Genomic DNA, 72,089 nt, shown 5'->3' with positions numbered 1-72,089 from the left:
AACAAGCTCCTGCTCTACATGCCTTTTCTATTCAGAAATAGGATACCTGCAGAACAGCTTAGGTCATCACTGCCTAGTCTGTCACATTTGGATAACAACCACAGGCTAACAATATGCGTTTAATTGTTTGAATTTTAGTGGCCCTTATCCTAACTTTCAACCATGACATTTGTTTTTCTTGAATTTGGCTTTCTTTCATTAAGAAAAAAAATTTTTTTAATATAGCAATATTCATTTGTTACTTTATCTCCAGCTGAAGTGATTAGAAATACCAACATCTCTTTCAGGTTAAAAATATACTGTATCATGCGGTCAAGGAAATGGTGAGAGCTTTGAAGATACATGAAGATGAAGTAGAGGATATGGAAGAAAATTAGGTGTGGTCCAGTTTGATGTTTTTAGGCCATTGAACTGGAATTTCTCTCGAACGATGACATGTATGCACATCAACTTAAGCTTCATAAAACCATCAGTGCCAAGAAATTCTCTTTTGTAGTAATTACTTGTTACTGATACCGCAGCAGTATGGCATACATCACAGCTCCTGTGATTCAATGTTAGTTATGAAAACAAGCTAAATTTAAAAAGCAGCGCTTCATAGCTGTTTTTGTATTATAGTGTATATGAAGTTTGTGAAAATGCCAGATTTAAAATGATGTATTTATTTTTGAAAAAAAAAAACCCACAAAATTCTATGCTATATTGTTGATCAAGTGTAAATGTGACCTTGTACAGTTTACTAAAATAACTGATATTTTTCACTACATTGAGACAGTTACTGTGAGAATAGGACACAAACACCAGCTATTGCCTGCATTTGGGAAATTGCTGAATCGCACAGCATTCATGTCATAATCAGAAAATTACTGCCAAATAATTGTAAAATTTGTAAAATATGAAGTATATAAAGTAGATACTAAATACGGACACTTCAATATTTTGTTGAAGCTATTGACTGTACAATTAAACATTTTCAAAAGGTGTAATTTATTTAAAATTGTCTCATTTTGGTAAAATTTATGTGAACTTTTAAAGCTAAATATTAAACTTAATATGCTATGTAAATATATACATATATACATTTAATGATGTATTTTTTTAAAACATTGGCTTGCTTTTATTTGTTAAAAGTGCAAGTGTTACATATGGCTTTGTACATTAAAGTTGAAGGGGTTTTACATTTTCCATTAAAAGGACTTTATCAGAAAATGGCTTGTTCCAGAGTTCTTCCTCTTTTGACATACATACCACTGGGGGTTCATCATCATCATAACTACTAACATTTTCTTATGATACAGTATTCTTTTCTGGAACATTTTTCCTTTGTTTTATAAGTTTCCAGCTTTTCCACAGATTTTATGAGCCATCATCGCTTCTCACCCTTTTGGCTAAAATCAAGTGTAGGTTTTGTGAGCCATCATAAGTGTCTCAATAATAACTTGGCCTGTGGCCCAACTAAAGAAAGGAATACAGGTAACTCCCATTTGTTATTTATGAACACATTTTCATTGAAAGAAGAACTCATACATGAATTTAAAAAGCCATGATTATGAGTGTATGTGATTAATTTCAAGTAAGTGTTTTTCATAGCAGAGATAGCTGATAATACAGTTTTGTGGGTGGGAGGAAGGCAGGCGAAATAGCGGCAGGAAAGAGACTAAAGTCAGCCAGCCCCTGCTGAATATGAGTTCTGTCAGGAAATTTGCTTTAATTTGAAGTCTTGGCTTTAATAGCTGTTACCAGTTGGTTGCTTTGAGGTTCACATAGCCTTAACGATTTGAATGCTCCCGGAAATACATAGTCCTCCACTGACACCTGCAGGATATGGAGGGGACAACCTTTTATTTTCATCTGAAGGCACATAGTTTAAAAGAAAAAAGGAAGCAGCCCAAGTTGTGACCTTGTAAGTTGCTTAGTTTTCCTCCTGTTGTTTCTGTCTACCATTTTTAGCTCTGTGTGAGCTATTTATTATATCCCCTTCTACTCCAGGCAGGATGCAGCCAGGAATGTGAGCAGTTAACATTTCACATTAATGCCCCACGTGACACAAAAGTTAATGGGATGGATGATGACTACTTGGCTAGAAAAGTTGGGCTGAGGAATAGTCCAAATGATTATGTGAATCTTCTTTTGTAAGTTTTTGACTTTTTAATACTTTTCTTCAAAACATGTTTCATTGCATTTAAAATGGTACTTTTTGCTTAACACTTTCAAAAGTCCTATCTGATTTAATTTTGTTGTGAAATTAATTTCAAGCCCAAGATTTTAATTCTGGAGTAGACTGCCTGCTGGTCCCCTAAAGTCTGCCAAGAACCCAAAGTCTTATGCTGATTTTCTTCCAAATGGTTTTGCTGCTTTGGCTGTTGTTTGAGCCACCTCGTTAACCATACTACAACCCCTACAGAACAGTGGAAACTAAGGCAGTGTGGCTTCTCTCAGAGCAAACTCATCTGATGAGAGTGTTCTTTCTATCCATGGTCTGAATTCCGTGCTAGGGACTTAATTCTTGGTAAGGCAGGGTGGAGAGAATGGACTACAATGCTTACCTCATTAAAGACATTTGACTTTTTGGAAGGCTGGGAGTTGTGTTACTGATCGTATTGCTGATCAGTTGCTCCCTGATGGAGCAGGTCCTCTGACCATTTACCCTGTTCCCTCCGTCCTTTTGGTTGCCTCAGATGCTTCTCACACATGAAACCACCTGAGCATGTCTGTTTCCTCCTGATTGTGATAGAGTAAGTGATAAATGTGTAGAATAATCTGGAAAGCTTCGAGGAGACTTTATATAGGGAAACTAGTGCTGAATATTTAGGTTCCTCCCATTTTACTGTTATTTGGACCTGAATATGAATACCTTTTCCTGACCAATAAATTACATGAGTCCAAATCCATTTCTCTTCTACCAACACGTTCTGGGATTGCAACACCCATAAAATGTCTAGTTTCTTGTTACTTCCCTTTGGTAGATGGAATATTAATGCTATCTGTGTACGATTAATGAGTTTCAGAAGAAAAATGTGCTCTCATACCTTTACTTTGTTTGTTCTGTGTGCACACATGCTGTAGATACAGAGATGTAAACTTGGCATGTTCTGTCTCTAGATGCCAACCTATCGAAGATACTCTGTCAGACAAGGTCAGGAATGTTGGCCACGGAAGAGGAAAGAAAAAGATGACTCAGTTTTCTACAACTATACTGAGCACTATGAACTGGGGTAGAGCAAGTGGCCAAGATTCAGACTCAACAGTAATCTCAATAGTGACACCTTGAAACTATATGGAAGGCATAGGAACTGAGGAGTATATAAAGTACTTTGGCTCTCATAGTAATCAACCTAGTTCTTTTAAAGAAAGCAAAGTGACTTTCAAACAAAAATGAAATGTAGGCGAGCTCCAGGTCACTGGCTGCATATGAAGTGGGTTCCCTTCCTGACCGGGAAGATTTTCACAGCTGACTTAAGCTGTTCACTCAGTTCTCTGTAAATAAGCCAACGAGTTGCAATTAAGACTGGAGGATTGCCTGTCTTTTCTATGTCTTGACATGTCTTTGAAAAAGACCTCAGCCCTGGGGTCAGTGGAGGGGCAAATCAAGAATGGTGTGTCATATGTGTGGGTCACAGCTGGACTCCATTTTGAGAGGAGGTACATTCTGAGGACAAATGAGTCCCAACAATGCTCTCCTCACCCCTAGTCTTTGACCCCAGATTTGACAGACGCTAAAAGATTTGGATAGCTGGGTCAGTGAACAAATCAAAATGACGAAGCACAAAACAAGATGGGGACTGACTCCCAAGGGGAGCCAGTATAGTCCTCCGCTAATAGAGTGAGTCTGATAACGGATTCACAGGTCCTGTCAAGCTATTAATACAGGCATGAGGAAAAAGCACAAGATCAATGTGAATTTTCTGTTAGCAAACTTTTTTCCAGATGTAAATTTTAAAGGTCAGCCTATAACTAATGTTTTGGGAAAGGAGATTGAATCGCTTGAATCCCATTATAGTCGAGTCCAGTAAATAAACCACAGGACTTAAAAGGGGAGAAAGGGAGGATTTGGGCATAACATTGAAAAACTTCATCAGTGACCCATTTTAAAAAATGAGACAATAGTGTCTTACATATGTTAAATGTTTAAGAAATAGATTAACACTATAAAATAAATATGGCACTTTATCTTAAAGAAAACAGACCAGAAATTTGCTTTAGAAATGGGCATCAGAAAGCTTGCTGCTTGTGACAAACACTGTGAAGTGGTTGAAATACAGGGTTCTGTGAAATCGGGGAAACTGCTAACACCAGATGTGGATGGATGGCTGGGGCTCAGTACCATCATGAAGCTTCAGGTGGTGGGTTTTCTGCATTCACTTAAGTTTTTCTTGCAGACAAAATTGCCCCTTAAGCAGACACAAAAGGCACATCATGCTCAGATTGTTCCCTATGAATTTATTTGGGGACAAATTTGCATTTTCAAAACAATACTTACCACTAAACTGACTGTACAACAAAAGATTCTTCAAACCAAAGCTTTGAGCCAATGAAGCCATAGCATTTCAGAAACAAATCCTAGTAAATTAAAAATTTGGTACATCTGTTGAATTGTTTATCCTGTGACTTGATGCATCATCTCACATTCCCTCCCAGGGGAGAAATGAAAGTAGCTAGTGAGCCCAGTGACTAATGGTTATGTGTTCTAAAAGAAATATACAAGCTCTAGAAATTGCAGTTCATCCCTTGTTAATGGAACTTTTGAGGAAATACATAGGACATACTGATCTACCATAGTCGGCTTTCAAGTATGCTGAGTTAGGAGTCCATGTTTGGTTCTAAGTATTCCATTCACGTCTTTCCAACCATTAGCAGTTTCTTGAATTTTTCAAGTCCAGCGTTGACTCCTCATCTTCCTGGTGTTCACATTTTCTGTGGTGTTCAGTGAGCTCGGTGTCAACTGAACAGGGAGAAGGGTTTATTTAAAAGGTAGACAGAGGGGCACTTGGGTGGTTCGGTCGTTTGTGTCTGCCTTCAGCTCAGGTCATGATCCCAAGGTGCTGGGATCCAGCCCTGAGTAGGGCTCCCTGCTTCTCCCGTCCCCTCTGCCACTCCCCCCTGCTTGTACTCTGTCAAATATATAAATAAAATCTTTTAAAAAAATACACCTTAAAAGTAGATAGGGATGACCACTAATTGAATGAAGCTCAAACCATTTTTGATTGTTAAAAACCTCAGGAGTCAAACATTCCTTTTTTTCTGGATTTATCAAGATATGTACCACCAAGTATGAAGAATTGGGGGTAAATGGGGGTGCTTGTAGCTTCCCCACCTAGAAGGACCATTGTTACTGGTTTACTTGCCACAAATCTTTTCTATGTGTTTTTTCCACTTCACGTATTATATAAAAATTGGTATGCCGTTCGGGATTTTTTTTTTTTTTCCAAGTACTACTGTGCCGTCCTAACTTTTTTTTTTTAAAGACTTTATTTATTTTTGTTAGAGGGAGCACAAGCAGGGAGAGTGGCAGACAGAGGGAGAAGCAGGCTCCCAGCTGGGCAAGGAGCCTGACGTGTGACTCGATCCCAGGACCCTGGGATCATGACCTGAGCCAAAGGCAGATGCTTCACCGACTGAGCCACCTAGGCGCCCCATCCTAACTTTTAAACTAAATATTTCTAATAGCTTTACAAACCCGCAAATAGATTTGTCACCATGGAAAGACAATGAAAAATAACATTTAAAAATAGCCAAAGATAGGGGTGCCTGACTGGCTTAGTCATTAGAGCATGCCACTCTTGATCTTGGGGTCATGAGTTTGAGCCCCAGACTGGGTGTAGAGATTACTTTTAAGAAATGTTTTAGGGGCGCCTGGGTGGCACAGCGGTTGAGCGTCTGCCTTCGGCTCAGGGCGTGATCCCGGCGTTATGGGATCGAGCCCCACATCAGGCTCCTCCGCTATGAGCCTGCTTCTTCCTTTCCCACTCCCCCTGCTTGTGTTCCCGCTCTTGCTGGCTGTCTCTATCTCTGTCGAATAAATTAAAAAAAAAAAAATGTTTTAAAATAATTTTTAAAAAATTAAAATAACCTAAGATAAGTCCAAATCTCTATCTTGAATTGTGAGCCTATTCATTCTGTTGGCAGTCTTCCAATAAATGAGCCTACATTTAAAAAATTCAACAAATACATCAAGTATTATATTCAGTCATCATTTTAAAAAATTTTATAAAATTTTAATTCCACTGTAGTAAATGAAGTATTCTATTAGTTCCAGGTGTACACTACAGTGATTCAACAATTCTGTACTCAGTGCTTATCATGGGGAGGGCACTCTCAATTCCCATCACCTATTGCATTTATCCTCCCACCCACCTCCTCTCCTCCCCTCTGGTTACCGTCAGTTTATTCTCTACAGTTAAGAGTCTGTGTTTTGGTTTGTCTCTTTTTTTCCTTTGTTCATTTGTTTTCTTAAATTCCACATGACTGAAATCATATGGTATTTGTCTTTTTTTTAAAGATTTTGTTTATTTGACAGAAACAGCGAGAGAGGGAACACAAGCAAGCGGAGTGTGAGAGGGAGAAGCAGGCTTCCCACGGAGCAGGGAGCCCGATGCGGGGCTCCATCCCAGGACCCCAGGATCATGACCTGAGCCGAAGGCAGATGCTTAACAGCTGAGCCACCCAGGCGCCCCAGTATTTGTCTTTCTCTGACTGACTTATTTTACTTAGCATTATACTTTATAGATCTATCCATGTTGTTGCAAATGGCAAGATTTAATTCCTTTTTATGGCTGAATAATAGTCCATTCTATATCTATACCACATCTTTATCTATTCATCTATCAGTGCAACTTGGGCTGCTTACATAATTTGGCTATTATAAGTAATGCTGCAATAAACATACCCAGTGCATATATCTTCTCAAAGTAGTGTTTTTGTACTTTGGGGGTAAATACCTAGTAGTGGAATTACTGGATCATAGGGTAGCCCTATTTATAATTTTTTGAGGAACATCCATACTGTTTTCCACAGTGGCTGCACCAGTTTGCATTCCTACCAACAGTCCAAGATTCCTTTTTCTCCACATCTTCACCAACACTTGTTTCTTGTGTTTTTTTATTTTAGCAATTCTTTGTGGTATGATGTGAAGTGATACCTGACTGGTTTTGATTTGCATTCTTCTGATGATAAGTGATGTTGAGCATCTTTTCCTGTGTCTGTTGGCCATCTTATGTCTTCTTTGGAGACATGTCTGTTCATGTCTTTTGCCCATTTTTTAATTGGATTATTTGTTTTTCTGGTGTTTATTGTAGAAGTTCTTTATAGATTTTGGATACTAACCTTTTATCAAATATGTCATTTGCAAATATCTTCTCCCATTCAGTAGGTTGTCTTTTAGTTTTGTTGGTTTTTCCTTTGCTGTGCAGCAGCTTTTTATTTTGTTGTAGTCACAATAGTCTTTGCTTTTGTTTCCCTTGCCTCAGAGACATACCTACAAAAATGTTATTATGGCAGTGTCAGAGAAATTACTGCCTGTGCTCTCTTCTAAGATTTTTATGGTTTCAGGTCTCACATTTAGGTCCTAAATCCATTTTGAGTTTATTTTTGTGTATGGTGTAAGAAAGTGGGGGTCCAGTTTCATTCTTTTGCATGTAGCTGTTCTGTTTTTCCAACACCATTTGTTGAAGATTATCTTTTTCCCATTGCATATTCTTGCCTTCTTTGTCAAAGATTAATTGCCTATATAATCCAGGGTTTATTTCTGGGCTCTGTATTCTGTTACAATAATCTGTGTGTCTGTTTTTGTGCCAGTACCATATTGATTACTACAGCTTTGTAGTATTTCTTGACATCTGGATTGTAATAACTCCAGCTTTGTTCCTCTTTGTCAAGATTGCTTTGGCTATTCAGGGTCTTTTGTGGTTCCCTGCACATTTTAGGATTAATTGTTCTAGTTCTGTGGAAAATGCTGTTAGTATTTTAATAGGGATTGCATTAAATCTGTAGATTGCTTTGGGTAATATGGACATTCTAACAATATTAATTCTTCCAGTCCATAGGCATGGAATATTTTTCTATTTGTTTGAGTCATCTTCAGTTTCTTTCATCAGTGTTTTATAGTTTTCAGAGTAGAAGTCTTTCACCTTCTTGGTTAAGCATGTTCCTAGGTATTTTATTACTTTTGGTAATATTGTAAATGGGACTATTTTCTTAACTTCTTTTTCTGCTACTTCATAATTAGCATATAGAAATTTCTGTATGTCAGTTTTGTATCTTGCAACCTTATGAATTCATTTATTAGTTCTAGTAGCTTTTTGGAGGAGTCTCTAAGATTTTCTGTATATAATATCATGTCATCTGTAAATAGTGAAAGTGTTACTTCTTCCTTACCAATTTAGATGCCTTTTATTCCTTTTTCTTGTCTGATTGCTGTGGCTAGGACTTCCAGTACTAGGTTGAATAAAAGTGGTGAGAGGGAACAGGCTTGTCTTGTTCCTGACCTTAGGGGAAAAGCTCTCCATTTTTCACCATTGAGTATGATGTTAGCTTTGGGTTTTTCATAAATTGCCTTTATTATGTTGAGGAATGTTCCCTCTAAACCTACTTTGTTGAGGGTTTTTTATCATGAATGGATGTTGTACTTTGTCAAATGCTTTTTCTGCATCTGTTGAAATCTTTTCTCTTGTTGATGTGCTGCGTCACATTGATTTGTCAATGTTGAACCCACCTGCATCCCAGGAATAAATTCCACTTGATCATGGTGAATGACTTTTTTTTTTTAATGTTTATTTATTTGAGAGAGAAAGAGAGTGTGTGTGTGCGCATGTGGGGGGGGGGAGGGGCAGAGGGAGAAAATCTTCAGACTTCCTGCTGAGCAAGAGCCTGATACAGGGATGGATTTTATGACCCATGAGATCATGACCTGAACCAACACCAAGAGGCCAGTGCTCAACCGACAGCCACCCAGGCACCCTGGTGAATGACTTTTTTAAAATGCATGGTTGGATATGGTTTGCTAATATTTTGCTGAGGGATTCTTCATTTGTGTTCATGAAATATACTGGCCTGTAGTTTTTTTTTGTAGTGTCTTTATCTGTTTTTGGTTTCAGAGTAATGCCAGCCTCATAGGATAAATTTGGAAGCTTCCTTTACTCTTCTATTTTTTTGGAACAGTTTGAGAAGAATAGGTATTCACTTTTCATTAAATGTTTGGTAGAATTCACCTGTAAAGTCATCTGATTCCATGTCATTGCTGGTAATCAGTCTGTTCAAATGTTCAGTTTCTTCCTGATTCAGTTTTGGGGGGTTATATATTTCTAGGAATTTATCCATTTCTTCTAGGTTGTCCAATTTGTTGGCACATAATTTTTTGTAGTAGTCCTTTATAATCCTTTGTATTTCTGTGGTGGTGACTTCTTTCATTTCTGAATTTGAGTCTTTTTTTTTTAATGAGTCTGGCTAAAGGTTTATCAATTTTGTTGATCTTTTGAAAAACCAGTTCCTGCTTTTATTATCTATACTATTGGGGTTTTTTTAGTTTGAATTTCCTTTATTTCAACCCTTATCTCATTTCCTTCCTTCTTCTGGTTTTGGGTTTTGTTTGTTGTTCATTTTCTAGCTCCTTGAGATGTAAGGTTAGGTTGTTTTGAGATTTTTCTTGATTCTAGAGGTAGGCCTGTATTGCTAATGTACTTCCCTCTTAGAACTACTTTTGCTGCATCCCAAAGATTTTGAACCATTGTGTTTTCATTTTCATTTGTCTCCATGTATTTTTTAATTTCCTCTTTGATTTCTTGGTTGACCCATTCATTTCTTAGTAGCATGTTATTTAACCTTCATGTATTTGTGTTCTTTCCAGATTTTTTCTTCTGGTTGATTTCTGGTTTCATAGTGTTGTGGTTGGAAAAGATGCATGGTATGACTTCAGTCTTTTTGAATTTGTTGAGACTTCTTCTGTGGTCTAATACGTGATTGATTCTGGAGAATGTTCCATGGGCACTTGAAAAGAATGTGTATTCTGCTGTTTTAGGATGGAATGTTCTGAATATATCTGTTGGATCCATCTGGTCCAATGTGTCATTCAAAGCCACACTTTCCTTCTTGATTTTCTGTTTGGATGATCTGTTCATTGATGTAAGTGGAGTGCTAAAACTCCTCTACTATTGTATTACTATCAGTTACTTCCTTTATGTTTACTATTAGCTGCTTGTGTATTTGGCTGCCCCCCATGTTGGGTGCATAAATATTTACAAGTGTTATATCATCTTGTCGGGTTGTTACATTTATGACTATATAATGTCCTTCTTTGTCTAGTTATAGTCTTTGTTTTAAAGTCTATTTTATCCGATAGTGTTGAATCAAGTCAGACCAGGCATTTGCCAGAGACGCAGTAGCACCAAACTGCGGGCTGCTTTTCCGTGTTGTCCCCTGAAAAACTTTCATTGGTGGTTGGGGCCTGCGGCCAGATCAGTTGTTTTGCCCTCTGCCCAGGGCAGGAGTCACTTTAGAGGGGTTCTAGTCCCTTTTGGGACTGCTTGCCCCATGCCAGGCTTGTGGCTCCTGTTTGAATAGGCTCCGGCCAAGGGCATATTGGAGGGAAAGGTCAGCAGGAGCATACAGGGGTGGGATGAACAGCATCAGCAAGCTTTGCATGTGTGCTTTGGGAGGGGACCTGGAGTGGAGGCCTGGCTGGAGGGGGCATGTCCAAGGGGGCATATGGGGCGGAGCATGCTGTTAGCGGGGGAGGGAAATGGCTCCACCAGCTCCCTGGTTCCAGGAGGAATCTCTCCACGATCCCTGCCCCTCCAGCATGCACGCTGCCTCCCATGGACCCCAGAGGTTTTCAAATTGCTGCTTCTATGCTGTGTCTCTGCAGGGTTGTTTGTAGTGCTAAGGGTGGGGACTCTGTTTCCTCTCGTCCTCCTGCCTCTCCCAGAGCTGAGCCCACTGATTCTCAGAGTTGCAGGTTTAAGCCCTGCAAATTGTAAGAACTCACAAAATTATGCCCCTCTAGTTTTCAAAGCCAAATATTTTGGGAATCTGTCTTCCCTGTGTGGGTTCCAGTGCCTGGGGGGCTGGTTGTGAGGGTCTGTTTCTCTCCCTCTCTCCGCACCCACAGTTCCCTCCCTCCTGTGGACAATCCCACCGGTGGGTCCCTTTAGCTCTCGACCACATCACCACCCTTCCTACCCTCTGCTCTCCCTTTAGCTGTGAAGTCTTTTCTGCCAGTCGTTGGGTCATTTCCCATGTTACCTAGTTGTACCTGCGGGACAAGGTGTGCTCAGGGTCCAACTCCACCATCTTTCCCAGAAATCTCAATTTTTAAGTATGGAACAAAGGTCCTTCTAGAACTTACATTATTCAAAGTGTTGGGTATTTAGGGATGCCTGGGTGGCTCAGTCAGTTAAGTGTTTGCCTTTGGCTGAGGTCATCCCAGAGTGCTCAGCGGGGAGCCTGCTTCTCCCTCTCCTGCTCCCCCTGCTTGTGCTGACAAATAAAATCTTAAAAAAAAAAAAAAAAGCGTTGGGTATTCAAGTAAATGAAAAAGATGAAAAAGCGTCTATGACCCTTGTTCCACACAATCTCTTGCTGCCTCCATAGTTTAGTTTTAACCCTAAAATACAGGGTTTGGGGGCAGATGTTAACATCTTGTTTCAGATAACCAGGCCCCTCCCTGAAGAGCCATTTCCTTGGAAGTACAGGGAATCATCTGCCCCAAAGCCAGTGAGAGACCTACTGGTGGTGACAGAGGCTCTGGGACTTCACAATACCCTCAGCAGCAGAATTTTTCCTTGGGGAATTGACTTCAAAGGAACATCGGCCTAAAAGTTGTCTGGTTCCTCAAACCAAGAATCCCTTTTCCAGACTACAACCTCCCTTTCCTTGTTTTAGAAAGTATCCTTTACTTTTGGAAATCCCTCATGCGGCTTTAGTACCTCAATCCTCCCCTACTCCCTCATCATCTAACCGGTCTTGTTTCCTTTGTAGATCTTGGACTGTTTGATAACCTTAAAGATATTCTCATTTGTATCCTTGATTCCTTCACTTTTTATCCCCATGTCGTAACAAGAGTACCCTACCCTCTTTTTCCAGTTTAACATCTACAACAGAGAAGTGGGCTAAGGACCAGCCACAAAAACTGACCCCAGCTTCTGAGATCCTTTTGGCTACTGAGCAATCCTAGCCTTGAGAACATATTCCAAATATTTTCCACTCCTCAAGACCAGGATTGGATCCAGACCCCCTCACTTTTAGGATATGAAAGGACAATCCACATGAGCCTCCAACAAATTTCCTCATGTGTCCGGCCATGATACGATTCTGACCAAGCTTACGGGTTCCTCTTTCCCATTTCTGACTCCGTACTTTTGTTCATGCTGTTCTCTTCCGAGAAAGCCACTTCCCCATCCTCTGATCGCCCTTCTCCCGTGAGGGCTACACTAGCTCCTTTACAGTTTTAGTGGCAGAAGGAAAGATGGCGGTGCCTGTATTCAGATTACACTGATTTAAGTTGAGGCTTTTTTTTCTGTCTATACATATCTACAAATGACTTTTTTTTTTTTTTTTTTTTTTTACAAATGACTCTTGAACACGAGAATATTTACTAAATACTAGAGGAATATTTAGTGACCAACTCAGGATTTTTTTTTACCTCCGCTGCCCATACTCCCCCTCTGGCCCAACCTGAACCACTAGATGGCACTGCTTACTTGTTCAGCGGTGACCCTTAAAGGCTACTATTCCAACTGGGACAAAATAGACAAATCTTGAAGCCATTCTCCTTTTTTAAACCATGCCACTTGCTCCTGCAGAGGTCTCTGATTAGGCTACACCGGGATTATGATGAAATACAATAGTGATCACTCTTGATCCTCACGCCTGCAGCGTACTGGTTGGTCTAAACCGCTACTATTACTACAGTTCGCAAGCCCTTGACTCTTCAGATATGGTATAACCATCCTAAGGCTGACTGCCTCACGCTAGTGTTTGTCTTCACCCTCTAAAACAACGACATTTTACAACAGAGGGTAGGGATAACTTCCAGGAGGCGGTCCCCAGCTTCTCCTTGGGAAGCAGAGGAGCTGAGGCACGGAGACAACGCGAGCCCACAGAGAAATGCGAATGACCAGGCCAATTAGCCCAAGCAGGAAAACCAGCCAACTCGGCCCCGTGTGGCCCCAGCAAAGCTGCACGGGACTGTCAGACCGCGTCCCTCCTGGCTCTGCTCCCAAGCTGGGATAAAACTTCACCTAAGTCATAACCTTCTGCGCCTCAATTTGTTTCATTATAAAGTCAGAGGTCTTAAAGGCTTTAAAAATTATGACATACAAAATATACTAAAAGAAATAGTACCTACGAAGTGTTAAAAGCAGAACATAATGGATTTAACATTTTGAATTGATCCAGAGACAAATATTTTCATTATTTCAGTAACTTTGATCAAACATGAGGGACTATCTTCTTGTCTCGTCTTAAGCATGGTTTCCAGGTGGGAGGGATGACCTGTGGTTACCACGGCAGGATAGCTGAGACTTACTACACACCACTTACCTTCTGAAGGAAATGTTTGTTGTCTTTCTGTGAAAAGCTTAAAGTAAGAACTTTCTGGCCTAACACCCAGCTAGCTATCTGCGTTCAACAGTGAGAGGCCGCCACCAAGTGAGTGAGGACAAGAGCCTGCTAAGCATCCGGTACAAGCAGAATGTGCTGTCATTTCATTCCGTGCGAACAAGCTCTTCCTGAGTCCCACTCAGTGCCTTGAGCTGAACAAAGACCCGGGAACACGGGAAAGCCCAGCTAGCAGAGGGGCCACGTGCCCAGAGGCTGGGTCTTACAATTAAATAAAACAAGTGCTTTTTTATTTCATTATCTGCTCCATGGAAGACCCCGCTAGGATGCTGCAAAGGTGTCAGGGTCATGCTGGTCAAGAGGCACACAGACTCTATCAACGGATTCAAACACAAAATGTAACCAGATAAACGAGAGTACGAACTAGTGTGAGAACTTCAGGACAACAGTAAAGCCGAAGTCCGTCAAACATGCATTTACTCTGGAGACGCTGGAGAGCGGGGAGCCAGGGCACACTGGCCGGGGAGAGGGGGGTGACTTAGAAAAGGTTCGCGTCAAAATACAGCAAGCCTCAGTTTCGAGAGAGAAATGATGAGGTGGGTAAGTTTCTTTGGGGCACAAACTGTTATAATTTTTTTTAAGCAGGCCCCACACCCAGCCTGGAACCCAACGTGGGGCTTGAACTCACGACCCTGAGATCATGACCTGAGCTCAGATCGAGAGTCGGACACTTCCCTGACTGAGCCGCCCAGGCACCCCTTGGGGCACAAACCTTTAAATCTGAAGTTTTGTGAGGAAGGTTAGGCAAACAAAATATTCTGAATCTGGGCTATTACAACACTGAAATGGACAAACTGACATAACTTTAACAGAACAGGAAGAAGTCTTCCTTTTAAGAAGCTAGTTTATTTTTGGTTTCACCTGCAGCAAGATGAGACATAAAAAAATGTGGCCTCCGCCCGCTCGCTTCAGCTCATCCTGCTTCTGCCAGTCTCATCACCAAACGTGTGTGCCCAGTCCTACCCCGCGGCCCCACTGTCCCTGAGGCCGCACGGTGTCCGTCCATCTGTCTGGCACTCCCACAATGCCACACCGGGAACAAAGTCTAGGCTTTGAACACACCCAGTGGCCTGCAGCCAGGCATTTTTCACTTACCTCCTCCTCCTCCTTCCCTCCCGGCTCCCAGAACGTCGGCAGAACATCGTGGGACTCCACGGAGCTGGGGCCAGGGGCCCGGGGACAGCTGCCGCCACCCCCCGCCCCCCACCGCCTGAGTACTGTCCCTGCGGCCGGGCAAGAAGAGGGAGCACATGTAAACCTCAGAAACACACTTCCTCTCCTTCACCCCCCCCCACGGGAAACAAACTACAAAACCACGAAGCACACGTCTTTAACAAACCCAAGTGTCTTTAACAAACCCAAGTGAACCTTTGGCTGAATCTCTTCAAATGCATATTCAGAACTGACAACAGACACACAAACCTGCCTGTCAACTACCGACCACATTCAACAAAGGTATAAAACACAATTACTTTATTGACTTCTTACAATCAAACACAGCCAACTACCATTACTTCCACTCATGCATCAGTAAAGAAAGGATCTTTCCTTAGTACTTTCAAATGATACATTTAAACAATAAACAGAAAGTTAGAACTTAAAATGCACCCTGATTAATTATGTAAACTGGTAATTAAAAAAAAAAGCATAACTAACAATTTGGTTCCTTTCTTCATAAAATGGAAATTTAAATATTTCTCCTGATAGTCTTGAGGTTCTCATTATGTCATGAGTAGTGCAAAGTGTGGCACACAGTTTCATCTAGAAAGGTGTGTCTTACACGCCTTATTCAACAAACGAAATGTGCATAACAAAATGCATACAGTCAATGCATGATAGAAAGCATGTTTCAAATACAAGGTGGCCCCTTAGGCCGCCCTATTATTTAGGTTTTGCATTATCATTTGTGGCATTAAAGATTAATTATACGTAACATACGTTTATACATTTTAACCCTGAAGATAAGAAAAATAACTGTTGCTTGAAAAAATTATTCCAGGTAGCCATTTGGTTTGTATCAGGAGAAAGTGAGCCCCCGAGAGTCTGGTGCCTGCCCCGCCTGGAACCCTTGGCGCTAGTGCTCGTCAGACACGGGACACGTTTCACAGTGAGCGTTTCCGGCCCGCGGCCTCGCCCCCACGGCGCCGGTGGGGCCAAGCGTCTCCGCGGTCACCTCCGTGCGCTCTCCCGTTGTTTTTCTGGATGAACTGCATCACTCCATTACCTCGTCTTGTCTTCTCCGCTCTTTGCGGGCCTTGCGTTTCAATTATTCATAAATCCTTTCAGAATATCCTCGGAGAGCTCCATGAGGGGAAGTTCCGGAGACGGAAAGTCCAAGGGCGGGAGACTGGGTATCGGAATGTCCTTGGCCTTCCCAGTACCGGCGGCAAACTTCTGCCAGCTTGCCGAGGCCGCGGCAGTGTCGGAACGCGGCGGCAAGTTCCACAGCTCCGACTTTTCTACAAAATCAGCATCGACATCCAGCTCCTTCTCCACGGGGCCTTTTAGAAGTCTGGCCTTTTCGGCCCTTAGCTGTGTATTTTCTTTCCTTAGTCTTTCATTCTCGGCCACGAGGAGTTCCACGTGCCTCTTCAGGTCGGCGATCTCGGTGGCCTGCTCCTCTAGAACTGTCTTCTCATCTTTGGGCGCCTTGCTGCCGAGGCGCGGCCCGGCCGGCTCGCTCTTCTGCTGCAGCAGGAACAGCAGCGTGTCTGGGTCCCTGTCAAACACGGCCTGGACCTCAGGCAGGCGTTTCTCGGCGGAAGGGCTGTACTTCTCCGAGAGAAGGGGGCCCTGGCCCTCGGCGTCGTCCGCGGGGGGTCGGTGAGACGTCTGCAGCTGGGCAGCCGCCTCCCTGTCTGCGCTCCGCTGGGCCTTCAGCCTCTCCTCCCGCTTCGCCCTCGTCCACCTCTCCTGGATGACGAGCAGCTGCTTTGCGTGGCTCTCCCTTTGCAGTTCCAGCGACAGGTGAGCCTAGTCCACACAAGGAAAGGTATCATTTCACACTGACGTCTCTTTAGTAATAGCCAACAAATATCATCCCAGGATCCTATCCTCCTTTACGAATAACTTCATTAACACTTAAAATTTACATACTATGTTTGCAATTCAACAGAACCTCGAGTTTTTCAAAACAACTTGGTCTCAGCTGGGCCAGAGGCCACTCCCACCCACAGCAGTCATGGCCCCGCCACACACAAAGAGGGTCCATGCAGGCCACAAAGGATTAGGGAGGACTGCGCTTCTGAGACCCACAGGACATCTACATAAGGCCACTCCATCAAGACCAGCAGACGAAGGTTAACTCCCTAACAGAAATAAAGACAGAAAAAAAAGGGAGACAGAAGAACACATTCTAAATGAAAGAACAAGACAGATCCTCAGAAAAACAACTAAATGAAACAAAGAAAAGAAATCTACCCCTTTAAACAGTTCAAAGTAATGGTCATAAAGATGCTCACCAAGCTTAGGAGAAGAATGGAGGAAACTAAGTCTTCAACAAAGAGACAGAAAATATCTCCATAATAGAAGAAAGTACCAAGCAGAGCAGAAGAATACAATAAGCAAAAACTACATGCTAGGGAATAAACAGATTAGATGATACAGAAGAACAGATAGCAACCCGAAAGGGTAGAAATCACCCAAAATCAACATCAAAAATTTTTCTCGATGAGGATAGTTACTTAAAGAGATCTCTGTGACAACAAAGCATAATAAGAAAACTTACATGAAGAAATAATAACAACGTGTGGCAACAGCCAAACTATGGAAAGAGCCCAGATATGCACTGACAGATGAATGGATAAAGATGTGTGTGTGTGTGTGTGTGTGTGTAAAGGACTACTACTCAGCCATCAAAAGAATGAACGCTTGCCATCTCCAATGACGTGGATGGAACTAGAGGGTATTATGCTAAGCGAAGTCAGAGAAAGACAAATACCGTATGATTTCACTCACAGTGGAATTTAAGAAACAGAACAGATGAACATAGGGAAAAGGAAGGAAAAATAAGATGAAAACAGGGAGACAAACCATAAGAGACACGAAACTCTAGGAAACAAACTGAGGGTTGCTGGAGGGGAGGCAGGGTAGGGGGACGGGGTAACAGGGTGATGGCATTTAAGGAGGGCACGTGATGAGCACTGGGTGTTATATGCACCTGATGAATCACTAAATTTTAGCCCTGAAATTAAAAAAAAAAAAAAAAGGAATAGAGCTTTTTAAATTAACTTTTATTTTATTTTATTTTTTTTTTAAGATTTTATTTATTTATTTAACAGCCAGCCAGCGAGAGAGGGAACACAGGCAGGGGGAGTGGGAGAGGAAGAAGCAGGCTTGCAGCGGAGGAGCCTGATGTGGGGCTCGATCCCAGGACCCTGGGATCACGCCCTGAGCCGAAGGCAGACGCTCAATGACTGAGCCACCCAGACGCCCCTTAACTTTTATTTTAAAACAAAACAAGAAACAGCTGAAAACTTCAGGGAAGAAAATAATCAGGTCCAGGAATCAAAAAAAAAGCCCAAACAAAATTAACCCAAAGAGATCCATACCAAGATATATTATAATTGAATTGTCAAAAAATTAAAGATAAAGTGAATCTTAAAAGCAGCAAGAGAAAAACAACTAGTTACATATAAAGGAATCCCCATAAGATTATCAGCTGGATTTTTGTGGGGTTTTTTGGTAAATCTCTTTCTTCATCTTTGTAACAACATTTAATTTTTAGGGGTTTTATTTTACATCATTTCTGCACAGACCTTATGCACACTGGTTTAGATGAAAACTATTTAACCTCAATTATAAAATAACATATTGGGATGCTATTAATTATATAGATCAATTTTATTTTCACCACCAAAATGATAATGTTCTGTCCACAGTGGTGTAAAGTCTGCTACCTGCCATCGCAGGAACTGCAGCTGCAACTGGGGGAGCCACGTGGGAAACACAGATCGGCAATTTCAGAAATGAGAACACTTATCCAATGTGCACAAGCTCCATAAAAAGACCAATCTGAAATGTGCAAATACGGGAATAAAATAGAAAAGCATCCCATACTATTCAGTAACTGAACACGTCTACTCTTCTTTGGCGACCGACCAAAGTGAGGACGCAGCTGGAAAGCAGTGATCACCAGCAAGTTTTCATAATTTCCACACAATTCCTTCTCAGGTTTCCGGAGTAGAAACACAGACTGCAGAAGTGTCACTAAAGAGGAGGGGAACAAAAAAACCCTAACGGAGCTGACCACAAATCACATGGTACACATTTTTGGAAAGTGCATGACTCCTGTCTGGAAGCACGTTCTTCTGACCACCACCGAGAAGATGGCGCAGAATTGTGATCATCTGTTTTTCCCCTAAGGTCTCGTTAGGTCTTCGAACATCACAACCCTGATTCATAGTAACAATACTAGAGCCTACAAATAATATCGATTACGGGATCTGGAAGGAAATGGAGAATATGTTTATTTTCCTGGTACTCTGCTGAGGACCAACTAAGGCCCTGGTCATTTACACAATGTCTCCTAACTGCTGGAGAGGCTCTGGCCTTCTAAGATAAATGCTTCTGGCTGGTGCTCACGTCTGTGCGAGGCATGCCTGCGAGGCATGCCTGCGAGTCCCAGGGCTCCTGGTGACCCTGTGCCGAGGACAAAAACTCCCAGGAGGGAGAAGAGGGAAAATGCCAGCTCTCTCCCACTCCGCCCAGCACAGCAGGGAGCAGGCCGGGGCACCCTCAGCAGGACGCCCACAACCTTCCAAGGCCAGAGGCCAGGCCTCCCGGCAGCCAGCGCAGGGGAGGCTCCACCAGGCAGACGTCGCCTGCCGCACTCCTAGTAGAAGACTTGGAACACTGAAGGTGTCAATTCTTCCCAAGTCACTGTATAGGTTTAATGCAATTCCATCGCCATCACAGCAAGACGCCAGTGACAGAAGGGGGAAGGCTAGGCCTCTGGTGATAACGTGACAGGAGGTGACTCCTCCGCCAAAGAGCAGGAGCGCTCAGTTACTGAGCAGTACTGATGCTTGTTCCCTTTTATTCTCGTATTTGCACGTTTCCAGAATCAGCTGGATTCTAAGCAAAAGGTCTACGGCCCAGGAGCAGCACAACAGGATCAAAGTGCGGAAAGGAAAAAACAAAAATACCCAGGCAAGGCTGTCATTCAGAATCGAAGGAGAGATAAAAAGTGTCCCAGACAAACAAAAGCTAAAGGACCTCATCAGCACTAAACTGGCTTCACAAGAAGCATGAAAGGGAATTTTTTACGTGGAAAAGAAAAGACCAAAACTAGAAAAAAGAAAATACATGAAAGAAAAAATCTCGCCAGCAAGGGGAAACAGGAAAGGAAGTGGATCGATCACTGATGTGGCTGGTATGAGCGTCAGAAGACGTTAAGTCGACAAAATCTACTAAAATTAGTTAAGAGACTCATTAAATAAAAAGGTATAAAATAGATGTCAAAAATATAAAACGTGAGGGCTGGGGTGACAAAGTGAATAAAAATGTAGTGCTTTTAGAATGCGTTCAAACTTAAATGACCACCAACTTAAAACAGATGGCAATATACATATAATTATATAGGAACCTCACAGTAACCACAAACCAAAAATCTGTAACAGACACAAACAGAAAGGAATCCAAACATAACACTAAAAAAAGTAATTCACGAGGGAAGAGAGCAATAGAAGAAAGGAACAGGAACTACAAAACAAGAAAACAATTTTTAAAATGGCAATAAATACACACCAACCGGTAATTAAATGTAAACAGACTAAATGCTCTAATCAAAACAGGTAGAGTGGCTGAATGGATTAAAAAAAAAAAAAAAGACCTACATAGATGTTCCCTACAACAAACTTACTTCCAATCTAAAGACACACACAGACTAAAAGCAGAGGAATGGAAAAAGATATTCCCCACAAAGAGAACAGAAGCAAAGCTGCAGCAGCCAATACTTGTACCAGGAGAAACACACTTTAAAACAAAAGCAGCAGTAAGAAACAAAGGAAGGCGTTACACCGGTAAAGGGATCAATCCAACAAGGACAAAACACCTGGAAACATTTATGCAGCCAACACAGGAGCACCTAAACACAGAAAGGAAACACTAGCAGATGCAAAGGGAGGGACTGACAGTAGCAGAGTAACAGGGAACTTTAACACCCCACTTACACCAAGAGATAGAACATCCAGACATAAAATTACTTAAGGAAACATTGGCCTTGAAAGACACAGTAGAACAGATGGACTCACCAAATATATGTAGAACATATATCCAAAAACAATAGAATACACACTCTCCTCAAACGCACATGAAACAGTCCCCAGGATAAATCACATGTTAGACCACAATAAATTTAAGATTGAAATCATCCCAAGCATCTTTTCTAACCACCAGAGTATGTAACTGGAAATCAACTACAAGAAGAAAACTGGAAAAAACACAAACATGTGGAGGCTAAAACATGCTACTAAGCAATGTCAATTAAAGAAAAATCAGAGAGGACTCCAGAAAAAGACCTGGAGCAATGAAAACACAACATTCAAAGACTATGAAACATAGCAAAAGCAAAAGGAAAGTTAATAGTGATACGGACAACCTCAAGAAACAAGAAAAATCTCAATCTAACCTTTCATCTAAAGGAACTAGAAAAGGAAGAACAAAGCCCAAAGTAAATAGAAGGAAGGAGATAATAAAGATCAGAGTGGAAATAAATGAAACAGAAATTTTTAAAAATAGAAAAGATGAAAGAAGAGCTGGTTTTCTGAAAAGATTAACAAAACTGATAAACCCTCAGTAACAGTGATCCAAAAAAAAGAGGACACTTACATATAAAATCAGAAATGAAAAGAGAAGTTAACAACCACAGAAATACAAAGGACTGTGAGAGACTACTACAGAAACTTGTATGTCAACATACTGGACAACCTAGAAGAAACGGTTAAGTTCCTAGAAACATATAACCTCCCCAAAATGAATCAGGAAGAAACAGAAAAATTTAAACAGAGTGAATACTAGTAACTGAACTGAATCTGTAATAAAAAATTCCTAACAAGCAAAGGTCCAGGACCAGATGACTTCACAGGTGAATTCTACCAAACATTTTATGAAGTTAATACTTATCCTTTTGAATCTATTACAAAAAATAGAAGAGCTAGGAAAGCTTCCAAATTCTGTGAGGCCAGCATTATCCCAATATCTAAACAAGACAAAGACACTACAAAAAAGAAAATATTCCTGATGAACATAGATGTAAAAATCCTCAACAAAGTATAGCAAACCGATCTACCACAATCTAGTGGGATTTATTTCAGGGATCCAAGGATGGTCGATATCTGCAAATGTATCAACCAGATATACCAGGTTAACAAAATGAAAGATTAAAAATCATACAATCATCTCAACAGATGCAGACAAAGCATTTGACAAAATTCAACATCTATTCATGATAAAGCAGCTCTCAATACAATGGGTTTAGAGGGAACATACCTCAACTTAATAAAGGCCATATATGAAAAAAAGCACAGCTAACATCACATTCAATGGTTAGAAGCTGAAAGTTATCCCTCTAAGATCAGGAACAAGATAAGGATATCAACCCTTGCCATGTATTCAATGTAATACGGAAGTCCTAGCCCTAGCAATAAGAAAAAGAAATAAAAGGTATCCAAACTGGTAAGGAAGAAATAAAACTGTCACTATTTGTAGATGACAGAATACTATACACAGAAAAACCCGTAAGAAACCACCAGAAAAGTATCAGAATAAATGATTTCAGTAAGTTTGCAGGACAGAAAATATACAGTAATCCATCATGTTTCTGTACACTAATATCAAAGTAGCAGAAAGTGAAATTAAGAAAACAATCACATCTACAATTACATCAAAAAGCATAAAATACCTAAAAATAAATTTATAACCAAAGAGGTGAAAATGACCTATAACGGATGAAAAAAATTAAAGATGACACAAATAAATGGAAAGATATACTATTAAAATGTCCATATTACCCAAAGCAATCTACAGATTCAATGCAATCCCTATCAAAATATCAATGACATTTTTCAAAGAACTAGAATAATCCTAAAATGTATATGGAAACACAAAAGACCCCAAATAACCAAAACAATCTTGATGAAGAACAAAGCTGGGGGTGCCTGGGTGGCTTAGTTGGTTAAGAATCTGCCTTCAGGTCATGATCTCGGGGTCCTGGGATTGAGGCCTGTGTTAGGCTCCCCTGCTTCTCCCTCTCTCCCCCTCCCCTCACTCATGCTCTCTCCGTTTTTCTGCCTCTCTCAAAATAAATAAATAAAATCTTAAAAAAAAAAAAAAAAGAACAAAGCTAGAGGTACTATACACCCAGATTTCAAGCTATACTGCAAAGCTATGTGATCAAAACGATACGGTATGGCACCAAACGGACACACAGATCAAATAAAACAGAACAGAGATCACAAAAACAAATGCACACATAGTTATGACAAAGGAGGCAGGAATATACACTGGGGAAAAGACAGTCTCTTTAATAAAACTGGTCCACTACATGCAAAAGAATGAAATTGGACCACTTTCTTACACCACCCACAAAAATAAACTCAAAAATGAATTAAGGACCTAAATGTGTTACCTGAAGCCATAAAATTCCTGGGAGAAAACATAAGCTGTCAATGCTTTAACATTGGTCTCCGTGATTATTTTTTGGATCTGTCTCTTCAAGCAAGGACAACAAAAGCAAAAATAAATGGGACTATATCAACATATAAAGCTTTTGCACAATGGAGGAAACCATCAACAAAATGAAGAGACAACAACCTACGATATGGGAGAAGGTATTCACAAAATGAATCTAATAAGGGGTTAATATCTAAATATATAAAGCATTCATAAAGCTCTTTATGAAAAAAACAATCCAATTAAAAAGTGGGCAGAAAGCACAAATGGACATTTCTCCAAAAAAAGATATCCACATGGCCAACAGACCCATTAAAAAATGCTCGACATCACTACGCATCAGGGAAATGCAAATGAAAACCACAAGATACCACCTCGCACCTGTCAGAATGACTAAAATCAACAACGCGAGACACAGCAGGTGCTGGTGACAATGTGGAGAAAAAGGAACCCTCCTGCAAGGCTGGTGCGGCTGTAAATGGGTACGGCCACTATGGAAGCCAGTGTGGCAGTTCCTTAAAAATTTAAAAATAGAATCACCATACAACCCAGTAATTCCACTACTAGGTATTAACCCAAAGAAAACAAGAACACTAATTTGAAAAGATATACGCACCCTTACGTTCACTGCAGCATTATTTACAATAGCCCAGATATGGAAACAACCTAAGTGTCTATGGATAGATGAACGGATAAAAAAAGATGTGGTGTATATAAATAGAATATTATCCAGCCATTAAAAAGAATGCGATGTTACCACTTGTGATAACATGGATGGACCTAGAGGGTTTTACGCGAAGCCAAGACAAGACAGAGATAAGACAGGGATGCCTGGGTGGCTCAGTCAGTTAAGCATCTGGCTTTGGCTCGGGTCATGATCCTGGGGTCCTGGGATCGAGTCCCACATCGGGCTCCCTGCTCAGTGCGGAGCCTGCTTCTCCCTCTGCCTGCCACTCCCCCACTTGTGCTCTGTTTCTCTCTCTGACAAATAAGTATATAAAATCTTGGGGCGCCTGGGTGGCTCAGTCGTTAAGCGTCTGCCTTCGGCTCAGGGCATGATCCCGGAGTCCTGGGGTTGAGCCCCACATCAGGCTCCTCTGCTGGGAGCCTGCTTCTTCCTCTCCCACTCCCCCTGCTTGTGTTCCCTCTCTCGCTGGCTGTCTCTATCTCTGTCAAATAAATAAATTAAATCTTTTTAAAAAAAAAGTATATAAAATCTTAAAAAAAAAAAAAAGAGAGGTAGGACAAACACCATATGATTTTACTTCTATGTGGAATCTAAAAAGCAAATGAGCAAGAGAAACAGACTCAAACACAGAGAACCAGTGGTGGCCACAGGGGAGAGGATGGTTTGATGGACGAAAATAGGTGAAGGGGATTAAGAGGTACAAACTTCCAGTTATAAAGTAAGTCATGAAGACAAAGAGCACAGCACAGGGAATCCAGTCAATAATACTGGAGTAACATCATATGGTGAGAGCTCAGAACTATACTTATGGTAAGCACTGCATAATATACAGAATTGTCAAATCACTATGCTGTGCACCTGAAACTAATGTAACACTGTATTATCAACCAACCAACCAACTAAATAAATAAATAAATGGCAGTTGAAGAAGAGACACACTCAGGAACAGGCCCAAGGTCACTACAGCCCCACTGTGGTGGTTTTGTTTGTTTGAAGATTTTTTTTATTTGACAGAGAGAGCACAAGCAGGGGGAGCGGGAGAGGGAGAAGCAGACACCCCGCTGAGCATGGAGCCCGACACGGGACTCGATCCCAGGACTCTGGGACCATGACCTGAGCCAAAGGCAGATGCTTTACTGCCTGAGCCACCCAGGTTGCCCCCCAGTGTGGTGGTTTTAAAACATGTCTATAAATTTTTGAACAGTCCTATCAAGAGACAGTCTAATAACCCTTCCCTCAAACCTGGGTGGGCCTCTGTGGTCAATTCAAGGAACAATGCAGAAGGAGGGACAATGGTGGGAAACTTCAACCGCCACGTGGCCAGATGGCAGAAACTGGAGAGAAGAGAAGGAGGGAAACGAGGCCATGCTGCCTAAGGAGCCCCAGCTCTCTGAGGCCGTGTTAGTCTCTCCAGCCCAGCACCAGACAGAAACCACCTCGGAGATGACATCAGCTGCCGCCATCTGACTGCACGAGAGCTCCCCAACCCCCCAACTGACAACTGCCCAGCTGAGCCCAGTCAACCTGATTTGTGAACAAATAAATGCCTATATTAAAAAAAAAAAAACCAACCTTATGATCATCTCCTTCCACTTAATGAAGAGTAAATCATCATGCCACATAGTTAATGAACTTACCTGTGTGTGAGCAGCTTCATGTGAAAATCTAATAACTATGCTGCAAGAACCATATGAAATGCTTCTGTCCTCATCATCGCTGAAGTATTCATTGTGTCTGACACCATGTGCAAGGCTTGTGTGCAAGCAGTCTACCTTTACATGGGCACAATGATGTTTTCTTACCATTTTATGACTTTGCTTTCAAAGAATTACATTACCATTCAGTATGCCTCTCCCATAAGTGGGAGAAACCGCGTATTAGCCTACCATCACAGGTAAGCGGGTTTTTTTTTTTAATGTAACAATGTTTCCAATACTGTACGATGACTAGGACTGTGATACTATACACCATAAACATTCTGTAATGAATGACTCATACGTCAGTGTTTAGGCTAGTCTACCATACAGCAATCATACTGCTGCTTCTTCGTTATCAGTACATGAATTGTTTTATCTGCAAATAAACGAGTTTTTTTCACATTTTCATTTTTGATGTCTCGTGTAACATGTTAATTAACATCTACAGTACTATGTCCGTAGTAACACAATTCACTTTCATAAACAGACAACAGAAACTTACTGTGTTGACAAATACAGGACAGTACTCTAAACGTATTTTTTTTCCTTGTGATTTTAATATTTTCTTTTTTTCTAGCTCATGTTTGTATAAGAATACATGTATAATCACGCAACATACACAATATGTGTAATCAACTGTTTTATGTTATCATTAAGGCTTCTGATCAACAACAGAATATTAGTAATCAAGTTTTGGAGGGGGACAAAAGTTACAGGCAGATTTTTGACTATTCAGGAAGCTGGCACTCCTAAGCCTCAAGTTCTTCAAGACTCAACTATATTTTCCAAATTTTCTATGCTGAATGTGTTTTTTGTCAATGAGTTATTTGTGGAAACTTTCTGTTAACAATTTTCTACTTGTAAAAGTAACATATTCATGGTAGAGTGTGTGGGGGGAAAAAAACCTTTAATATTTTGTTTAAAATAGTATCTGGCATTTTGTTAACCATACTGGGTACTTTAAAAAAAAATTCTAAGTGAGAAAAACAATGGTCTAAAAAATAATAATTATGACAATGTGATTCAATCAGAATTCTATTCTGTTATGATGTTTTAAAATTTTTTAAACAAAAAAGCAAAAACAAAATAACTGGGCCTTTTCTACCTTAGATAAGCTAACTTTTTCTATTCATAAACAAAACCCCATTCATTCAGAAAGTCAGAAGTCCTTTCCAAATCAACACTGTGAATAAGACCTTTTCTGAATGGCCCTACCGCTCTAAAATGCCATTTGTACTCAGCTTAAATTAGAATAAGTTTCTTCTTTAGGCATTCATTCTACAACTAGTTAAGATCTTTTTTTAAAGATTTACTTTATTTATTAGAGTGATTGAGAAAGAGCAGGGGGAAGGGAGGGAAGGAGAGAGAGAATCTTAAGCAGACTCCATGCCCAGTGCAGAGCCCAGCATGGGGCTCGATCTCAGAACCCTGAGATCATGACCTGAGCTGAAATCAAGAGTAAGACACTTTGGGACACCTGGGTGGCTCAGTCGGTTAAGGATCTGCCTTTGGCTCAGGTCATGATCCTGGGGTCCTGGGATCGAGTCCCACATCGGGCCCCTTGCTCAGCAGGGAACCTGCTTCTCCCTCTGCCTGCTGCTCCCCGCTTACGCTCTGACAAATAAATAAAATCTTAAAAAAAAAAGGGAGATGAGCCACTGAGGTACCCCAACTAAAATCCCTTTTTAGCAGGGGTTCAGGAGGCTCAGTGCGTGTTTGTATTGTGTGGCTAACATGAGCAGTTCTATACAGTCAAAGGGAAGAGCATGGAATAGAACATAACTTTCAGGTTCTCTTGGTTCAGTTTGAGGAAGTGGTATTTTTTCCCTGCCCAATGATATCCCCTTACAGAAAGGATCTCCTTCACTCAATTAGACAAACATTACTCAGTATCTCCTATATACCCTGCCACTTTTATAATCAGAAAATCATCTTTGGATAAAGGTATTTTCAAAACGTAGGTAGGCCCTCCCCAAACAAAGAAGAAATTTAGAGCCGCTGGTGGAACAAAATTTAAAGGCACCAAAACTGCTTAGGAATTCAGGAAACGACAAATTCAGATTTAAATTATTTTTGGCATGCAAAGGGAAGGCCAACTGGTTTCCCCTTGGCCAGGCCTGCTTACTCTCTGTGAGCTAATGCTCAGGAAAGGCCCTAGAAGTCTCTAAGGAACACATTTGGTGGATCTGAGATCTAGGATTAACTAACAGAAGACAGAAGTTTCTGCAAGCCATGTCTGGGACATCGACAGCAGTTCACTGAGTTTTAATTTCTGAAGTACTTTTCACTTGTCCATCTTATGTATTTTGGACGACGGTTTTTTGAGAGGGGCACAATACTTTATTTTATACACAGTTCAAGTCTCCACAAGAAAATTCTTCTAACCTTTATCACAAATTTTAAGAAATTGTCTCACCTGCTCAGACTGTGTGAGCTTCATGGCTTCAGAAAGATACGCTGGTTTAAAAAAAAAAAAAAGGCACATTAATATGAGTGTCATAATCTTGTAATCAACAGGGCAAAGGAAGACTTTTAGTACTCCTATGGAAAAAAGAACTGGTTTTAGAAGCAATTCTGCTACATGGTTTCCTGTTTCTGAAAAGAAACAAGGCGGGGATTTTAAGACAGGATTCTTAACTTCTCCAAGAAAGGAGTCAGTGGTAACCAACTGTAGATACTCTCTACCCTATCTTGAAGGGGTTTGTTCTTCAAAATCCTTGTAGATTTCATAATTAAGAAAGTAAAGATGGTCTGGGGCGCCAGGGTAGCGCAGCCGTTAAGCGTCTGCCTTCGGCTTAGGGCGTGATCCCGGTGTTCCCGGATTGAGTCCCACATCGGGCTCTTCCCGCTGGGAGCCTGCTTCTTCCTCTCCCACTCCCCCTGCTGTGTTCCCTCTCTCGCTGGCTGTCTCTCTGTCACATACATAAAATCTTTTTAAAAAAAAAAAGAAAAGAAAAGAAAAGAAAGTAAAGATGGTCTAATCAGAAATATAGGATCAGGAAGGATTAAAATTAAACAAGAACCTATCAAAACCCTATTGCTCATTCTGATCACAAAAATATCAAGAGATGGATTTTTAGTATCTTTTTATCCACATGAATACCTGGACGATATCATTTTGGCCTCCTACAGAACTACTTTTATTGAATTATTTCTGAGGTATTCCATCAATCTACCATGAATCAGGTAGTTAAGAGCCTTAAGAACTTGTTGACTTATTTATTATAAGCAAGTTGTTGAGGATAGTATGCCTTTTATGAAGACCATAAATCGTATTTCAATAAACTTCTCTCTGACCTTAGGATCAGTTCCTGGGTGACTTAATTTACTTGAATTTAAAAATCACTGTAAAAATCCCTAATTTTCCTCTCTGAGCTATCTTCCAGAAAGCCCAAAGCCGAGTTCTTCTTCTACCAAATAAGCAAGAACTCATGGTGCATTTTGCGAACTATGCTCCCAGGCACTCCTCATTTTATCTTTCTGTGGATTCCTCATCTGCTTATTTTAAACTACACTTTATATTTTGCTGTATTCCTCTCTAAGGCCTTTTATATACTATCTGGAACAAAACAGGGTATAAATGACAAGTATTATAACAACAGATTACACACAATCTCCATTTTTTTATTTCTTGCTTACTATAAACTTTTCAGTATCTCTCATCCCTATAAGTTCCTTTTTGCCTTTTTGCAGACACTACGAGGCAATCTTCCTGTCATCTTAATCCAAATATTTTAATGACTGTGTTGTCTGCAGGCTCTACCACAGTCTTTAAGATACAGATTAACTGGATGGTCTCCCCACAGAGCACAGCTGGTTCTACAGCCTTTGCTCTAGCCATACTTACATTTTTTCCCTCAACTTTTGTGTCTTTTATTCCTATAGTAAATCTGTATAGCTTCATACAGACTCTTTTTCCTTTCCTTCATGTTTAAGGCTATTGAGACATTGTATCTATTGCTCTGATACAGTGTGGATGAACTTCCCTAACTTCCTATTATGTCTACAAACATTTGTGTCCCTGTGTGAACTATAGTTTGCTTTAAATCCACTTTATGAACAAATGGACCAACTGGACTACCGTTTAGAACCTTGAAACCATAACATGACAGCAGAGGATACCCAAGGACACCGAGTTCCCAAAGTGCAAAAGAATCAAAAAGAGTCACACTGTCACTTAAAGTATGTCCCATGCTTCAATTTAAAATTTGGGTTTTAAGGGGCACCCAGCTGGCTCAGTCAGTAGAGTGTGTGACTCTTGATCTCAGGATTTTACATTCAGCCCCACAATCGGTGTAGAGATCGCTTAAAAACAAAATCTTAAAAATATATATTTATAAATAAAATAAAATTAGCTCTTTTTGCTATTTGTGAAAAAAATGAAACCCACTTAGGGAAGTGGACTGTACAAGACTACAAGCAAGAATTCTAACTGACTGAGCCACCCAGGCACCCCTAACCACGTCAATTTTCAAACTAGCACTACATTCACAACTCCACTCTAAAACACAAGGCTACTTTTAACCAAGTCTAAACTCCAAATCAAATCAGCTCAGCGGGATTAACTAATGACACTTAAATTCTATCTCCCTAATTAGAGCTAATGGGATCCAAAAGGCTGCTTTTATCTTTTCTACTCCTGAGAATGTCGCAGAAAGCAGATACTGAGAAAGTAGGGAGAGGCGTGTAAAGCCTAACAACAGTCTTAACTCCTCATATAAAGACAGGGATGTAGGTTAGGAATGAAGGAGACCTTTCTCCCTTTACATACTCAATCTCCTACTGCTCAATGCACAACATATGCTGGTCATTCCATTGTATTATATTTTATATACATGTAACCATAACCACTGTGGGTTATTTAATTAAAGGTATTATTTGGGTGGCATTCATTCACAACATTTTTTACGATTTTATTTATTTGACAGAGAGCACGAGCAGGGGGAGCGGGAGGCAGAGGGAGAGGGAGAAGCAGGCTCCCCGCTGAGCAGGAAGCCCCATGTGGGGCTCGATCCCAGGACTCTGGGATCATGACCTGAGCTGAAGGCAGATGCTTAACCTACTGAGCCACTCAGGCACCCAGCACAACACTGTTTTATTTAAAATAGTATAGTACATTGTCTTCTGTAAGGTGACTAAATTTAACAATTTGATTCACAACAAAATATGGTGCATGAAAGATGTTAAAGAGCACTAGCTGCCAAGTTTAATTCTGTATAAAGCTCTCCATAAAACTCACCATAAAAATTCACGAAGACTTACAGGGTACATATTATGCACTAAGCCCTACTGCTGAAGGAGTACACTTCAGTGGCAAACTAATTCTTTAAAAATAAGACTTGAAATTTTCTCTGAAAATCACAGGCGTGTAGGCAAAAATCACTGACATAAAAGAACTTATTCAAACCAGTATCCACTGTGTGGTCTGTATTTCGCCACTAAGGCAACACTGGAGGGGTACACTCTGCCAAGAAACAACATGGCTGTAATCATCACAGTGGCCTAGAAGGAAAAAAATAGTGTCTTCCTCCAGCAGAAAGACTATAGGACTTACTCTAAGAAAGGTGGCCTACTCTGAATGCAGCATGAGTAAAATACTCCCTCCCCAAAGCTTTTAGGTTTGTTAATTAACCAGCCAACAGAAACCAGTCTTACAAAACAGACCCCAAAGATCTATTTCTGAGTTCAACACATGCTGAACTGTGCAACTGACTGTGATAAAATAACTGTTTGATAAGCTAAAAGAAAGCAATCATCAGCATGATACCATAGGCATGAATGTACAGATGAAATATTCAGAAGGAAGCTAAAGAAAGAGTATTATCAGCATCTCAGAAAACAGAAATTCAGTGAAAACTAATTGGTTAAAATTAATTTAGTTATTATTTTCATAACCCAAAACAGCTAACTATTTGAAATCCATTTTCCATAACAACTAATATAAACTGGCAGACTTCTTGCAATCAGTTCTATCTTTAGGAATCTTTGGATTCATGAAGCTGTGTCATTTACCAATATGGCATATGCAACCTTCATGGTTTTGGAAGACTAGGTTAGGAGAAACGGGGAGATCCAACATACTCACTTGAGAAGTAATCCAAACCGCTGTTCTGGTGGGTCAGCAGTGTCAACCTTGTATATGCAGGCCAACAACACATCATTACTATTGAGACTTTCATTCTGAATAAATTGTTGAGAGATGCTGGAGAAAAGAAATTGCCCTCCAGTTTTAGACTCAGTATTGCTTTAGAATAATACCCACCTGAAGCTTTTTTGTGACAAGAAATAGCCTCTTCGAATTTCCCTGCAGCTAGTAAACGATCTGCTCGTCTGCTCTGTTGATGAGCCTAGAAGACAAACACTCCTAAATTCCTCTGAATTATATAAAAAGACATGACTTAAAAAAAAATTTTTTTGACAAGATAAATGATGTCCTTATTTGCCACACATCAAATCATTACAGCTCTATTGGTAAGAAATCTAATGGATAGCTCCTTGAGCTGTAGCATCTGAAAGGACTGGCAACTTTTGTCAACTCTACCAATAAACCATTAAGTTTCACACCAGGCACTTAACTCCTTCAGTGACTCACATCCTTCCACTCTTCAGAGATTAACCAAGAGCTACAATCACAGATTGTCACCTAAAATGTATATTCACTTGATTTTTAACAACCTGCTTTCAAAACAAAAGTTATCTTGCAGATCCTTTCACGGTTTGTATCGTTCAACAACCATGATCAGGAAATTACTTACGGAAAAGTCAAGCTTCTCTTTTATCAACTCATTCTTCCCTTCCAACATTACAGTTACTATTTTTAAGATAAAAATTGGTACACTGTACAGTTGACGAATTAACTATACAAATATTTAATAGTACAGTGATTTCATTTTCAGGTACCACTGACCAAAACAAACACAAGCTCAGAACTTCTGAAAGCAAATGACTAAAGTGCCCCCAAATGTAAAGGAAAATGGATTAACAAGTAGTTATCGGCCTCTTCACATCTGTGCTACACTTTAAGAATTCCTACAACTTTATGGGGCGCCTGGGTGGCTCAGTCGTCAGGCATCTGCCTTCGGCTCAGGGCGTGATCCCAGGGTTCTGGGATTGAGTCCCAAGCATTGGGCTCCCTGCTCCACTGGGAGCCTGCTTCTTCCTCTCCCACTCCCCCTGCTTGTGTTCCCTCTCTCGCTGGCTGTCTCCCTGTCAATAAATAAAATCTTAAAAAAAAAAAAAAAAGAATTCCTACAACTTTATGTTTCCCTTTCTGACATAAGAAGGTCCAGCAGACTCCCAAGGCCCACATAACCTCACCTAAGGTTATACAATCAGCAGGCAGGAAGACAGAAATGATCAACTCAATTCTTCTAACTAGTGTAGTTATCCTCACAAATTCACAGATGATTTAACAAAGCTTCTTTAAAAAAAAAAAAAAGTGAAAAGCACTGTACACCCATGTTCACAGCAGCATTAACCACAACAGTCAAAAGACAGAATCAACCCAAATGTGCATCAACGTGGATACAGATACACACACACACAATGAAATTTGTATTCAACCTTGCAAAGGAAGGAAATTCCGATACATGTCACAAAATGGATGAACTCTGAGGACATTACGCTAATAATAAAATATAAAATAAGCCAGTTACAAAAAGACAAATACTGTATGATCCCACTTTTATGGGTATCTAACGTAGTCAAAGTCATAAGAACAGAAAGTGAAATAGCGGTTGCCAGAGGGTGGCGGGAGTGAAAAGTGGAGCTCTTGTTGGAGATGCAGAGTTTCAGTTTTGCAAGGTGAAAGGTTCTGGAGACCTGTTGCACAGCAAGTGAATATACTTGCTACCATACTGTGTACTTAAAAATGATAAAGAGTAAATTTTATGCTATGTGTACTTTACATTAAAAATTTTTTTTAAGTTTTTAATTTTTTTTTTTTTTTTTTTTAGTAATCTCTACACCCAATGTGGGGCTTGAACTCACAGCACAAGTCACACGCTCTTCCAACTGAGCCAGCCAGGCACCCCTTTACCTCAATGTTTTAAGAAGGCAAAAAGCAAATCTGTTCTGTCAGGTGGAAAGCGATTTATCTTGAAGGCTTTTCAAAGACTGTGCCACAGATGCCTCATAAAAACACTTCAGAGAATCAGTTTTGCAACTGAGAACTATTCTGGGCATGTTTGCAAATTATGCTCAATGTAAAACAGAGGTGAAGACAAAAGTAGAAAACAGCACTCACAGCAATGCTTGCTGTTTATATTTTCCCTTCTATTTTTGTAAGGAAGACACAGCAACACACTTTAAAAGCAAGATCATCCATTTCTACTGTTTGAGGTTTTTATTCTTCAAATAATAATTAAACTTTCCCCCTAAGTCTTAATTTGTTCCTGAAAATAATAACAGGTAAAAGAAATGGCTAGGAGCTTAAAATACTTTTTTTTTTATTTTAATGTTTTATTATATTATGTTAGTCACCATACAGTACATCCCTGGTTTCTGATGTAAAGTTTGATGATTCATTAGTTGCGTTAAAATACTTTTAACTGAGCAAAAAATATGTTCTGAACACAGGAGTATTTTATAGTACCCAGCAATGATACAGATCTTTTGGGAAGAGACTATATATGAAGAAAGCTAAGTTATGATCAACACAATTTCTCTAAGTAACATGTTCCAATAATATAATTAAAGCAAGTGGCACTCTATCAACAAGGCTCTAAGTCTAGGTAGTAAAAGAAACCAAAGAAAGGGGTGAATCTCCAGGTGTCTTAACCTTTCTGAGCTTTGAAAGAAGCCATATCTAAGAGACAAACCTGCTCTGAAATTCCAAAGTACCTCCTAATTATGCGTGGCAAAGTGCAGATCCTATCCTACCATGAAGCCAGGGCTCTGGGCTCAAGTCTTGGCTTTCCCACTTCCTGGTTAAATTACTTCATCCTTCAGGCTCTGTAAAATCATAGACATGGACCAGATCGGTACTTCAAGTTTTAATGGAATACAAATCACCGGGCAATCTGGTTACAATGTAGGTTGATTCAGTATGTCTAGAGCAGGTGCACGTGAAGCAGTTGGCTCCTGGACACACTCTTGAGAAGCAGGGACGAGATACTCTCTGAGGTCACCTTGCTCTGATGCTGTCTCTGTGATCTGTGTCTCTGATGACATTAACCACTTTCTACCTTGTACTATATTTATGAAGCTCCCTAATTCAATTTCAAGCTCCAGAGTAATAGAGTAAATTGTTTCTTGAATACCAAAGAAACAAAAAGTTCCTGAGTGGTGAGAACAGGATCTCCTACCCCTCCCGAATTCACTAAAACCTCCCCACGTAAAGTCCAATCTCTGATCACTCTGTAAATTCAGGAGTTACAGCTCATTTAAAAACACACACCTACTCTAGGTTATTTGGCACCACAGCAATCAAATTCCCTATTAAAAAAAACAAAAACAAAAACACAGTTCCTACTAAGTTCTTGTTAGACACCCAGCAAGCCCTGACTATGTATAGAGCTTGACTGCCTAGGTTCAAATCTCAGCTTAAACACTTACTAGACACATGAAATTGGCTTTCTTAATTTTCTGCCTGAGTTTTCCCATCTCTAAAATGAGAGTATTGTGAAAATTAAACTAGTTAAAAGACAAAAGTACCTTGGCGGTACTAGCCATCAAGTTCACAATGTAGTTGGGGAGACTGAATTGCTTTTTTCTCTAACTGAAGATATTATAGGAAATTTATTTTGGTAATACTTCTTATTGTATTTATTATTATTATTGATACTTCCTTATCATTATTATTGATACTTCCTTTTTTTTTTAAGTAGACTCCATGCTAGGGCTTAAACTCAAGACCCTGAGATCAAGAGTCGGATGCTTAACTGAGCCACCCAGGCACCCCAATACTTATTTTTAAAACAATTTTTAAAGATCCCTTTAATTTAAAATTAATCTCTTTAAATACTGTTCTTGGTAGAATCACAGCCATTAAACATACTAAGTCTATAAATAAGTTTCTTTGGTAATTCAAAATAAAACAGGAACAAGAAGCAATTAATATGGAAATGTTGGTTGAGAGATTCTAAAAGCAGTCTGGGCAGTGATATATTTTAATTCTGATAACGCAGGGTTTTTTGGCCAAGTATTTGAAGATGGACTGATTTATGGAAAAGGCTTTATCTCAATATTTCAAATTCATTAAGAAAGGATAAAAGACACTCCAGGTCTTTATGAATGGTTTCACTAACAATTCAAAAAATGTTTAAGCCAAGAATGCATCTATTTTGGCTACTAAACAAAACAAAACAAAACAAATTAAGCTTAAATTTGTCTACTAAACAAAACAAATTAAGCTTAAATTTTATTCTTAAAAGTATCAATACTGGTCAGGAAACTGTTCAGCGGAAAAGGCAACATAACACTCTTAAAGAGCTTCAACTCCATTAACCCATTTTCATCTCCCTTGCTGGTAAATAAATGAGCTCAATTTTTTTGTCTGTTTTAACCTCCTGGACTTCTTATAAAAGTGTGTAAATCTTTCATAAAAATCAGTGTTTTCCAAACCAACAAAATAGAAAGACTCATAAATACAGAGAACTGGTGGCTGCCAGAGGGAAGACAGGTGGGTTGATGAAGGAAACAGGTGAAGGGGATTAAGGGATACAAACTTCCAGTTGTAAGTCATGGAGATGAAAAGTGCAGCACAAGGAATATAGTCAATAATACTTTAATAACATTGTATGGTGACAGATAGTGACTATGGTGAGCACTGAGTAATGTACAGAATTGCTAAATCACTATGTTGTACACCTGAAACCATAGGATATTTTCTTTTTTAATTCAGGTATAGTTGACATGTAACATTGTATTAGTTTCAGGTGTACATGATTTGATATTTGTGTGTATTGCAAAATGATCACCACAATAGTCTATTTAACATCATACACCATATATTATTACAAAAAACTTCCTTTTTAAAAAAAAAAGGTCGGGAGCAGAGGGAGAGGGAAAGAGAGAATCTTAAGCAGGCCTAACACAGGGCTCAATTTCATGACCCTGAGATCAGGCCCTGAGCCAAAAGTCAAGAGTCGGACACTTAACCAACTAAGCCACCCAGGTGCCCCAAAGCTTTTTTCTTCGGATCAAGACTTTTAAGATCTAATATCTTCACAACTTTCAAATACGCAATACAGTATTATTAGCAACAGTCACCAGGCTATACATTATATCCCAGGACTTATTTATAACTACAGGTTTGCACCTTCTTACCTCTTCCATCTATTCTGACCATCCCCTTACCGCCACCTACAACTACCAATCTGTTCTCTGAGCTTTTCTGTTTGTTTTGCCTTTTAAGTTCCATATGTAAGGAAAATCACACATATCTTTCTCTGACTTACTTCACATAGCATAATGCCCTCTATGTCCGTTCATTTTGTCATAAACGGGAAGATTTCATTTTGTGTGTGTGTTTGGCTAAGTAATATCCCAATGTGTAAGCACCACATCTTTATCCATTCATCCATCAATGGAAACTTAGGTTGTTTCCATATCCTGGCTATTGTAAATAATGCTTCAATGAACACGGGGTCTGTATATCTTTTCAAGTTAGTGTTTTCATTTTCTTCAAATACCCTCAAGTGGAACTGCTGGATCATAAGGTAGTTCTAGTCTTAATTTTCTGAGGAACCTCCATACTGTTTTCCAGATTGACTGCACGAGTTTGCATTCCCACCAATAGTACACACAGGTTCTCTTTTCTTCGCATCCTAGCCAACAATTGTCATTTCTAGTCTTTTTGATATTAGTGAGTGAGATGGTACCTCGTTGTGGTTTTGCTGTGCATTTCCCTGATGATCAGTGATGTTAATATCTTTTCATGTACCGGTTGGCCATCTGCATGTCTCCTATGGAAAAATGTCTATTTGGGGCACTTGGGTGGCTCAGTTAAGGGTCTGCCTTTGGCTCAGGTCATGATCCCGGGGTCCTGGGACTGACCCCGTGTCAGGCTCCTGGCTCAACAGTGTATCCTGCTTCTCTGTCTGCCCCTCCACCACTCATGCTCTCTCTTTCTCTAATAAATAAATAAAATATTAAAAAAAAAAGAAAAGGAATAATGTCTACTCAAATCCTGTCCATTTTTTAATTGGGTTGTTTGCTTTTCTGCTATTGAGTTATATGAATTCTTTATATATTTTAGACATTAACATCTTAGCAGATGTATGATTTGCAAGTATTTTCTCCCATTTATTTTGTCAATGATTTCCTTTGTCATGCAGCTTATTAGTTTGATGTAGCCCCACACAATTATATTTTCTTGATATTCTTTGTTGATTCAGTTATTTTCTTTGCTTCTCTATCAACAACTGTAGTAAGCAGCTTCTGATGTAGCTCCCAATGACCCCTGCCTTCTGGTATTCACACACTTATGTAATCTCTTCCCCTCTAATGTGTGCTAAACCTAGTGACTTGCACCTAAGGGAACAGAATATAGCAAAGGTGATGGATGTTGCTTCTACGATTAGGTTACAAAAGATTGTCACTTCCATCTTGGTAGGACTTTCTTTCCCTTGCTCACTTTAATGAAGCCAACAGTCCTGTTGTGAACTGCCCTATGGAAAGGCTCACATGGAAGAAACTGAGGGTAGTTTGCCAACAGTCAACAAGGAACTGAGTCCAAAAGCTGATTACAAAGCCTTCAAAGAACTGAACCCTACCATCAACCATGTGAGTGAGCTTGGAAGTAGCTCTTGCCCCAGTGGAACCTTCAAATGGAACTGCAGCCCCAGCTGACACCTTGAAGACGGTCTTGAGAGACCCTGTAGCAAAGGACCCAGCTAAGCCATACCCTTATTCCTGCTTCACAGAAATTGTGAGAAAACAAATGTGTTATTTTAGGCTCCTAAATCTTGGAATATGTCATTGTATAACTCATATACTAAAGGTATGGCATCTTCATCTTTCATTGTAAGCTGCCTCAAGTTCTATTTGGGAATTTTTTTTTTTTAAAGTAAACTCTACACCCAACGTGGGGCTTCAACTCACAACCCTGAGATCAAGAATCACATGCTCTGCTGACTGAGACAACCATACACCCCTAAAAATGTTTAAATGGGGAAAGCAGTGACTGGTCAATCCTCATGAGGTTGTGATACTCTATCATTGAGTACTAGTATTAGATCTCATGATACTACAATCTCATATTAAAGTACTTTCTGGCATTTAGGGTTTACAATAAACTGATGTAATTTTGTTGAGAACCTCTTGAATTCTCATGAAGATTTAGAATTATGATCCAGCTATGAGGGAGTAACTAGCACAGGCTTACCTCCAGCTGTAGACAATTACAAAGCTGGATACAATATATAAAAACAACAGTTTACAGACACCTATCAAAAAAGTAACAGAAGGCTACATTTTCAAGAAAAGGGAAAAGCACAAGGTGAGACCTACATTCACCTAGCTTTCTTTCTGACAGCCCTTTCTTTCCAAAATGTGCGCAGAAAAACAAAACCCAAGCAGTAGGCAGTATCTAACTGGGAAGGGACTGGAGTCAAAAGGCTGGAATTTGAGGAGGGTCCAGGACTGGAGGGAACTGCAGTGAAGACAACCTAAAAACAGGCATAAAAAAATCCTCTCAGGTCCTTAGCCAATGCCTACACTGCACATGCACAGGGTGTAACTCCTGGAGGCCTAGCCAACACTGCACAGCCATTTCAGAAGCCACACAGTGTTGGGGAGACAGGCTGCAGTTTAGGCTAGACAGACTACAGGAAACTTGGTGAACTCCAAGGCTTTCAGTTCAGACCCCAGAAAGGTCAGCCCTGCGACTAAGGATCGCACTCTAGGTATTAAGGGTAAAACTAAAATAGGCCCACCCTAATAAAGCCTAAAAACCAAGTTTAGACTAGATCATGGTGATCTGCTAGTATTTTAACTGCCAACCAGAACAAAATACTCTTTAGAGGAAGATTCCTATTTCAGTCTCTACAACATACCATCCACAGTACATGACATACAATAAACTTATTAAGCATGTGAAGCAGGAAAAAGTGACTGATAATAAAGAGAATGACAATGGAAACAGACCCAGAGATAATCCATGTTGGAATTAAGGAACTCAAAGTAACTATGCTTCAGGTGTTGTTAAAGAAAATATAGAATGAGGACACAACAGATGAAAAAAAAAACTAGAGATGTGAGACGAAAGTTCTGTTAAGAGCTGGCACCCTGTCCTACTCACTGTTGAATCCTCGAGGTCATAACAGTACCTGAGGAGATAGTAATTAGTCGTATTTGTTGGTCAGCTGGATGAGGGAATGAATGCTACGTTGCATGGAAGGATGTGAGACTGGTAAATGCTGACACAACAATACTGTATTTCAGAAAAATACCAGAATAAAACTCTGCATCAAAATCTAAAATATGTATACATATATGTATACATATGCGTATACATATATACAAAGAAAGAATTGGTCCCTGGTGCACTTACTTCATTCACTATTTCATCCAACAAGCAATCTCCTAAAGCATTTCAACCAGAATCTTCCTACTCCCTCTTGAGTACAAATGAAAGCCCAATACTACAAAATGTTCTAAAACATTTATAAAAGTAAAACAGCTTCAGATTTAGTAATGTCTTACTGTGTGCCCTGTACAAATTCTTCCTTTGCTGAATCTTCCTCAGAAACACATATCCCACTCCTCTCTGTGAACTGCTCTTCCTCTAAGTAATCAATAGGATTCCTGTGGAACTTGCCATATTCTTTTATTACCTCATCCTCTGGACACCTGAAGAATCTGTTCCACTAGATTTTCAAGCTTAGGAACAGAGAATCTGTCAAGAAAGTTTTATAAGCGGCTGTAACTAATGTGACATTCAGGAATTAACCAAATAAGTCTGCAGAGAGAAGTAAAGCAGTCAAGCCTGAAGGGGCAGAAGGAGAATGTGATTATCCTGGAGCCTTAGGTCCCATATGTTCTTAGTCCCACCTACATTGTAGCCCGGTCCTTCCTGCACCTTTCTTTTGATTCCAATAAATTATCCCTTTTGGCATTAGCTAATCTTAAGTGGCTTTCATCACCTGCAACCAGTGAAAATCCTAACTACAACTAGATTACTTAGTGACTGCCCCCACCAAGAAGTACCTCCTACTTCCACATACTGCCTTAAAAATACAGATTCAATATTATATTTTTCCCCCAAAGGAAAACAGTATTACCTTCTATACTTTTCATGTATTCATTTCTGTGTCCTTGGGGAAAGCTGTACGTAAAGATAACAGGAACACCATAACAAACACAATGCCAAAAGGCAGAGGAAAATGTAATGTCCTCTTGAACCTTGTGGCAGGGTCTTCAATAGAGAGCAAAGGAGAAGCTGCATTCACTCTCACCTTCCCCAATAAATTCACTGTAAGTCTCCTACAGGCAAGTAGTATCTCCTAACAGTAAAGTAAGTAATGAATTAACCTGTCAAACTAATGTAATATAATTATACTTAAGGTAATTGCTCAAGTGTTAGAGAAGTCCAAGACCTGTTTTTGATTTTAAGTCTAAGGATCAATTTCTCCCACATGCAGCTCTGCTTTATCTTTTTTCCTACCTCATTTCCAATGTAGCTTACTTTTCTTCAGAACTGCCATCATCTGCTGTGAAGACAAACTGTAGGATACAACCCACCAATGAGTTGTGAAATCAATTTAGTGGGTCAAAACCACCATTTTAAAAAACTAATAGTAAATATTAGAGTAAATGTTTAAGCTCTAATAGTAAATATTAGAGTTTAAAAAACCTAATAGGAAACATTATACAGTAAAAAGTAGTAAATGCTACTCTAATTTTTTTAAAATATTTGCAATAGTAAATATTAGAATTTTGTTTTGGGTGAAATTTTTGAGCACCCCTGCATTTTGCATAATTTCAAGAGGCATATGCATAATGTGGCAGCTCTACAGTAATATATACATATGTATGTGTGTACTGGCCATTACGTAAAAATCTCACTGTGGATCACAGTCAAAACAAATGTGCAAACACTGATCTAATAGATCACTATTTTAATGAGAATCTTGCTTTCAAACCCCACTGTCACCATTTGCTCTGCATTTCAATATCTTAATCAGTAAAATGGGGAAATATACAGCTACTAAGAAGATAAATAAGACAGCTGACCCTTGAACAACATTGGTTCAAACTGCACAGGTCCACTTATACGTGGATTTTTTTTTCCAGTAAATACAGTGTAGTACTGTAAAGTATTTCCCTTATGATTTTAGTATTTTCTTTTCTCTGGTTTATTGTAAGGATACAGTACATAATACACATACAAAATATGTGTTAATCAACTGTTTATGTTATTGGTTAAGACTTCCAGTCAACAGTACGCTATTAGTAAGTCTTTAGGGAGTTGGGAAAACTGGACAGCAACATGCAAAAGAATGAAACTGGACCACTTTCTTACACCATACACAAAAATAAATTCAAAATGGATGAAAGATCTAAATGTGAGACAGGAAACTATCAAAATCCTAGAAGAGAATACAGGCAGCAACCCCTCTGACATCAGTCATAGCAACTTCTTACTAGACACATCTCCAGAGGCAAGGGAAACAAAAGCAAAAATGAACTACTGGTACTTCAAACAATCAACAAAACTAAAAGGCAACCTTCAGAATGGGAGAAGATATTTGCAAATGACATAATGAGACAGGGTTAGTCCAAAATCTATAAAGAACTTATCAAAATCAACACCCCAAAAACAAATAATCCAGTTAAGAAATGGTAAGACATGAATAGACATTTTTCCAAAGAAGACATCCATGATGGACAAGACATGTAAGATGCTCAATATCACTCATCATCAGGGAAATACAAATCAAAACTACAATGAGATATCACCACACACCTGTCAAAATGGCTAAAATTAACAACACAAGAAATAACAGGCGCTGGCCAGCATGCGGAGAAAGGGAAACCCTCTTACACTGTTGGTGGGAATGCAAATTGGTGCAGCCAGTCCGGAAAACAGTATTGGAGGTTCCTCAAAAAGTTAAAAATAAAACTACCCTACGACCCAGCAATTGCACTACTAGGAATTTATCCAAAGGATACAAAAATAGTGATTCAAAGGAACACATGCATCCCAATATTTACAGCAACATTATCACAATAGCCAAATTATGGAGGAGTCCAAATGTCCACTGACTGGTGAATGAATAGAGAAGATGTGGTATATATTTACAATGGAATATTAGTCATCAAAAAGAATGAAATCTTGCCATTTGCAATGACGTGGATGGAACTAGACAGTATTATCCTAAACGAAGTCAGTCAGTCAAAGACAAATATCATAAGATTTCACTCACATGTGGAATTTAAGGGAAAAAACCCCACATGAACATAAGGGAAAGAAAAAAGAGAGGGAGGGAGGGAGGGAAGCAAACCATAATAGAGATTCTTAACTACAGAAAACAAATAGGGTTGCTGGGGGGGGNTGTTAAGTGATGAATCACTAAATCCTACTCCTGAAACTAACATTACAATGTTAACTAGAATTTAAATATAAACTTGAAACATTAAATAAAGACTATTAGGGTTATGGAAACAAATATTTAAGTTTAGGTAAATACTGGTAAAATAAGAGGCATATTTAAATTATGTTCTCATTTATTAATAATATTCTTTATGGGGGGCACCTGGGTGGCTCAGTCAGTTGAATGTTGGACTCTTGATTTCAGCTCTTGATTTGGGCTCGGGTCATGATCTTGGCGTTGTGGGACTGAGCCCTGCATTAGGCTCTGTGCTTGGCAGGGAGTCTGCTTGAGATTCTCTCTGCCCCTCTCCCACCCCCTCAAATAAATAAATCTTTAAAAAAATTATTTATGATTATTGTTGAATATACAGAAAAAGTGGAAAATAATAAAGGAATATACAGAAATTTAAGGAAGGTAGTCATTTCATAAAATTAACAGTATAATCATAAAAAAAATCTTTGGGGAGTCAAAAGTTATATGTGTTGTTTTTGACCACACAGGAGGCTGGTACCCCTAATCCCACTGTTCAAAGTTCAACTATATATGTAAAGTGCCGGATGCCAACCCTAGCACTTAGTAATTGTTGGGTAAATCTTAGTGCTCTACCACATTTCCCCAGAGCACCTCCACTGAGCCCAACATAGCTGTGAAAGTATGAACTTTACTTGAAATTTTTTAGGGCAACAAGAAAGTGGTTCAAAACAGCCTTTTTTTTACCTTAAAGATTTTACTGCCACCATAAGTAAGACGGGATAATTATAAAGGCTCTGGGTATGTACAAGGCCATTCTCTGGACCATGATATCCGATTCCTTGTCTCAGATGAGAAATGACCACTCTAGAGGGACGCTCAGTTACTCAACAAAACATTCTCAGCACTTAATAGAGCCAAACACATACAACTGTGGCCACAGTCACATGGACCCTGTCCTTAAGAGTCTGCAGAGTAGGTAAACAAAGCATGAGCAACAGTCATGTGTAAATTAAGGTCTGACATCACTTCCCAAATAGGCAGTAAACAAATCAAAGAACTACAAATTATCTCACACAAGTTTTGACATTTGCTACCAGCACTCACTTTGACAAAATTAAATGGAAAGAAATCCCTAAATATACACTAAGTAACTTTATAAGTTATAATTTTTCTATATTAAAACTGACAAAAAGGAAAAAACTGATGAAACAAAACTTATTCAGTCCAAATAGTCATTCCTCTTCCCCCAACAATGGAAATATGATATAGTTTTTCTTTTGACCAATTTCAAAAACCAGAGCACTAGAACACAATATCTATATTAAATATTAAAATGACTATTTTTGAACCAGTCTCTTCTGTATCTTAAAAATCTACTGCTAAGAAATAAGCATATAAGGCCCTTACTACAAACCTGACTAAGAGAATCAATACTAAAGCAAAGGCACTAAAGACACAGAATCCGCAGTTCAATATAAATAAGGACCATACTGAAATGAAAATGGTGAGTACTGTACATTAATTCAAGAACTACTGCTAGAAAAGGTCATGATATTAAAATAAGTTCTGACCCACCAATCTAAGTAATTACTTAATTTCTCTCAGTCTAGGCTTATTTTTTTGTAAAACGGGGAAGCAGTTCTTCCTAAATTCCAAGCATGCTCTGAGGACACATAATAATAAACCTAGGTACTGTAATAAGTCCTTATACAACAGATCTGGACTACACTATAATGTCATTAGAAAAAGCCTATATAAACTACTGGTATCTTCACAGGCACTCATTAAATCATACCACTTTTAGTCAACTAGATACTAAGTTGTTAACCGCTGATGTAAAAAAAAAAAAAAATTGATAAGTCTTAAAAAAAAAAAACAACCAACAACCATCTTTTAAAACTGACTGACAAATTCAGACTCTCATTGGTACTTAGCTGTTAAAATGATTCAAGAAAATGTTAATCGCTGTTCAACTGTTATCATCAATAAACAGCTAGGCTAGAACTCAGATCTTTCAAATCTCAAATGGTTTATGAATTTAAGATGCCAAATTTCTGATACTTGTCCAGGTACATTTTCTAGCTGGATAATGGAACTATGCTAGTCTGCCTGACAAGGCTCTAGCCAAATTCTCCCCTATAGAAGGATAATACTATTGTCACCATTTAACTAAATTTTCCTAAACTGGTGATTCTGCTGCTCCATCTACAAATGTCACCCAGCTCCAGTCTTCTCATAAGTTACCACACACTAGTGGGGCAGTTGGCTGGCGTTATGCTGCAGCCTGTAGCCAAATTAAGTGAAGCTAACTGGAACTGAACCAATGGTCATTTTGCAAGGACACTTGAACTTTGAAGCACTCCGTAAACTGCTGGTTATTTCTAATAATATTCCTGTGAAGTTTCAGTATTGAGCCATCCATTATATTTCACTGTAAACTATATGTCACTTTAAAAACAAAAAAGGGCAAGATAATGTCCCTGATTTTTTAAAAACTCACAAATCTCGTCCAATTCTTTTTAAGTGTAAACAACTCTTATCAATGGAGGCAAGCTCAACTTAAAACTGGGAGGCGCTTCTTAGAGCAGCTAACCTGGCATCAGTCTTTTGGGAACAACAGCTTTAGGTCCCAGAATTCAGGCTTTTCAAGCCCAGCAAGTCCAAGCCTTCATTTTACAAAAGAGATTTTAAATTAAAAGCTTATGGTCTGGTTACTATAATAGCTAATTCTGACATTGTACTAGGTACAAGGTACTGTTCTAAGCCCTTCACACCTATTTACTCCTTTAATCCTCACAACAAACCAGAAACACAGTGAGGTCAACTAATTTGCCCAAGGTCACAGAGCTACTGAGAGACAAAGCCAGAACTGAAATTGAAGCAGTCTAGCTCCAGAATCTATACTCAAACCACCAAGCTCTACTGCTTCTCTATAAAGTGGTTTAAATGCAGCCTAGGGCTCTTCCAGAACGCTAGGGTTCAGAGTTCCAACCTGAGAAACTAATTCTCCATACCTCCCTTTCTCCAATGCCGCCGTCGCCCACCATCGCAAATGAACTGCAAACCCGTGACTCCAAAAGTTCCTCCTGCCTGTCTATAACCTTAAGTAATCTGACTTCTGTATTCAAAGTAGGTGCCCTCTAGGAAACCAAAAGATGCAGTAGTCAGGAAAGAACTCGCGTTGCTCGCTGCTGTTTTAATGGGAACATCTGAAATGCCTAAAAACATAATAAGTAAATGGCCTATAAGCACTTTTTCTGAGAAGGGGTGAACATCTACCGTATTTTCAAGATGCCTAAAGTGATGAAACGGAGCTAAAAACAGGGACGGCCCTGTCTTTTTTTTTTTCCAGCTGTCTCTCACTTATCCGAGAAGGGAGATTCTCAGTTTATGCATCTGAATGTAGGTAAGAAATGGGTGGAGGAAAAAAGGGGGGTAGGGGGTATTACTCCAGCTCTCCAAAGTAAGGAGGCTCAGTCTTCAGACCCTGTATGTTAGAAGTTAAACCCAGTATTACACACTACTGCTGCCCTGGCCGGCCTCAGTGCCCCTCGAGGCTGCAGCGAGGTGGTTACGTGGCGCTTGGAGGCATTTCCTCCAGCCTGAAGAGGTGGTGGCTTTCCCGGCCGGTGGAAGCCCCTCGCTCAGGGCACTGCAGCGGGCGGAGCCCCGGGGCAGCGGGAAGTGGGACGTGAGAGCTTCCCGGGGATGCCAAAGGGCACAACGTCTGGGGCAGCCTGAGCGGAGCCGCTGGGGGACCACGCCTGCTCGCCTCCCCGACCCCTCAGGACCACCCCCACCAAACCCGCCTCCCAGCCTCGAGGGTCTGCAGCACGCCGGAGACGCGACCGGACTCCTGAAGCAAAAGCTCCCGAGGACGGACACGACCCTCTGTGGGCTACTCACCAGGTTGAGGGGTCCTTCCATTACTTCCATAGACCCCGGAGTAAGCGGCGGCCTGAGGAAGGGGAGCGACGGCGCCGGAGCACATGGAGGGAAACAGAAGTAGAGAGGGCGATGCAGCGGCAGCGACAGCTGCCCCTCTCCGCGCCCGGTGAGCCAGCAGTGGGCGCAGAGGGAGAAACAACCGCACCACTTCCTCCTCCGGTGGCGCGCCGCGGGCCCGCCCCCTGCGCCGCGGCCACGCACGCGTCATGGCGTCACACGTGGCTGGTTCAAAGTGGGAGTGAGGACCGGGGAGTGGGTGGGGCTCAGGGAAGGCGGGGCACAGACGGGCGTACGCTTGCTCCTAGGCGATCTTTCCTCTCGCGAGAGGCGTATCTTCATCTTCTTGAAGTCTTCTCTGACGTCACGTCGGGGTAGACAGCCTTGTTGAAATTTAAGTAAGATGGTTGACTTATGCTCTTGGCCTCTCCCATTTTCTTCCAGCGTGACTTTTCTCAAAATCTCTCTGCTTTGCTACACCTTTTCTTGCTCTCCCGTTCCCACCTTTATTCTTGCACCTGAAATCAGATTTGAGCAATGCTAAACCATGCTCTGGACTAGACCTTCCCCTGGAGGGAGGCGAACGTATGATAAAGGGCTCTGCCCTCTAGATGATAGCGAACTAATTAAGAAAGTAATATGGGTTACAAATAGCCAAATAGAATGCTTGATTAAGTTATGTGCTAAACCACTCTGCTAGGTTCTTTCCGTCAAGGAATTCACTGACAAAAAATAATTGATTTATGTTGTAAAGGGAACAGATAAGGAGATGGGATAGAGGCACCATTAGTTGGACGGCTTCAAGGAAATAAATTTGTTCAAGAGCCATGTGATCTTGAAAGAGGACCCCAAGTTTCAAGTGAGGCCGCAGCCCGGGCATACACCTTGATTGCATCCTTGTGAGATCCTGGGCAGAGGACTCATTGAAACCATGCCCAGATTCCCCACCCATGAAAATTGTGAGATAATGAATGTGTGTTGTTTTAAGGGATAATTGGTATAAGGCAAAACAACAACAACAATTACAGACCCCTTTGAGGTTGTAGATAAACTGTAAAGGTGGGTAGTAAATCCATGTCACTGCACTAGTGAATTTCCAGCAGCTGGCTGTGCAGTGGACAGGTTTAATAAACTTCAGTGACAGCTGGACAAGGAAGGAAGAGTATGATGTATTCAACCACTCACGAGTATTTGAGAGAAACTTCCGTCAGACCAGCAAAAGAGAGGACATGATGGATATACACAACCATATCCAACTGGTGACACAGACATTGCATCCACCAGTCCTAGTTTCTGCCACTCGCTGTCACCCTGTTAGCCCAACCAGCCACAGGCTATGAAGAGCATGCTGGACATGACCACATCATCAAAGGAAAAGGTCACAGGCCTACAAAGGCTTTAGAGCTATCCAAGCTGATTCCTTTGAAAGTTGGGAAACAGCAGCTGCACCAGAAGCTTGGCACTGGCCATTTTTACCGCTTGCAGGTTTGTATCCCTTCAGACACATGGACGACTTCTTTGCCTTTTGGAAAAAGCCTATTTATCTCCTGAGACCATCAATGGAGGGTTATATAAATCCTCAGGCCGTCATAGCTGGGAACACAGTGGACATTCGTACTCTTGAGTCAAAGATGAGAAGAGCTCAGCACTAGGTCTCTGCTGCAACTCAGCAAGATGGGGCCAGAGGCCTTTGGAAGAACATTTATTTTATTTTTTAAGATTTTATTTATTTGAGAGAGAGAGAGCATGAGCAGGGGGAGGGGCAGAGGGAGAGGGAGAAGCAGACTCCCCACTGAGCAGGGAGCCCAACCCAGGACCCTGAGATCACACCTGAGCCAAAGGCAGACACTTAACCAACTGAGCCACCCAGGTGCCCCTGGAAGAACATTTAAAAGCTGCAAAGCTTTTTGTGCTTTCTGTGGCTCACCTGGAAAATGCATTTCATGTTAAAGAATCCATTCCTAAATGGGCCACCACTGATGGAACTTGCCACATCAGAGAGGTTCCCTTGTTTCTCTAGAATTTACCTCAAGTCACTCAGATATTCCTTATATTGACATTGAACTATAATCTGTCTTCCTGTGACTGCCATGCCCTAAGTTTGTATAAATCACCGTAACACTTATGTGTGAACATATGCACAATCTGTTCCCTGCTATCAAAATGTAAACGTGCATACCCTTGGCTCAGCAATTCCTGCAGAAATACTAGCATAAGTATAGAAAATAAAGGTATGTGAGGAGGTTCACTGGGCCTTTGCAATAATGCTTTCCGTTGTTTTGGAGCAGCTCAAGTAAATCTAGAAGGACCATTTGGCAGAGACATCATAGAAGACATTGCTGGATCAAGTGGGAGCTTGGATTGATGACCTCAAAAGTTTGTCTAGTTATAGGACTTGGTGTGCTCAGTTACAGGAAGAGAAGAGAGCGGGCCCTTCAGGTCTCCTGCTCCATCTTCTCTACCTTTGCTGTTCTCTCCACAGGAGTTCCATGGAGAAGGGGGTCAGGATAAGGCCAGTATCAGGAAGCTTCACATGGTCCTTGAGGTGTCTAGGAGCCCCTCCGATTATGCTGTGAAAAAGGGAGTCCAATATGCCTCTCACACCTGCTATGTTTATAGACTTCCCAGCGAATCCACACAAAGCACAGCCTCTTCTGTAGTCATGAAACCTACAGGCCCTGCCAAAGGGTCAATAACAGGGGTAGCAGCAGGGGCAGCAACAACAGTGCTGGGTGCAAGGCAGCAACCAGGTCTGCAGGCCCGAGACAGAGCAACACAGCAATGTCAGGAGCAGCCAGCAAGGGCCCAGGAGGATGAGGAGCCAGCATGGTTATGGCAGAACCACTGACATGTCTTCAGTGGGTATGTGAGTGGTTCTGGCAGGTGTTCACACATGTTCTTGCAAGGTACTTCCAGACCTGCTGCACAAAGAATTATAACAAGGTGGGGAATTGTTTTGTATCCAAGCAGGGTGGCAGGTATGTGGGTGCTTCCTGTTGTAATTTTCCCTATTTTACCAGGTCTGAGATCTGGTGATCTTATAGTCACTGACAGCCAGGTGGCAGTTGAGATGAAGTTGCATTACCTTAGAAAAAACCTTTGGGGCGCCTGGGTGGCACAGCGGTTAAGCGTCTGCCTTCGGCTCAGGGCGTGATCCCGGCGTTATGGGATCGAGCCCCCACATCAGGCTCCTCTGCTATGAGCCTGCTTCTTCCTCTCCCACTCTCCTTGCTTGTGTTCCCTCTCTCGCTGGCTGTCTCTATCTCTGTCAAATAAATAAATTAAAAAAAAAATCTTTGAAAAAAAAAAAAACAAACCTTAGAAAAAACCTTTAACGAAATTTCTTTCATTTATGTTTACCTTTTTATGTATGCACAAGAGTGATATGGGGCAAAAATACATCTAAGTCTGAAGGACCAACCTCTTTCAGTATATATAAAATACAAATTTAAGTGATGAAAACAATGCCTACCTTGCAGAGAAAACCAGTTTAAGTGGATAATAATCCTCTTTCCTGTACTTATCCATATGTGAGGATTCATCTTCATGCTTCATCATCCTTTGCCTTGAAAGGAACCGCCAAATCCTTCCCTTTTCCAAATTCATCATGAACAAAAAGTAACACTTCCTTTAACTGTAGGGGCGTCTGGGTGGCTCAGTTGGTTAAGGGCCAACTCTTGGTTTCAGTTCAGGTCATAGCCTTGGGGTCTTGGAATCAAGCCCCAGGTCAGGCTCCACGCTCAGCAGCAAGTCTCATTGAGGGTTCCTCTCTCTGTCTCTCTCCCTCTGCACCTTCCCCCACTCTCTCACACACACACAAATAAATAAATAAATCTTTAAAGGGGCACCTAAGTGGCTCAGTCGGTTAAAGCATCTGCCTTCTGCTCAGGTTATGATCTCCAGGTCCTGGGATCGAGCCTCACGTCGGGCTCCCTGCTCAACAGGGGAGTCTGCTGCTCCCTCTTCCTCCCCCTGCTCATGCTGTCTCTATCTCTCTCGCTCACTCTCTCAAATAAATAAAATCTTAAAAAAATAAAATAAAAATAAAATTTAAAAAGGACTGCCTTTACCTTTAAATGGAGGCTATAGTTTTAGTTGTTTGTTTTTTAAGACTGAACATGATGTTGAACAGAGGGTAAATGCTATCTTGCTTCAAGTTGCCCCCAGTGCTTCTTGAAGATTTAAATTTCTTCTTTTCCCTAAAATTTTTCTATACCCATTTCTCAATAGCAATGGTTTACCTTTGTGTAACGCTTTGCAGGGTTCCAAGCACTTACATGTATGCTTGCTCATTTAATTTCAACAGGCTCAAATTAGTGACTTACCCAATGTCATAAAATTGGTAAACAGCTGAACTAGGTTTGAAATCTAGGTCTGTCTGGCCATAAGCCCAGTACTCTTTCCACTACAAGCAGCTAAATATCTACTAGCGTGACATCGAATGTTGGTAATAACGGAAATAGACTGCTAGGGTAACCCACTGTAATTACATAGGTTATTTTGGGTTTTCCTAAATTCACAGTCCTGAGTACCAAGAGATTGAAGCTAAAAAGGGAGTTGCTATTGTTAGTGGCTCTCTTCTCCTCCGGGGTATTTGCCAAGAACTATTCACAAACCAGACTGGGCAGGAACAGGCCATGTGAGGGAGGGGGAGGGTAGCCGTGAGGTCACAGGCTCTAACTCCTTGGACTCTGAGCCAAGCTGTCCAGTTGCTTCAGCATGAGCCAGGATGAAGAGAGCCAAGTTAGGCAGGAGTCAGGCATTCTATTCAACAAAGTTCAACAGAGGGGACACCAAGGAAAGTAGAATTTCAGGGCAGGTTTCTTATCCAGTAAGCTGACACCTGGGAAAAGTCAGTCAAATAAAGGCAGAAAGGCAATGATTCAACCAACTTCGTATTAGGTTAGTGTTTGTCAAACAAGGGAGCAGAAGAGAACTCTCCAAAATCCCAAAATGTCCTTGGACCATGTATCTGCTGTTGCATCAGCAGGGCTGCTTCACTGCCATCTGGAAAAAAATAACGTCCCTGTTTATTTGTGGTAGGTCTGGCATCAGGGAAACCCTTTTCATATATATATATTTATAAATATAAATATATATAATTATATATATTTTATAAATATAAAATTATATATATAATATATAAATATATATATAATTTTTAAAAAGATTTTAATTTTTCCCTTTAAAGTGATCTCTACACCCAATGTGGGGCTTGAATTTACAACGCTGAGATCAAGAGTCACATGCTCTATTGACTGAGCCAGCCAGGTGCCCCCACCTATATTTTTTTTACAAGCACTTCAGAACACTGAGGCATCTCTAATTAAATCCTCTTCAACCATTCTAGTCACCACCCCCTATTACACAGACCTCAAACTTCCAGTTCTACCTCTTGCTCTGACCCTTTGCTGCAAAATGCTGACCCATCTGGACTCTGTTTCGAACAGAGGGGTCACATATTGGGAAGGGATCATGGGAATCCTGAGATATTGGAAGATGATAGTGTTTGGTTACTCTTAAATAAATACAGATGAGAGGGGGCTTAGAATTGGAATGGTGGAGAAGAAATGATTGAAGTCAAAAGGCAGAAGTTTAGAGATTCTTCTTCCTCCTGTTTCTAGGAGAGATTTGCCTCCAGCTAAAGTTGTCAAGATTTGCCAGTCCATTGTTAATCTGTTTAGTTCCTCTTTGCCCCCAGCTTCCATTCCTCCTAAGCAACTCTAGCACCCAACACCTCTGACTGACAGTCCTGGGAAGCCATGTGAGGGCTTCAGGGAAGGAAGGGGCCATAGCAAAGTAGCACAGACAAAATAAGAATTTTACCATTAATTGAATATTTTACCTCTTGCTTTCAGTGTACTCTTTACTTCTGAGATGGTCTTTTTCACGTCTTTATACTTTCCTCACCCTTCAGGGAACTGGAAAACCCTCTGGGAGCTTCTCTTAAAACCTTGTAGGTAAATGATTCCAAAACAAACAAACAAAAGGTAAGGTGGGGGGGAAGATGGGGAGGGAGAGAGGAAGAGGAGGGAAGAGAGAAAGAGACAGAGAGAGAGAGAGAAAGAAGGAGGAGGAGAAGAGAAAGAAAGAGAGAGAGAGAGAAAGAAAAAGAAAATACGACAAATACATTATACTTTCTGTCCTGATGTGTTTACATCATATGCTGTTGACATCCAGTCCAGAAGTAACCGTGGGAAGAATGGTGCAACCTCAGATGTGAGGACCTTGAGACTGCAGCCAGAGAATTTTCACAGCATACATGGAGGCTGGCCAGGATTCAGCCTTGGCCAGACACACTTAGGTTATTCCATGCTGAATTCTCTCTCGCCAGTTCTAAAACCTGAACAACTCTGATTGACTCAAGTGGCTTGACTGCCATATTCATCACACTATTCCTTTTCAGTTCAGGTTTGGGGGGAAGGGAGAAAAGTAACTGGAGAAATAAACCAATTGGATAATTTTTGGTCACAATGTTGAAATTATTTGCAGAACTCTCTTGAATTCTTCAGTTATCACAGAGCAACTACTACTTGATTAAATTGAAATTATTGGCTATGTTTTATAGGAAGTATATTTTATAATTGTATAAACCATTAAAGCCTTTTTTGCATAGATGCACTTTGTATACCTCATATGAAAAGTTTCAAATATATCGAAAAGTTTAATAGTATAGTGAACAGCCATATACCCAAAACCCTGTATTTAGTAGTTAACATTTTACCATGTTTTCTCCATCTATTTGTTTGCTAAAATTTTTAAATTATAAACAACATTTTACTTCCCTCTAATTACTTTAGTTTTCATCTCTAAAAAGTAAGAGCATTTTTCCTACCTTACTATGATTTGCTATAATACCTTAGTTGTACCTAATGAGAGTAACATCGGTTCCTTAACATCAACCTATATCATAGAGTTCCCCAACTGTCCCCAAAATGCCAAAACTGTAGCAAGTCAAGATCCAAAGTCCCCACCTTGCGTATGATGGTTATATCTCTTAATTCTCTTACTTTGATTTTAATCTAGATAAATCCTGACTCCCTTTTTTTTTTTTCATGACATTTACTTGTGGAAGAGACTTGGCAAGTCATCTACTCCCACTCTATTTGTAATCATTGATCACACTGTCTTTTAAAATCATTGGATATAGGAGTGCTTGGGTGGCTCTGTTGGTTAAGCATCTGCCTTCGGCTCAGCCCTGTTGGGCTCCCTGCTTCTTCTCCCTCTGCTTGCCCCTCCCCCTACTTGTGCTCTCCCTGTCTCTGTCAAATAAATAAATAAAATCTTTTATATAAATTAAAAAATAAAATCGTTGGCTACAGATAAGATATTAATTATACTTTCTTCACATATTCACTTATAATAAGCCTTAAAGTAAATAAACAATAGCAAACTCTGACTTTATAACCAAGAATCTTGTGCCACCTATTTGGCAAATAGCATAAACCAACCTTGATTAGATTAAATCAAATGGGGAATTGAACTGAACTTGTTAGTTATGGGTTGAATTTTCCTGCATGTAATAGGAAATCCCAGAAGAAAAAATGGCTGAAGTAAGATAGATGACTGTAAAAGACATCTAGAGGAGAGCAGCCCAGGCCTGGCGGCAGAGCCACAGCAGGGGCCCAAACTATCTCTCCACTGTACACGCAGTCACCTGGTTTTCATGTCAAGGTTAACTCTCAACCTGCTACTTCTTCCTTTGCTTTGATCCTCAGTGCGCTCCGAAGGAGTAGTGCACCCTCAGGGACCATTCTCACCAACAACTTACTCCGCTCCCTTTTCCTGGGGACCTCAGTACAGATTAAATTAATTATAATCCTTGGTTCATGACCAGATGTCATTAGTAATCCATGCATGGCACTTTTTATTTATTTGTAACGGATGTATTTAGAATATAATAAGTGCCCATGCACCCACCACTACTATAAAACAAAACTAATATGAACATTGCTGTCCACGTACTTCGGAGCACATATGCATGCATGGCTGCCGAGCATGTATCTAGGACTAGAATTGCTGGGTCATGTGTGATGTGTACGTTCAGTTTTAGTAGATGTTGCCAATTTCCCAAAATGCTTAGGCCAATTTACAGTAACACTGGCAGTGAATGAAAATGCCATTTGCTTTAAATTGCTGTCGATACTTTGCATTTTTTGTCTTTATCATTTTAACCATTCTATTGATAGTTTGTATAGTAGTTTGCCTTACTGTTTAACTCTTCAAAAGTTGACTTGTCCTCCCAAAACTTTATCCTAGTAAAGGATATGCTTCTGAAGATATCTCTATTAATTTTTTAAAATTTTAATGTTTTTTTATTATATTATGTTAGTCACCATACAGTACATCCCTGGTTTCTGATGTAAAGTTCCATGATTCATTAGTTGTGTATAACACCCAGTGCAACCATGCAATACGTGCCCTCCTTACTACCCGTCACCAGTCTATCACCACATCTAATGACCTTTCTTCAATTGATGCCCCTCATCTCTCAGTAACATTTGACATCACTAACCACCACTTTCTTCTGGAAACTCTGTTTCATTGACTTCCATGACTTTGCATTACCCTGGGAAGTCCACCTTTATCTCCAATTCCAAAATCCAGTACACCCTGAAAACAAAAAGTTTTTGTATTACTCATTTTGTGGCAAAACCTCTCCTGAGCTATCATGAGACCATTTAGTCCTTTGTTATCCTACTTGGTGTTATGTTTACATGATTCACTGACGATTTGTTAATGTATCCATTTATTAGGAGATACTGCCCCAGTCTCTGTTCTATGATATGGAGTATAAGCACCATATTAGCTTGAAAATTCAGAAAATTCTGAATTCCAAAATAGATCCAAATCTTAAGAGTTTTGGGTAAAATTTTGTAGGCTATTGTGGAAAAAGCATAACCTTGGAGTCAGATAAACCTGGGTGTCAATCCCACTTCATTCAACCTCTTGAGACTTCAGTTTTGTTCTTTTAATCTCATCTCTAAAGAAGGAATTGAAATATCTAGCTGATAAGGCTGTGAACATCCTTACTTGGATGACTCACACATCTAAAACTCAATATATTGAAAACTGAGCTCACCATCCTCCCCGCCCCCGACCATCTGTTCCTTTGTTCCCTATCTTAGGGCATGGCACCCGCTTTCCACCCATTTGCCCAACTCAGAAACCTAAGCACCAACCTCAGTTTACTCCTCCTTTCCCAGTCCATTAGCAAGTCCCGTCCATTCTACATCCTGAGGGTTTCTCAATTCTGCATATTTCTCTCCGTTCCCCCTACCATCTTGCCTATTTCATTGTAACAGACTCCCAAGTTGTCTTCCTATCTCCAGTGTTGCCACTTTTCAGTTCACTTGCCACACTGGAGCCAAAGCCATCAATGCAAATTTGATTATGACACTCTCTTGCTTACAGCCATTGTCTTCCTATTGCCCTAAAATCAAGTCCCAGTTCCATCATGATTTCCCAGGTCTTCCCAGATTGTCTGCTTACCTCTCTTATTCATGGGCAAATTACCTTTCGTTCCCCAACTTGCCATATTCTCTTTTGTGCCCTGGTATTTGACTGTGCTTGACCTGATGTTTGGAAGCACACTTTTCTCACACCCTGTACCTGGCTATTTTCAAGCAAACTTAAGATCTTACTTTGAATGAGACTTCTTTCTGAAAAGTTAATCTGTTTTCGACTGAATTGTGTTTTTCCAAAATTCATATGTTGGAGCCCCAACCCTCAATGTGACTCTGTTTGGAGATGGGGTCTTTAGGGAGGTTATGATAGTTAAATACGGTCATAAAAGCGGGGTCCTAACCCAGTAAGACTAGGCTCCTCATAAGAAGAGCAAGAGACAACAGGGAAAAGCCCATGTGAGGACACAGTGAGAAGGCAGCCAAGGAGAGAGAAGCCTTAAGAGAAACCAATTCTGCCAACCTTGATCTTGACATTTTAGCTTCCAGAACTGAGAAAATAAATTTCTATTGTATAAGCCACTTGGTCTGTGGTATTTTGGTGCGACAGTCCTAGTAGACTAATACATAATCCTTCCTCTGTCTTCTCAGGGCATGCTACACTTCTTCCATTAGAATCTTTATCATGTGATATCGTAATCATCTGTTTTGTTTTCCGTATCTCCATATTTCCTTTTAGACCAGAAGCTACCTCCAGGGCAGGGATTTGTCTTTTTTGTTCACCATTGCAGCCCTAGCTCCTCACAAAACAGCTTGCATGTCATAGACACTCAATAAATATTTTTTTAAAATTTTTTAAAAGATTTTATTTATTTATTTGACAGAGAGAGAGGGAACACAAGCAGGGGGAGTGGGAGAGGAAGAAGCAGGCTCCCAGCGGAGAAGCCTGATGTGGGGCTCGATCCCAGAACGCTGGGATCACGCCCTGAGCCGAAGGCAGACGCTTAACGACTGTGCCACCCAGGCACCCCTCAATAAATATTTTTGAATGAATAAATTAATTAATAGAATAACACATGTAAATGTTCTCGTATGGTTAACAACAGATATTAACACTTGGTAAGTGTTTGTTATATCTTTTTGTTTCTCCGATTGCTTCCTCCTATCACAAGCTCCTTTTCCCATTCAGTAAATGCAATTGCAGCTTGAGTCTACTGTTTAAATTGAGACATGCCCAAGCACGTCTGAAGATCTTACAGGATAGACCCACCAGCTGTGTCTGTGTATGACAAGTTGCGTCGTCTCCTGTGAATCCAGCATGACACATTTGACTTAGGAGTAACAAGCCTTGGTGGTCTGTGGGAGAAGTGACCCAAAGTGTAGTGTGGTCTCTGTTACTAGGAGAGCCTACCAACCTGGTTCCATTCTAAAATAGGCCCACTCCAGAAGGGAGTGTAACAGTTTGGTAGGGTTGTCAAAACAAAGTACCACAGACTTGGTGACTTAAACAACAGAAATTTATTTTGTCTAAATTCTGGAGGCTACAAGTCCAAGATCAAGGTATTGGCAGGATCGGTTTCTTCTGAGGCTTTTCTCCTTGGCTTGTAGATGACCGGCTTCTCCCTATGTCTTCACATGATCTTCCTTCTGTGCATAGCTGTGTCCAAATTTCCTCTTCTTGTAGGGACACCAGTCATGTTGGATTAGGGTCCACCCATATGACTTCATTTTACCTTAATTATTTCTTTAAAGGCCCTATCTCCAGGGCACCTGGGTGGCTCAGTCATTTAAGCATCTACCTTCAGCTCAGGTCATGATACCAGGGTCCCAGGATTGAGTCCCATGTTGGGCTCCCTGCTCAGTGGAGACCCTCTTCTCCCTCTCCCCCTGGCCACTCCCCAGACCACTTGTGGTCTCTCTCTTTCTGTCTCTTTCGCTCTCTCTATCTCAAATAAATAAAATCTTTATTAAAAAAAAAAGGCTCTACCTCCAAATATAGTAATGAAGTACAAAGGGTCAGGACTTCAATATATGAGTTTTAGGGGCACACAATTCAGTCCATAATAGGGAGCTAGGCATTCACATCCACACTGCCATCAAATGTTGCAGTTTGGGTACCACACCGGGGACAGGAGCCAGAGAAACAGCATATTGCCCAGCAAGAGGTGGCAGGACCCCCTGAGTGAGAAGGAAGTGGCAGTGGTGCCCAGCAAAGAGGACTAAACAGAAAGGGGGAAATGGAAGTCCTCAAGAACTCCCAGAAATACTTGAGGGAAACTTTGAAGAGAGTCTTGGGTCTTATTCAAGCAAGAAAGAGCTGCCGTGATGTGTTACTTTGGCATTTTCCAAGACTGGAGCCCTCTACTATGAACTCCCTTTAGACAATGCACAGTTTCGAACTCTGATGATCACCTTTACAAAGGTTCTAATGAAAATTACTTCTTTATCCTATTTCATCCTACTTCTTTATCCTACTTCAACCTATTTCCCGAACCTGGATATTCCACCTGTCCTTCATTTCCAGCTTCTGGCTTTCCTGTGTTAGTTCATAACTCCGGCATTCTTTCACCTTTAACCTTCCCTTTTTCTCACTTCCAAAATCCAAAAGCTTATCAATTATGGAGATTCTACCTCCATACTTTTTCTGAAGGATGCTTTCTTTCATTCATGATTCCTCACTGGTCCTATGAAATGGCTTCCAAAATTTTCTTCACATTCCAACTAATCCTCATATTTTTATAAATGATGATGATGATGATTTGGTTTTGGCCACAGTTAGCCCCACCCCCTCAGCTTCAGTAAAATAGAGCTTTGGTCATAGCTGGACTTAACAGCAGGACCCGAGAAAAATTCAGAAGTATTGGAAAAAGCAGGCCGTGAGACACCATATAGCAACGAAAGTGAATAGCAGCTATACACATTATCGTGGATGAATTTCAACTAAGGGTGAGTAAAACAAGTCACAAAAAAACATGGGTGATAGGGGCGCCTGGGTGGCACAGCGGTTAAGCGTCTGCCTTCGGCTCAGGGCGTGATCCCGGTGTTATGGGATCGAGCCCCACATCAGGCTCCTCCGCTATGAGCCTGCTTCTTCCTCTCCCACTCCCCCCTTGTGTTCCCTCTCTTGCTGGCTGTCTCTATCTCTGTCAAATAAATAAATAAAATCTTTAAAAAAAAAATGGGTGATAGAGTGTCATTTGCTGATCAAGTCATAAACAAGAACAAACAATGTTTAGGGTACATATTTGGTAAAAGTGGGGAGGAAACATGTTAAGTTCAACGTTTAGGACAGTGGCTGCCTCTAGAGTGGGAGGAGGGTATGCGATGGGGAGATACGTATATGGAGTCACAACAGTGTGGGGAACTGATCTGTATCTAAGCAGAATGATGGGTATGTGGGCGCTTACTGTTGTATCTTTTCCCATTTTCCCCACCTCTGAAACGGGGTGATCATGCAATCGCTGTGAGCCAGGTGACGGTTCTGAGGAAGCTGTATTGCTTTAGAAGTACTTTCATTGGTATGAGGACTCATCTTCCTGCTGTGCCATTCCTTGTCCTGAAGAGGAGTTCAAATCTTTTCCCATTTTCAACTTCACAGAATGAAAGGTAAGACTGCCTTTAACTTAAAACTAATCTATAGTTAGTTTCTGTTTAAAGACTGCACACAGTATTGTGTGGATGGCTTGCATCCTCTTGATTCAAGTGCAAAATCTTTGACCCTAGAGGCAATCTTAATTACCTCCATTATCTGCCCCCCATGCCTCCCCCCCACCCCAGTCGCTCCCCTAATATTTTGAGTGCAGTAGAGTAGGTGAAATTCTTAAATGATAAATTTCAATATAGCTGAAGCATGCTAAACAGTTAAATGAAAACTAAAATCTGCGTTTAGTGGTCTATACCTATAGTTTTGTTACAGGATTTCCTTCTCCTTTAGTTCCCGCAGTTCTTGGTTACACCATTTTGAAGAATGAAGAGGTAGACCCGACAGAGAGTGGTGGGCAGCAAGGCAAAGATTTCCTGAGCGATAGTAAAGTGGTAATACAAACTCCTGGAGAGGGACGGACCCAGAGGGTTACCACCGGAATTTCTCAGTCCAGGGTTTTTTATGGACTTGGTGGTGGGCTGTTTTAATCTGATTAACCCTTCATGTGCCTGTCATCCAATCAGGTTTTTGTGATCTATCATGTGTGAAAGGATGGAGGGCTCCTTCCAGGGTGGGTGTAAAATTCTTTTAAGGGTGGTTTCCTCTTAGGGCAGGGGACCCTTGTCCATGCCTGCTTTTCTTGCAACTATCCTTCATCAGTTTCACATTAAGACATCTCAAACCAGAATATATCCGCTCCCACAGGTGACTTACGGTATTGTGCCAAGGATTCCCAGAATAGGAAACACTTCATTAATTGTTCTGCATTGCCAATATTACTTGTGAATAAATGATTGTGAATAAATCATTGAAAACATTATTTTATTTGTACCTCAGACTAAAAAAAAAACACACCTAATTAATTTGTTCCAGCTGATACAGGCTGGCTGGGTCCAAGGACCTAGAGGGGGTCTCACAGGACCAGCCAAGAGGGTCCTTGTTTTTGTGCAGGTTGGAAATCAAACATGAGCCAAGAGGAAGTAAAAACAGAGTTTACTGAAGATATAGAAGTGCTGTGGTTTTGGAATATAGGTGAGATTCAGTGGGGTAGAGTCCCGAGCCAACAACCAAGAAAGAATTCTTGAGACATTGTTGGTGCAAAATGGTGGTTTTATTAGAGCACAGGGACAGGACACCGGGGCAGAAAGAGCTGCTGCACTGGGGTCTTGAGGAGTGACTGATTATATGCTCAGGAGTTGGGGGAAGTAAAGAAAAGGGAGGTTTCAAAAGAACTTTCATATGCTAAAGAGGACCTACAAAATACTGGAGGCCTTGCCATCGTCAAGTTAAGGTTGTTTTCCCCTCTTGCAATGTGTTAACATTAATATACTGGGAGATCCTAGGGAGTGGGGGGTGGGGGAGGTTGCAGGGTGTCAGTTTGTGCTTAGACTTCACCTAGCCTTCTGCTTCCTCATCGGAAGGAGAGCAGATTCAGAGTATCTGGGAGACTCTGAAAGAAAAGGAGACAGTCTTGTCTTTGTCTGGAGTCTAGGGATTTTATCGAGGACTGTGGTCTGGAGTACGTGTTCTCTTAAGCATCCAGGAACTCATCAAAAACCAGGAACTGATCTAAGATGAGTGTTCAGGTGTCCTCCATAAGTCACTTCTGCCCTCGAGTCAGAGTTCTTGGCGTCAAGGTGTATGGTGTCCATGGTCTCCGAAAATGTTCATGATGACCTAGCTCTGTCACTCCTGAGATGTTATCTATTTAATTTTTCTTTTGCCTTTGTTTCCCACATCACTAGAGGCTGTAAAAAAAAGCAGTCTTTTTTTTTTTTTTAAAGATTTTATTTATTTATTCGACAGAGATAGAGATAGCCAGCAAGAGAGGGAACACAAGCAGGGGGAGTGGGAGAGGAAGAAGCAGGCTCCCAGCGGAGAAGCCTGATGTGGGGCTCGATCCCATAACGCCGGGATCACTCCCTGAGCCAAAGGCAGACACTTAACCAACCGCTGTGCCACCCAGGCACCCCCCAAAAAAGCAGTCTTTTATATGTGTCTCTTCAGTTTCCCTGTCTCACAACTTTTGTACACAAACCACGATAAAGTTAATAGTTAATAGCAAACTCCAAAATGTTCTCCTCATGCTTAAACAACTGAATGGATTTGGTTTTGTAACTCTGGCAGAATGAGTAATTTTGGTTTGGTTTTGTGTGGTTTTATTTAGTTATTTTCCATTTAATAGTAGTCATGGGAGATTTCTTCTTTGCAACAAGCAATAACGAAGGCATCCCCGGAAGAGGGCTACACAGGGCCAGACCATTCAGAGCTTGGAATTGTTAAAAAAAAACAAAACTCAACTGAGTAAATGTGAAGATCTAATTGGCTTTATTCATTGATCCATGAAGCGGGTTGGCGCCCAGTCTAGCAAGTAGAAGGGAGTTCTGGGGAACTGTATAAAATGGAAGGTGTTTATAGGCAGAAGGGGGCAGGGACAAGGACTTCACAAACAAAAGAAAGGATTATTTTGGGCAAGGTCACCTTCCTTGGGGGAAGGGTGGAGATATACCCTGCAGATTCCCTCAGGAGTGTTGACCAGGAAATTCCAGACTGATTGGTGTAAAATTCCACTCCTGGGAGAGGCTAAAACTACAATTAGATTAGGTATTAAGTCTTGGTTTGCCCCCCCTCCCTCCCACCAGGCCCAGCACAAGTGACTCCATCTTGGGCCTGTGGTTTCTTTTTTAACAGAATGTAGATTTTTACACTTGCCTCCAAATGAAATTACTCTTACACCCCCAGAGATACAGAAAAGACTGAGAACAGAAGGCATTTATCTCACAATTTGAAATGTGTATCCCCTCCTGGATGCCATGCTTGTAGTGCTCTATGAATTAATTTGTTTTATGAATCTCCCAATTATCTTTTGAATGACATGATTTAGTTTGTTTGATGTGAGTATTTAAACTATGTCCTATTTGGAGCGCCTGGCTGGCTCAGTCAGAGGAGCGTGCAACTCTTGATCTCAGGGTCATGAGTTTGAGCCCCACGTTGGAGGTAGGGCTTATCTAAATCAATAAATAAACTTAAAGAAAAAAAAACCATGACCCAATTTTAGGCCAGCTTTTAGCATGTCTTCGTCATTTAATATGATGAAACTTGGCTCTTTCTCTCTCATACATAAGGAGGCATACTACTCAGCCATTAAAAAAATGAAATCTTGCCATTTGCAACGATGTGGATTGGAACTAGAGGGTATTATGCTAAGCGAAATGAAATAAGTTAATCAGAGAAAGACAATTATCATATGACCTCACTGATATGTGGAATTTAGGAAATAAAACAGAGGATTATAGGAAGAGAGGAAAAAATGAAACAAGATGAAATCAGAAAGGGAGACAAACCGTAAGAGACTCTTAATAATAGGAAACAAACTGAGGGGTGCTGGAGGGGCAGGGAGTGGGAGGATAGGATAACTAGGACATTAAGGAGGGCATGTGATGTAATGAGCACTGGGTGTTATATAAGATTGATGAATTACTGACCCCTACCTCTGAAACTAATAATGCATTAATTGAATTTAAATTAAAAAAATTGTGTACCAGGACAAAAAAAAAAAAAAAACCAACCAAACTTGGCCTTACAGATCTTCAAAGTCTTGAGGAGAAGACAGGAAACCAGAAAACATTGTAATTTCAAAGTGTTGGGTGATTCTCCATGTTGGAAGTTATAGAAACCCGAAGTCACTTTTGTGGCCAACTACCTCCAATTCTTCTAATAGGCTGTTAGTCCTGAAATGGAAAGTAAAGAACCTTTGCTGACATAGAGACATTTTGAGGAACTCCACTTCTTGTGACTGACAACTGCTTTGGGAGTGACAATGGTTTTAAAATGTTTTTTGTGGGGAAGGGTGAATTGTATCCAGGAAATGAATAACCTTTGAGGGGACTTCTTTTAGCTGCGAGGCTTGGAGCACAGCCAGTCAACCACCTATATTCATATTACCCTTGTGTGGTAACTTCTTTTATTACTTTCCAAAGCAACTCTCCTCTTCAGACTTTCTGCCCCCCTGGCACCTCCTCACTCTTAATTGATGACCTTGCTTCAGACTTTACCAGGAAAATAAAAAGAAAATAGAATTAATCATTTGGGAGTGAGTCCTTTAAACCTTCTCCTTTCTCCCACAGATCCTAATCTATCATATTATGATTCTTACCGAATCCTAATCAAACCTCCACTGTGGCCCATACGGAGTGACATGACTTAAACCAGACTCCAAAGCTTCGTAAATGTTCTGATATTTACCTCCCCACTCTGAGGCACTTAGACTATACAGGCAGTGCTCTTCCTTATCTTGGTGAGAACAAACTTACTTATCAGCAGCCAGTTCTTCCTCAGGAGAGCTGAATGGCTCCCCTCTCACCTCAGACGCTTGGCATCTACATTAGCCTTTCTCTTCTGCATTATTATTCTCTTTCTCTCTACTGGGTCAGCATACAAACCCACCCATCCTTAAACACCCATTTCCCCCCATTTGTGTGTCTTCTAAGTTCCAGCACTTTGCTGCTTCCCATCACAGCTACGTTTCCTTTAATACACACGCACGACGGCATACACACATGATGTTTTAAATAATATATTCACATGCTTCAAAAACTCCAAAGGCTAATTCTCCTTGCTAGAGACATCATGTATGTACTTGGAGAGATATACATATCGAGGCATCCAGCAATAATGCCATAACGCACACAGTGTTCTTTACCTTTTACTAGACAACAGATGCTGGCAGTCTTTCTGTATTAGAGCAGAAAGATCATAGCCAAACTTCTGGTAGTTTTTTGGTCTAACTTTCCTAACCTTTCATTCTCTCTCTAATACATTCTAATATGACTTCTGTCCCTTCCAGTGAAATGGCTATATTCCAAGTGACCAAAAAGCTCCACTTGCTAAATCTAAATGTTGCATGTCAGACTATAACTGGGGCACAGGTGTGTAAGAGCACCTGGTGCGAGGGACCCAAACAGATCAGGTTTGACCACTTGATGCTGACAAAATCCAAAGGCAGAGAGGCGGGTGGTGGTGAAACAAGAAAGGGATTTATTTCAGTGAAGCCAACACTCAGAAGACAGAGGACTAGCATCTCAAAGACTGCCTCCAAAGTGCTGAAAATACTTCTAGGTTTATATAAGGAAAACATGGAACAAAGTTCAGTGGGTACCTGCAGGTGGGCAGTGAAGGTCGGGTCAATCATTGTCTTGGGATCAGGCACAGGTGGGCAGGTCCTTGCTGGCTCAGGGGAGTCCCTATTCTTTTTTTATTATTTTTTTTGGATTTTATTTATTTATTTGAGAGAGAATGAGAGCCAGAGAGATCACAGAGGGAGAGGGCGAGAGAGAAGCAGGCTCTCCATTGAGCAGGGAGCCCAATGCAGGGCTTGATCCCAGGACCCCGAGATCATGACCTGAGCTGAAGGCAGATGCTTAACCGACTGAGCCACCCAGGCACCCAGGGCAGCCCCTATTCTTGAGGCAGCAGATTCGGTTCCCATCAGGGGTGCTTTGCCTGCATGGTCTTTGCCCGAGTTAAGAGATAAGCTGGAAATAAGAACTTATTCAATTAGTCCTAGTGAAAACATTGTGTTCTTCAAACAAAGGTAATTTCGTGGTAATCTCTGAACTAATTTCTGAATTCTGTTTTTGCATAAGACCTTGGAAAAAAAGTCAAAAGAATGAAAGTGACTTATCTAAAACCTATTAAAGACTAATAAAAATATGGAAAAGGTGTATAAAATTAACTCGTGAATCAAATACATAAACCAGATATCCAGTACTACTCTATTAAGGTCTATAAACAGAGTGCCAAACACTTTCAGATGGTGATTATGTATTCTACATGAACAATAGAAACACCCATGCACACTTTTTAACTTCTCACTAACTAAAATCCCCCCGTGACTTTATCCAACAATTGCACTCCTCTACTGAGCGTATTCATGGTCAGGTGCTATCACGTAACTGCTAGGAATCGTGAAAGCAAAGGGCTACAAGCATTCTTTTGAAACGTTAGTTGTGGGACACCTGGCTGCCTCAGTTGGTGGAGTGTGCAACTCTTGATCTCAGGGTTGTGAGTTTGAGCCCCATGTTGGTCAGAGAGATTACTTAAAAATAAAATCTTTTAAAAAACCCCATTAATTATGCAGAATTTTCGTAATTTGGGGCAGGGGGAGAACAAGCTGCCTTGGTAGTACCTGAAGTTATTGACTCCTTCAGTATTTTGCAGCAATTACAGTTTACTGTTTTGGTTTTCTCTCACATATAGAGCATTTTATTTATTTATTTATTTATTTATTTTCTTTTCAAAATTTTATTTAAATTCCAGTTGGTTAATGTATCATGTAATATTGGTTTTAGGAGTAGAATTTAGTAATTCATCACTTACATACAACAACCAGTGCTCATCACAAGTGCCCTCCTTAGTGCCCATCAGCCATCTAGCCCATCCCCCCCACCTCCCCTCCAGGAACCCTCACTTTGCTCTCTGTCGTTAAGAGTCTCTTATGGTTTGCTTCCCTCTCTCTCTCTTTTTTCCTTCCCACATGTTCATCTGTTTTGTTTCTTAGATTCCACATGTGAGTGAAACCATATGGTTGTCTTTCTCTGACTTATTTTGCTAAGCATAATACTCTCTAGCTCCATCCATGTCGTTGCAAATGGCAGGATTTCATTCTTTTTGATGGCTGAATAGTATTCCATTGTGTATATATGGCACATCTTCTTGGTCCATCCAACAGTTCATAGGCATTTGGGCTCTTTCTGTAATTTGGTTATTGCAGATAATGCTGCTATAAACATTGGAGTGAATGTACCCCTTTGAATCTCATACAGGGCATTTTAAGCAAACATGCCAACTCAGATTTTTTTTTAAAGATCTTATTTATTTATTTGAGAAAGAGAGAGAGAATGCAAGAGCGAGGGAGGGAGGGGTAGAAGGAGAGGGAGAAGCAGGCTCCATGCTGAGCAGGGAGCCCATTGCAAGGCTGGATCCCAGGACCCTGAGGTCAGGACCTGAGCAGAAGGCAGATGCTTAATCAACTGAGCCACCAGGTGTCACTCGGATTTTTTTTAAAAGAAATCTAAGTGTAATGAGATGATCTGCCTAATATAAAGCTGTTCTAAGCCTTTCAATATGAATATAACAATGTTTCAAGGATTCAAACACATACTTTTCAAAGACCCAGAAGAGAAAGCTTAACACAACCAGATGCAGAGTTTATCCAAAATGTTGGTTAAATAAGACTATGTTGTTTTAATTGCGATTTGGAAAAATGTTTTGGGATACTTCAGAAACAAGTAAGAAATTATAGACTTCTGATTTGGACTTATATAAAGGATATTTCTTCTGTCATTTTAAATATATTGGTATATTAAATAATGGAGAGAAAATTCAGAAATGTGAAACAAAAGCGATCGATTAGGGGCACCTAGGTGGCTCAGTCGTTAAGCATCTGCCTTCATCTCAGGTCATGATCCCAGGGTCCTGGGATCGAGCCCCGAGTCGGGCTCCCTGTTCGGCGGAGAGCCTGCTTCTCTTACTCCCACTCCCCCAGTTTGTGTTCCCTCTCTCTGTCTCTCTGTCAAATAAATAAATAAAACCTTAAAAAAAAGTGATAGACTAATTATCCTGACATTGAGAAGCAAATTTTAACAAAATGTTCACAGATTGAAACAAAAGCAGCAACACATTGAGAGGAAAAGATACATTTTGAATGGAAGGAATGAATAAACTTGTGAATTATGTGGAAATCCCGCTAATAAAGAGAGGTAAATCATATAAGCATGTTGGGAAAAAGACTTACTTTCCTTGCTAATTTACGTGGAAAACTGACAGTGATGAAATGAATGTAAAACTTCAATTTGACACTACAAGGACATCAGGACATTGGTGACAACTGGTAATGAAAAACTACAGAAGAAAACTTAAAACGCCCTACTATCCCACAGCTTGTGAAACAAACCTGATAGAGGTTTTCTAAATTTGACATCTGTCCTGAAAACGTACATGACATTACTAACTATGACTCGTGAGGTTGAAAGCGACTTTTTTTTAAAAAAAATTTATTTATTTGAGAGAGAGAGAGAGAGCGCGCACACCCGAGCACGAGCTGGGGGAGCGGCAGAGGGAGAAGCAGCCTCCACACTGAGTGCAGAGCCCGATGCAGGGCCCCATCCCAGGACCCCATCCCAGGACCCTCAGGTCATGACCTGAACCAAAATCAAGAGTGGGATGTTTAACTGACTGAGTCACCCAGATGCCCCAGTCAAAAGCAACTTTTAAAAATTAATGATAGGGGCGCCTGGGTGGCACAACAGTTAAGCGTCTGCCTTCGGCTCAGGGCGTTATGGGATCGAGCCCCACATCAGGCTCCTCTGCTATGAGCCTGCTTCTTCCTCTCCCACTCCCCCTGCTTGTGTTCCCTCTCTCGCTGGCTGTCTCTATCTCTGTCAAATAAATAAAAATAAAAAATCTTAAAAAAAATAAAATAAAAATTAATGATAATAAAACAAATTCAATCAATAATACTAGAGGAAAGATTGAATTCTTTCTATTCAAACCATAGACAATTATATTATAAAGCTATACTCACATGAACAATCAGTATGAAGTCAAAATGTGTACAATAAAAAACTATTATGAGATGATTTTTTCTCATTTGAAATAAGTATTCACTCTGTACCTAATTTTGTTTCCATAATTTTGCTTCTTTAAAGTCAGAGCTGGTTCCTCCCCAGTTCTAAAGTCCTCAGGCTCCACAAAATGTATATCTGCCCCCATACCTTTGGTTTCCATGATGCTATTGCCCTGGTTTTCCTCCTAACTACCCCCATTGCCTCTACTTATTTTCTAAGAGGTGTTGTGCTCCCAAGTTCTGGGATGGGACTCCTGCTTCCTCCATGCACAGCTTCTCCCAGTGGTGCCCAGACTCGTAACCCAGCCTTTTCTATCCCCTGAACTCCAGAAGGCCTCTTTGCCTGTTTGACAATCTGGATGTCTAATAGGCATCTAAAACACAACATGTCCGGAACAGAACTCTTGACACTCACAAAAGCAAATAAACGAAAACTATTCCTCTTCCAGATTAACCAACACAGGAAATGGCATCAAAACCCACCCAGTTATTCATGTCAAAACCACCAGCAATCATCCTTGATTATTCCCTCTCCTTCACCCCTCAATTCCAATCCATTACCAAATCCTGTTGACTCTTCTCCCAAACCTATCCTTGAGCCATCCATTTCTCTCTATTTCTGCTACTAACATCCTAGGCCAACTGCCATCATCCTCTTCCTGTACATCTGAAACAGTCTCCCAACTGATCTCCTTGCCTCCCCTATCACAGTCCATTCTCCACAACCATAGTGGCTAACCAGTGTTAACTAATGACCTTCCCTTGCTCAACTACCCCCTCTTAACAAGCCTCTGTCACACCAATAATAACATCTAAGTCTTTGGCCTGAAGGTCCTATGTGGTTTGACCTCTGTCCACCTTTCCAAAGCCATCTTCACCATAGTCCTCACTGAATCCATGATCCTCCCAGCAGTCTTTCTGCTCCTTGAGCCCTCCAAGCCTGTTGCATCGCTGTAGTGACAGTGCGTCCAGTGTTCTTCTGCTCAGAATGTTTTTCCCCAGTGGCTCTTAAAGAGTGGTTTCTTAGCAAGCCCTTCCCTAATCACTTATTCTAGTGGTTCTCCATGGGGGTGGCACCAATCCAAGGTAGTGCTTAGAAAATGTGTGGGGACATCTTTGTTAGTCACAGGAATTGGGGTACTCCTGGCATTTAATGGCAGGGTGGGAGGGGGTGCCCTGGGGTTGCCAGATGTCTGGTAATATGCAGTAGAGTCCTCCCAATGGAGGACTGGCCTGCACGATGCATGACTTGGAGTCTCTCACTTGTCATGTAGGGGAAACACCTGTTTATAATTGTATGTACCAAGAACCCACTCCATACACCCATAGATACTTAATGACTAAATATTTTTTTGCCTAGTTTTAAAATTTCTAAGGATGCAATTACCATGTAAATTGATGAAAGATAACCCATCATTTTGTTTGAGGCATTACCCAGAGTTGTTCCCTGTTAAGGTAAATCATGTCACTAAGGGCAATGCCAGTGGTATTTGAGTCACTTGCAACACTCCTATAATCGTTGGGCATTTGTGGTTCTTGCATGTATGGCGACTCAATGTATGAATGCAAACATCTGACCACCTCATTATGTTTTCGAGTATAGTCATGTTCAACCATTTACATATTGGAATGCATATTTCATTATAAAATTAAGTCCTCTTATTTCTCTTCTTTATTCTAGTTGGGCACATACATATTTCTGTACATATGCATATAATATTATGTATGAAGTAGACTGTATCATCTAAGAATGTTATGTTAGAATCATAAATGTTGTTATATTTGTTATGGATAGAGGATGTTGGGTTTGATAGGATTGAAAAATATTGAATTAATCCAAAGTAGTTCCCCAGTCTCTTCCCATCACTTACCTTGTTTTATTTTTATCATAGCAATTATCACTAGCTAGTAGCTTCGTGCTAATTAATTGATTGATTTGATTGTTATCTGCATATCCATTCTAGAATGTAAGCTCTGTGAGAGTATTATTCTTATCTGTCTTATATAATGTTTTATTCTCAGTGCCTAGAACAGTGTCAGAAACAAACTTGCCTCAACCAATGTTATTCAAAGGATGGATGGTGGGATGGAGGGTTGGATGGAGAAGTTGGCAATAGTGTCTGTTTGCTGTTCAGCCCCTGAATTGGATTTGAGTCTCTCTAGTTAAAGAAATGATGAGCAGAGGGGCACCTGGGTGGCTCAGTCATTAAGTGTCTGCCTTCAGCTCAGGTCATGATCCCAGTGTTCTGGGATCCAGCCCCGCATTGGGCTCCCTGCTCAGCGGGAAACCTGCTTCTCCCTCTCCCACTCCCCCTGCTTGTGTTCCCTCTCTCGCTGCCTCTCTCTCTCTGTCAAATAAATAAATAAAATCTTAAAAAAAAAAAAAAAAGAAGTGATGCCCAGAAACTGGTAGAAAGGCTAAATGAGATTCTGAGCTTGGGGTAAAAACCTTTTATGGAAGATTTTGGGATGTTCTGGATGGGGACAGAGCTGTTTGGGGTCTTAGGTGAGAAGATGTGGCACAGAACTCAGGAGGAGACCACCCTCCAGCCCTCTGCACTGCCCGCAGTGTTCCTTGGCGCTTGGAGGACTGGGAGCCTTGATGGCTTCCAAAATGTGTTGGTAAGGCTTCTGTGGTTGTAGGAGAAGCCAGCAATGTTGGCAAGTTGGAGCTGGAGCAAGAGGTGATGGAACATCATTAAGTGCCTAGAATTACCATCTGGATTGTAGGCACGTGTGAGGCTTCCCTTTGGGGATTTCAAGAAATTACTCGTGTTGGGGGAAGGTATGCAGGGACTAGGAGGGTATATTTAGAGTCCTGGATATTTGGGCAGCAAAATTAACTTTGACCTCTTTCTGAGTTTACAGACTGATGGCATAAGCAAGGTACAGATTACATATACATCATATTTTAAATCATCTAGATCTTTGATATAATCTGCAAATATGATTACAGAAGAGGCAGTACTGAGCTACATGACATTTGTGTTCTCTTCTTCTTGTCCTTAATTTGGAACCATCATGTACCATTGTGAATGTGAAGGGCCCCCAGCTGAAGGATCCTGTGGGGGTTGAAATCCAGTCCTTGCTTCACTCACCAAACCTCATGCCCTACCTCCTTTGCCTAGAGGACAAGTACTTCTCTTAAGTGACACGCAAATACTATCTGCTTACCAAGCCTGGGGACTGTGGCCCACTGAAAGGACAATTTTTTTTTTCAGAAAATGTTTGCATGAACTAGGAGATCCCTGCCTAATTCTTCTGTCTGTTTGCTCCTTTTTTACCTTGGGGTC

The 72,089-nt window shown here is 40.7% G+C and overlaps 2 protein-coding genes across 7 annotated transcripts in view; one reads left to right on the top strand and one right to left on the bottom strand.

Annotated features, from left to right (window-relative positions):
• JMJD1C (jumonji domain containing 1C) overlaps positions 1 to 1,209 on the top strand; it is a 272,649-nt gene extending 271,440 nt beyond the window's left edge. For all 5 annotated transcript variants that reach the window (XM_011230261.3, XM_011230260.3, XM_034662581.1 and 2 more), the window contains one exon: positions 288 to 1,209. In XM_011230261.3, coding sequence (XP_011228563.2) covers positions 288 to 377 — 90 coding nt within the window. In that variant the 3' untranslated portion in view covers positions 378 to 1,209. The remainder of the gene's footprint in view (positions 1 to 287) is intronic.
• A 13,853-nt stretch (positions 1,210 to 15,062) lies between these two features.
• On the bottom strand, positions 15,063 to 47,322 carry NRBF2 (nuclear receptor binding factor 2). Of its 2 annotated transcripts, XM_011230258.3 has the most exons (4): positions 47,085 to 47,322; positions 31,931 to 32,015; positions 28,085 to 28,125; positions 15,063 to 16,584 (listed from the first exon to the last, which is right to left on the bottom strand). In XM_011230258.3, the coding sequence occupies exons 1-4, from the start codon at positions 47,112 to 47,114 to the stop codon at positions 15,874 to 15,876; spliced, it is 867 nt and encodes a 288-aa protein (XP_011228560.1). In that variant the 5' UTR covers positions 47,115 to 47,322; the 3' UTR covers positions 15,063 to 15,873. The 2 variants fall into 2 exon arrangements, with proteins under 2 accessions (XP_011228560.1, XP_011228561.3); XM_011230259.3 differs by lacking the exon at positions 31,931 to 32,015 and having other exon boundaries at positions 47,085 to 47,319.
• Positions 47,323 to 72,089: the final 24,767 nt, after the last annotated feature.

Source organism: Ailuropoda melanoleuca, chromosome 6 (genome assembly GCF_002007445.2).
Source record: "Ailuropoda melanoleuca isolate Jingjing chromosome 6, ASM200744v2, whole genome shotgun sequence".
In the NCBI taxonomy this organism is placed as follows: Eukaryota; Metazoa; Chordata; class Mammalia; order Carnivora; family Ursidae; genus Ailuropoda; species Ailuropoda melanoleuca.
The sequence above is the reverse complement of the archived record's forward strand: the minus strand, read 5'-3'. Positions and strand labels throughout refer to the sequence as shown.

Bases quoted from the DNA above. Each gene is read 5' to 3' on its own strand.
- NRBF2 (XM_011230258.3), bottom strand. From the start codon at position 47,114: ATGGAAGTAATGGAAGGACCCCTCAACCTG. The intron at 28,126-31,930 runs GTGGGTATTATT...TTTTTAAACCAG, and splicing joins TTGTCACAAAAAAGCTTCAG to CGTATCTTTCTGAAGCCATG. The intron at 16,585-28,084 runs GTGAGACAATTT...TGTGTGGACTAG, and splicing joins AGCTCACACAGTCTGAGCAG to GCTCACCTGTCGCTGGAACT.